General features: G+C 34.8%; 11 protein-coding genes across 12 annotated transcripts; 2 read left to right on the top strand and 9 right to left on the bottom strand.

The window, feature by feature from the left end:
- Positions 1 to 578: 578 nt before the first annotated feature.
- Positions 579 to 1,275, bottom strand: LOC116002236. The gene has a single exon (XM_031242337.1). The coding sequence runs from the start codon at positions 1,188 to 1,190 to the stop codon at positions 720 to 722; it is 471 nt and encodes a 156-aa protein (XP_031098197.1). The 5' UTR covers positions 1,191 to 1,275; the 3' UTR covers positions 579 to 719.
- A 6,902-nt stretch (positions 1,276 to 8,177) lies between these two features.
- On the bottom strand, positions 8,178 to 14,342 carry LOC116018640 (protein CHROMATIN REMODELING 25). The gene is made up of 21 exons (XM_031258637.1): positions 14,071 to 14,342; positions 13,421 to 13,801; positions 12,955 to 13,041; positions 12,616 to 12,856; positions 12,401 to 12,526; positions 12,245 to 12,301; positions 12,065 to 12,151; positions 11,820 to 11,915; positions 11,612 to 11,662; positions 11,184 to 11,258; positions 11,001 to 11,087; positions 10,780 to 10,871; positions 10,520 to 10,652; positions 10,096 to 10,215; positions 9,855 to 9,968; positions 9,701 to 9,784; positions 9,542 to 9,616; positions 9,407 to 9,465; positions 9,043 to 9,217; positions 8,848 to 8,946; positions 8,178 to 8,774 (listed from the first exon to the last, which is right to left on the bottom strand). The coding sequence occupies exons 1-21, from the start codon at positions 14,328 to 14,330 to the stop codon at positions 8,376 to 8,378; spliced, it is 2,898 nt and encodes a 965-aa protein (XP_031114497.1). The 5' UTR covers positions 14,331 to 14,342; the 3' UTR covers positions 8,178 to 8,375.
- A 748-nt stretch (positions 14,343 to 15,090) lies between these two features.
- LOC116001995 (calmodulin-like protein 1) lies at positions 15,091 to 15,970 on the bottom strand. Its single transcript, XM_031242001.1, has one exon. The coding sequence runs from the start codon at positions 15,937 to 15,939 to the stop codon at positions 15,388 to 15,390; it is 552 nt and encodes a 183-aa protein (XP_031097861.1). The 5' UTR covers positions 15,940 to 15,970; the 3' UTR covers positions 15,091 to 15,387.
- Positions 15,971 to 16,063: 93 nt separating this feature from the next.
- On the bottom strand, positions 16,064 to 18,282 carry LOC116001989 (protein disulfide-isomerase SCO2). The gene is made up of 3 exons (XM_031241988.1): positions 17,693 to 18,282; positions 17,215 to 17,341; positions 16,064 to 16,483 (listed from the first exon to the last, which is right to left on the bottom strand). Exons 1-3 carry the CDS (start codon positions 18,104 to 18,106, stop codon positions 16,419 to 16,421), a joined length of 606 nt encoding a protein of 201 aa, XP_031097848.1. The 5' UTR covers positions 18,107 to 18,282; the 3' UTR covers positions 16,064 to 16,418.
- A 3,068-nt stretch (positions 18,283 to 21,350) lies between these two features.
- Positions 21,351 to 24,196, top strand: LOC116021266 (EKC/KEOPS complex subunit TPRKB-like). Its single transcript, XM_031261895.1, has 6 exons — positions 21,351 to 21,517; positions 22,836 to 22,902; positions 23,010 to 23,132; positions 23,216 to 23,299; positions 23,595 to 23,681; positions 23,823 to 24,196. Exons 1-6 carry the CDS (start codon positions 21,450 to 21,452, stop codon positions 23,907 to 23,909), a joined length of 516 nt encoding a protein of 171 aa, XP_031117755.1. The 5' UTR covers positions 21,351 to 21,449; the 3' UTR covers positions 23,910 to 24,196.
- A 120-nt stretch (positions 24,197 to 24,316) lies between these two features.
- LOC116021254 (protein CYPRO4) lies at positions 24,317 to 29,674 on the bottom strand. Of its 2 annotated transcripts, XM_031261884.1 has the most exons (3): positions 27,890 to 29,674; positions 26,994 to 27,137; positions 24,317 to 24,668 (listed from the first exon to the last, which is right to left on the bottom strand). In XM_031261884.1, exons 1-3 carry the CDS (start codon positions 29,498 to 29,500, stop codon positions 24,531 to 24,533), a joined length of 1,893 nt encoding a protein of 630 aa, XP_031117744.1. In that variant the 5' UTR covers positions 29,501 to 29,674; the 3' UTR covers positions 24,317 to 24,530. The 2 variants fall into 2 exon arrangements, with proteins under 2 accessions (XP_031117744.1, XP_031117735.1); XM_031261875.1 differs by lacking the exon at positions 24,317 to 24,668 and having other exon boundaries at positions 26,642 to 27,137; positions 27,890 to 29,670.
- On the top strand, positions 24,846 to 26,521 carry LOC116021277 (EKC/KEOPS complex subunit TPRKB-like). Its single transcript, XM_031261905.1, has 5 exons — positions 24,846 to 25,227; positions 25,335 to 25,457; positions 25,541 to 25,624; positions 25,920 to 26,006; positions 26,148 to 26,521. Exons 1-5 carry the CDS (start codon positions 25,177 to 25,179, stop codon positions 26,232 to 26,234), a joined length of 432 nt encoding a protein of 143 aa, XP_031117765.1. The 5' UTR covers positions 24,846 to 25,176; the 3' UTR covers positions 26,235 to 26,521.
- A 3,969-nt stretch (positions 29,675 to 33,643) lies between the features above and the next one.
- LOC115997053 (ethylene-responsive transcription factor ERF109-like) lies at positions 33,644 to 34,925 on the bottom strand. The gene has a single exon (XM_031236518.1). The coding sequence runs from the start codon at positions 34,841 to 34,843 to the stop codon at positions 34,031 to 34,033; it is 813 nt and encodes a 270-aa protein (XP_031092378.1). The 5' UTR covers positions 34,844 to 34,925; the 3' UTR covers positions 33,644 to 34,030.
- A 2,802-nt stretch (positions 34,926 to 37,727) lies between these two features.
- On the bottom strand, positions 37,728 to 38,916 carry LOC115996886 (ethylene-responsive transcription factor ERF109-like). The gene has a single exon (XM_031236328.1). The coding sequence runs from the start codon at positions 38,844 to 38,846 to the stop codon at positions 38,034 to 38,036; it is 813 nt and encodes a 270-aa protein (XP_031092188.1). The 5' UTR covers positions 38,847 to 38,916; the 3' UTR covers positions 37,728 to 38,033.
- Positions 38,917 to 41,975: 3,059 nt separating this feature from the next.
- LOC116033004 (LAG1 longevity assurance homolog 2) lies at positions 41,976 to 46,116 on the bottom strand. Its single transcript, XM_031275759.1, has 6 exons — positions 45,729 to 46,116; positions 44,739 to 44,947; positions 44,293 to 44,448; positions 42,790 to 42,975; positions 42,527 to 42,705; positions 41,976 to 42,311 (listed from the first exon to the last, which is right to left on the bottom strand). The coding sequence occupies exons 1-6, from the start codon at positions 45,843 to 45,845 to the stop codon at positions 42,292 to 42,294; spliced, it is 867 nt and encodes a 288-aa protein (XP_031131619.1). The 5' UTR covers positions 45,846 to 46,116; the 3' UTR covers positions 41,976 to 42,291.
- A 5,106-nt stretch (positions 46,117 to 51,222) lies between these two features.
- Positions 51,223 to 54,767, bottom strand: LOC116020755 (abscisic acid 8'-hydroxylase 4). Its single transcript, XM_031261277.1, has 9 exons — positions 54,267 to 54,767; positions 53,861 to 54,182; positions 53,464 to 53,613; positions 53,127 to 53,375; positions 52,915 to 53,004; positions 52,750 to 52,828; positions 52,513 to 52,619; positions 52,259 to 52,377; positions 51,223 to 51,586 (listed from the first exon to the last, which is right to left on the bottom strand). The coding sequence occupies exons 1-9, from the start codon at positions 54,461 to 54,463 to the stop codon at positions 51,472 to 51,474; spliced, it is 1,428 nt and encodes a 475-aa protein (XP_031117137.1). The 5' UTR covers positions 54,464 to 54,767; the 3' UTR covers positions 51,223 to 51,471.
- Positions 54,768 to 65,156: the final 10,389 nt, after the last annotated feature.

Raw genomic sequence — 65,156 nt, 5'->3', positions numbered from 1 at the left:
TTTTCATTCTCTTTCCCACCTACCTCTTGATGTAAACTCTACATGTACATACATAGAAGGTTTTCATCACCTCTTGATCTAATCGTCATTTACCTGTACACTGCCACTAAAGCAAAGCTTTAGGGTGATAATTGAACTAACCCGACGACGAGGCATTTTTCATTCTCATTCCTTCCTCTAAATATAGTGAACCAAATTAAACATCCCTAGAAAGTCAACAATTCTTAGCTTCTTCTTTCCTTCTTTAATCCTTAGCTTGTTATTTCTTATGAATATAATTTTACTGTTGTTCACTGTTTATTTTAATTATTATCTTTATATCTTAGCTTGAAACTTGTGCATTGTAGAAATTTCCAACAAATGAAATGAATGAAAGAAATGGCAGCAGTAAACTAAATGAATGATAAAATACACTGGACAATGATCCTATATTAATTATTACAAAGATACTTGAAAGTGCAAATTAAACATTTGTACAAACTATATATGAAGAAGAAAATGGGCAGGCATGTATGTGTACATCATAATTAATCAAGTAGTTCTTCTTGCTCTTGACACATGAAGTACAAAATCCGATAGATAGATCGAAAATGCATTAATATCCAGGTTAGATAGATTAACAACGAACACCCCAAAATTCTTAAACAACGTAACTTAATTAGCTTGGTTGCTGCTCAGATCAGCTCTAATGAATCAAGAAAACACACTCCGATCCTCCTCTACTTACTTTTGTGCTGAGTTGCATTGAACAAATCAGGGACCTTGGTTTCATCGATTCGTTCGAGGTTGTTGTTCTTATTGTGTGCAGGTTTCCTAGGAAAAATAATGTGGGATCTCTTCAACCCCAAACGCTCCCTCCACCCCTTATTGGGCTGCATTATTCTGGGGAACAGATCTCCGTAGTCATTGTCGTCGTCATTGCCCTGCAGGAGCTCATCTCGAAGCGTAGTGGTTGTCTTGCTGTCCTTCAATGGCAGCAGTTTTCCCTTGCAGAAAACCTGGTCTGCAGAAATCATGGTGTAGCCGGAGACCGAGAACTCGAAGTTGTCGGAGGACACGGGCGCCTCCTTGTAGCTGAAATCCTGCCTGAGAGTGATGGGGTGTTGAGAAGAATCAGCGAAATCATTGGAGAAGGAGATCCTTGCTGCTGCAACTTGCTGCTCATTGCTCAACATGTTTAAACATGCCATTATTGATCCGATAGATCGATATATAGATGCCCACTCTCTCTCTCTCTCTCTCTCTCTCACTCACTCACTACCCTTTTTCTCTTCTCTCCGCTCCCTAGCTGGAATCTTCATGCACAACCCTTGTGTTTATATACTGCTGAGCTGATGAGTTGTTGTGTGTATGTGTATATTACTGTCTTTAGATTTACTTGGTAGAAGTCTCCAAGTAATAAAAATATTAGATTATTTTTAGTAGGTTTTTCTAACATGTTGGGACTGTTTGGTAAAATAATTAGTTTATCAGTCAATTTTGGCTTATTTGATCATTATTAGATGTTTAATTTGATTAAAAAATTAATATAAATATTTGGTTAATCAGTTTTTTATAACTCCAAAATGTTAAAATTTAAAAAGTTACGCTTCAATTAACTTTTTGATAAAAGAAAGTATACCAAATAGCTATCAACTAATGTTATCGATCAACTAGTTATACCTTCTAACCCAATCAACTAACAACCATTTATCAAATAAGAACCTCGTAAAACCATTTCTAGTCAACACTTTAACCATAGTTTTCAATCATTAGCTACCCATGATTTTTTTGAAGGAAAAATCAAACTTTTAATTTTTCCATGCTTATTTTTTATTAGAGTTATTAAAATGGGTGTTGTGCACTTATGAGTGTTCTCAGTGTTTTGTGGTACACTTTTAATTTGAATGAACTGTGGTATATCACAAAGTGCTGGTATGTGGTGCACTTTTGAGTGAACAATAGTGTACCATAAAGTGCTGGTATGTGGTGCACTGATGAAAAAACAAGATGGTATTTTAGTAATTTTCTGGTCCATGTATATTTCAGTGGTGCACTTAGCGATGGTGTGGTGCTACCTATGAGTGCCCTCTTGTGCACTAGTACTGAATGCACTAAGCATGTAAATACACAAAGCCGCATGATCGCATGGAAAGAGTTAAGTGCATGTGAACCAGGCCCTTTTGACCATATTCATCCCAAACTCAAAAGACCCTCCAAAATTTTCTCAATTGTAAGACATTCAAAATTCATATTCATCTAAGGCTCCCTAAAATAAATCCAAATAAATTTCAAATCAAGAAAATAAAAATAAAAAAAAATTAATAAGAAAAAAAGAGGGTCAAACTTCTTGAATGAAAAAATAAATTAACATCCCGGCATTGCACCCTCAATAGTTTGTTCAAAAATATACCGGTTTTCAAGGCGGGGCTATCAACCTGCGCTATATATATAAATGAGTTCTGGTGCTGTTGACCTTTTCAGGTACAGTTGTGTGGTTGCTTAGGTGCGTAATTTTCCGTATGTGGTTTGTATGCTTAAGGTGTGTCAGTGTTGAAACTTAAAATGCGTGAACCTAAAACTCAAGATGCGTGATTTTCCTTTTTAAGCTGCGTTGTTTTCCTTCTTAAGATGGGTGATTTGTATGCTTAAGGTGCGTGAGTTGTTGAAACTTAAGGTACGCCATTTTAAAACCTTAAGTGCATGATTTGTGTTCTTAAGGTACGTGGTTTGTGTACTTGCGTCGGCCTAAATCTTTAGGTGTGCGTGGTTTGTATTCTTAAGGTGCTTTGTTTTGCGTAACCGCACAACCGCACGGGAACCCACTTCAACCCTTCCCCATATATATATATATATATATATATATATATATATATATATATATAGCTTAACGTGAATTAGCTAGGAAGATGCCACATGATATAAAATTGTGAAAGAAGATAGACAATGGTAGTCAGATCTGTTCTACACATTGCATATAAAAATATTAGAAATATTGTCTTCTTGGTTCTCTTTTTGCTTGAAAAGATGTTTTGAAATCTGGTTTTTCTCAATCTAACATTGCAGACATGTGAATCCTAGCTTTAAATTAAATATATAAACAATAAGCTAAGCATGCATTATATTCTTCAATTCTCTGATCTGCTGTAAGATACTCTCTCATCAAATCACTCCACTAGCCAATCAGGCTGCTGGAGCAATTCAATGTCTATCATCTAAAACACCTTGAAAATGGCCTAGTCTTGGATAAAGCAACAACCTAAGTTCCTCAAAACAATTAAGTGTATACCAGCCTTCTTTGTTGACTATTTACCTCAATGGATAACAACTGATGATCTGATGACAATAAAATATATATATGTTGTGTGAACACAGCTTTTCCTAGGTAATAAGTAACTTTTTATGCCTAACCATGCATGCCACTTAATGATGATCATATATGGTAATATATCCTTGTCAGCAACAAACACAAGTTTAATCCAATCCAAGGTTGTGCATGCTTCCAAACACCACAGTACAATTATGAAGCAACACATGATTCATTTATTTTTACTGTGTTTTCAAAGCAACACATGATTCATGTATTTTTACTGTGTTTTCTTTTAATTAACACATGTATATATCATGAATGGTATATATTGAGAAACATTATGATGTTATGCATGAGAGCTTTCAAAGAGATGGGAGATGGGTAGGAAGGAGAAGTAAATTAAAGAAAAGTATTATTTTTAATATATAGATTGATGGTTCCAGTCGAAAAGAATAAGTTTAGAGAAGAGTGAATAAATTGATTAAGATTTTAAAAAATTTTGGTAAAACATATTTTGTAGATTAACTTCACAAGTTAATTTTTCTAATGTAACACTTCTTGTAAATGGTATATATGTTGAAATATTAACTAATTAGTCAAAAGAAAACTTTAAGATAAAGTTAATGCATAGTGAAAATATTTGTTAGCAGGCTTAGCATGTACTTTGATATGGTGAAAATGTCAATATAATAGATATATGATGTAAAAATTAAAGATGTGTAAAGTAAATGAGACGAGAAGTTTTATAGTGGTTCAAGGATGATGTAATTTTTCTACTCTACTATTCTCCTATTCATCGGGAGAGATTTCACTAGTAACTTTGTTCACCCCACAAATTACAAGTAAAAACAAGCTTGTAGTTTGATAACAAAGCCAGTACAAAATTTGCAATAATTTCACAATGCTCTAAGAGCTTGTAACTTAGCATTTTTATATATCTAGTGTAGAGTACTAGAGTACAACAACAAATTATTAACCTAAGGTTGATTTCCCCGAGCCAGCATAAAATTTGCAACGATTTCACAACACTCTAAGAGCTTGTAACTTAGCATTTTTATATATCTAGTGTAGAGTACTAGAGTACAACAACAAATTATTAACCTAAGGTTGATTTCCCCGAGCCAGCAACAACAAATTATTAACCTAAGGTTGATTTCCCCGAGCCAGCATAAAATTTGCAACGATTTCACAACACTCTAAGAGCTTGTGCATAAAATTTGCAACGATTTCACAACACTCTAAGAGCTTGTTACTTAGCATTTTTATATATCTAGTGTAGAGTACAACAACAAATTATTAACCCATCCAAGGTTGATTTTCCCCCAACTACTAAAACTCTTTATAATCTTGAACGACTTGAAGCATTTGAGTGTCTTGATGACTAAGTTTTTGCTCTGCGAAGATTTTTAATGATTTTTGTGTTCTTGATAATAAGTCTTATGTATCACATGCTTTCCTCTTCATCAGCAGCCCTCATATTTATAGTGAGATTTTGAATTTGTCTATAGGAGTGAAACATATTCAAACAACCAACTTGCAAATTAAATAACATAACCTGCCAGTATTCGACTAGTGTAGACTTTTGTCCAACCGTTGTATGCAACTTGTCCTTGAAATCTAATATTTAGGTTGTACTGCTTAATGCAAATTGTGCTGCTACTCAACTCTTGTTGCATGATGTCGTAAGTTAATACGTGATCTCTTAACATTTATGTACGACTCAACTACTACTATGACGATCGTTCTTTACATTGCTAAAATATTTAATTTTTTAAACAAAGTCGCTATAGAATGTGACAACGAAATCAATTTTGTTGCCAATATGTTGACACATTGGCGACAGAAAATGCGACGCCCTACATTTCCGTCGTGATATGACGATGGAATTGTTGAATTGGCAACAAAAATTAATTTTGTTGCAATGTTTGGCATAAAGAGAGATTTGACGTTTGAGGTTGGTGACGGAACTTGCGATGATTGTTTATTTTGTTACGAAAATATTTAATTTTTGAAGTAAAATTTATTTTGGCTACAGTCTAAAGAATTAGACAGCAGAATTTTACATTTTTGCGATGGAAAAATTTCGTCACGAATCGAGATTATTCTTGTAGTGATCAATAGACACGAAGAGTTACGACATTTTTCACAAGTCACGTTATCTAGATGTGTGACACAGAGCAATTTCATTGCAAGATCAACATGAAGTAGTCAATGAGTTTGAACATAGATTAGTGATTGCAAAATACATGCAAGGGACAAATTTTCTAATGTGTTTTATCTCAACTAAAAATTTGTTTTTTCTGTATTTTTATATTATTATAGGTTGCAGGCAATAATGGGGATGTTTTGTTGATTTAAGTATTGAACCCATGGAGCGGTAATGAGGAATATACTTGGGATATTTAATTTGGACCTTTGAGCACCGCAAGGAGTTGCTGTATGTTTCCTTTAACAAATCTGTTTCTTTGGCCATTACAGCCAGTGAGCCAGGCAGGCAGCATAACTCCACCCCAGCCTAGATCTAACAGCTCCTGGTTTTACTGCATTATAATTAATTTTAAGCTGCAGCACATATATATATATACATATATATAATAGAAAACCCATCCATATATCCTCCTATATTTACTTAATTAGTGCTTGGAGGACTGAAGAAGCTGAATCTGAGTGAAAAGCAGTCAAACAAACACTTGCACAGAACATGGGAACCACATTTTAATTAGTATAATATGTGAATGATTATGGGAATCTAATCAAGATTTAAGTAGTATAAAACATGTTTTCCCCTTAAGCATAGCACATGCTCTAGAACTCCCATATCTGTTCCTAAAAAGAAGAAGAAAAATTAAAGGAACCATACAAAGCTTCACTTCTAGTTTTACAATGTAAAGTGCCATTTCCAAGCAAATGCAATGACACTATAAATAAATATGAAAATTAAGATTCCAGTTCCATGGATATGGATGAGTGAAATGAAATGAAATGATTCTGAGAGTAGATGGGGCCGGATGGGTTATATCCTTAAATGGAACTTTTTGAAGCTAGCTAGCTGGTGGCCAAATGGGTATTCAACAGGTGGCTGATTCCTTGGACTAAAAGTGTGAAAGTCATTTGGTGAGTAGTGAGAAGTGAGAAGACCATAGACAAATCTCCTAGAGGAGAAGAGGACAAATTATTGGGGCAAGAGAAGAGGACAAATTACTATACATAGGATTGGTCTAAAAGCAGCAGGTACTATGTCTTGATGGTCTCCCATATGGTGAACAAATGTTGTCGTTTTCATTCCTAATTTATTAAAGTGTTGTGTACTATGTGTTTTCTTATAGATTTAATGCCCTCTGCTTGCACATTTTGCAATGTCAGATCAAGAGAAAACCCTTTTTTTTTTGTCGAATAGAGAAAACCCTTTTTTGCCCAAAAGGTTAAATTTCCAATCTCAAATGCTCGACAGATTAGAAAATGACAGAGAATGTAAATCACGATAACTCAGTAGCAAAGGATCAGGAGGCTCGGAGTACACACAAGAGATTTGTTTACTTTAGTATAATCCCTACACTGTCACTGTGGAATTTCAAACATTGATCTCTTACCGCAAATATTATATACCCTTTCTAGCTATTATATGGTTTAATTTCTTTAAAGTAGGGTGCTTTGCATGTTGCCCCTATTCATTCAAGCCGGCCTGTAAGCATTAATTTACTTTGATTAATTATTAATTGAGTCTCTTCCCCAACATACCTCATTGGGAAGGAAACAGAAATGGTTTATGGATTGGCTTATTGGACATACAACCCATTTTATAATAAAATCAACCCTCAATTACATGAGTGTGAACATGGGTTCCAAGTTCAACCATTAGCATATTCCCTCAAATGAGTAGTTGAGCAGCTTAGATTCAGTTTGATCATCTTTGTCTTTTGGTCTTCCGCTCATTTTCATTTTTACATGAATATATTGGATATTTTTTTAATTTATCTTTGTTTTTCACCGTGGATTGCACCATTTCCTTCCTTCACATGACTCTTGTCTTCATCTCATTCGATCCAGTCTCAAATCGCCATTCGTCAATGGTGATACTGAATACGTGATGACCTCCGATGCAGGGAAATTATTTTGCAATGTAGTTGAAAAGTTCAGGATGTCGTCACCTAATCGGCTTCAGTCAGACGGTTATTGTTTTTTTTTTAAAGAAAAACTTCATTAGATTAGTAGTAAAAGTACATCAAGGCATGGACAATAGAAGAAAAAGGGACCACAAAACAGTCCACACAGTCAGACTTAGACAAAGCCTCCCGAGCAAGCAAATGGGCGACTTTGTTCGCAGACCGTTAGCAAATGAAAAGCTAAGTTTAAAACAATCTTTAGCTATTTCCCTAACATCATTAAGAATTAGATCAAAATAGGATAAAGAGGCGTCATTGTTGATGTTATTGATAGTTTTAATGCAATCTATCTCAATCTGAACTTCATCAACATTGATGTCCTTGAGCCATTTTAGAGCTTCCTTCATCCGGCTTGACCAAACCAGACCTGGGAATCTCCTTTGCTGCAATGAATGAGCCAAACTCATCTCTCAAAGTTTCAATACTCCTGTCCATGCCATTATCTGCGCGTAATGAAGCTAAAACAACTCTAATATATACCATCTTGCGTTTTGTGATAATCGAAGGAGAACACAGAAATGAAGGAAGAAGAAGAAGAGTTTTTTACATGTATGAAAATTATACAAAGAAGATAGAGACAGGGCAGGAATGAACATATTAACTGCCTCTACACTGAGCTTGAAGACTGCGCTGAGTTAAGTCATAATTAATAAAACAGATCACTCAAAATGCACATTTGGATAATGACCGCAAATTTTCCCCTAAATCAAAGATGCCCCCTCCTCTGAGTTCAAAGGCCCCAGGTCAATGGATGCAAACAACATATTCTAGTGAGTATAATAATATATGTGCAAACCTTTCTATGCCAATCAAGATTACTTGACACATCATGTCTAAAATCAAACAAATTGTGAGGTTTATATATATGATCACCTAATCACTTTTTTTTCATGTAATTAGAAGAATAAGTAAACAGGCGAAGCCTATACAAAATCATCATCGCCCATAGCATCTGGAGAAGTTCTTTTTTGTGGTAACTGATTTCGGGAAGAGATTACTCTGTTGGATTTCATTTGTGTATGGTCCAAAGGTCTTGTTAGCTTGATAGAGTTGGTCCGTTGCTTTTGCACGGGCTTAAAAAAAGCTGGCAATGTGCTCATCTTAGAGGAAACCCCACTGAAAGGAGATTGTGGTGGTGCTTCTTGAGGTTCCTTCATGCTGGATACTGCTAGGCGTGGAGATAAAGCCGGTGGTCTCTGGAGTAGGTTGCTTTTCAAAGTGGAAATGTTTGTTTGCCCGCCTTGGGGTTTTGGTTTTTGCTTCACCGATGATTCAATAGGCACCAGCTTCCCCTCAACTTGGCATGTGAAAACAAAAGAAACCTGCATGCTACAAAAGAATGATGAGAGGCTGTACAGTTTCACAAGTTTAAGGAAATTCCAACGTGTAACGGACCTCATCACCAGCTGCAGCCTGAAAAATAGTATCAGGAACTGACGTTGGGAAAAAATGATGCCCCCAGTTAGCTAAATCCTCCTCCTTGGGAGTTCCAATCTGTGGAAATTATTTCAAAGCTTCAAAGTTTTGCCTTTGGTTTATGAGTGACAAAATGAAAATGTGAGGGGGTTTGGCTTAAGAAAACTTGCAGACCTGCTTCTCTGAGCTTTTTAACTTGTTCAAGCAACCAGCAAGACCTGCAAATCCCCCGATGTCCTCTTGGTTGGATTTATCTTGTTCATCTGTAGAGTTTGCTTCACAAGTGTCATCTAGCATCACCTCATATTCTTGACAACGGTTGCAGCTAATCTTTTCATGAATTTCAGACCTGCATAGTAATTTATAATATCAACAGAAATTTAGGTTTCATAACAAGCTAAGTCCTGGGCAGCTCACTCATATTCAACACTTGCAAAAGAAGTTTAAAATTTTGTGGCACTAACTAAAAATGATGTGATAGAGCTGTTAATGTTCTGTGCTATCATTCAAAACCAACAAATCAAGCATAGGAACAAACCTCACGCTGTCATGAAAAGTGAATAGGTCCCTTAGATCTTCAGTTGAAAGGGAATTTCCCTGAAAACATGTGATGGTATTATGAATTAAGACTACCACAAATAGCATGACAAGGAAATAGAAGCAACAAAAGTACCTGGATCTCAGAATCTGCTTGTTCTTGTTGAATAACTTTCTGAAGTCCCTCTTTTGACATTTGACGCTGGTAAATCTGCAGCAGAAGCAAGTACTACTTCACAAAAATATATCCTAACTAATTTAAAATAGTATCAGGCTGTAATATCAGTGAACCAACCTTCTCTTCAATAGTTCCTGTACTCAAAAACCGATAGACATAAACCCTCTTCTTCTGGCCATCTCTCCATACTCTAGCCGCAGCCTGAAAATTAAAATTTTAATGCCAGTATTGTTTGCCATCATACAGTAATTTCCAAGCCAAAAAACTATACCTGTTTGTCATTTGCAGGGTTCCAGTCCGGATCAAATAACACCAGCCTATTTCCACCAATCAAATTGAGGCCACAACCTCCTGCCTTGCTACTCAGGAGAAAGGCAAACTCATCCTGATATATTAAATTGAATTCTCTTACTACAAAGCATTCAAAACATGAGCAAATTGTTTGGCAAGATAGGTCAATGTTTCTCAAGTGCATAGTATGGACCAGATTTTTAAGGGCATAATTCACAAACCTTTGATGGATCATTAAAACAATTAACCAACTTTTGTCTTTTGCTAATCGAGGTAGATCCATCAAGTCTCAAGAAGGGATATCTCCTTTCACGACAGAGTTGAGCAAAAAGGTCCAGCGTCTGCTTATCCAAAGATAAAATATTTGAAATGAGAGAGAAAGATAAACGTAAAAACTGACAAGATAACTAAAAAACTACTATTGATATTCAAACTAAAAACCAAGTGTCATAACATAATTAGATTCTAAAGTTCATGAGCACAAATTATATTTACACTACAGAAGGCATAATACTCAAAAAACTGACACCTGAGGTCCTGAATTACTGAATGGGGGAAAAAAAAAAACAAAAAACCTACAAGTTCCAGCAATGCTTAGCCAATGAGGAAAAACAAGAAAAATTATCTATAGTTACTATTCCACACCTGAGTGTAGTTTGAGACTAGAACAACTCTATCATCTGTTGATTGACGGAGTTGAGCCAATAACCGAGCTAATACATGCATTTTTCCAGATAGTTCAACCCAAAGCCCAGCTCCACCAGTCCATGAACCAGACCTAAGAGTAATCAGGAAAGATACTTCCATTAATGTCAAATAAAATAGCCAATACTGTCGAACTACTCTGAGAGGAAACAACGTAACCACTAACCAGTACAAGTGTCGAACCCATTTTCAAAACTTACCTTCCGGAAAACATTTCCTGAGGGAATAAGTGGATACAATCTTCAAACCCCTTAGTCCCTGGACTTCCACTCTTTATTGTCTCATATATTAGCTTCAAAATATAACACACAAAAAATGATTCTTCATACTCATGAATGGCACAAATGCGATAATGAGAGCCAGAGACAATATTTCAATTGCCAAATAGGGAAAACATAGAGCCTAGTGTATGATGTAGTACCTTTGGATGATTGCATAGCTTCTTTAAGGCAGTAATGTAAGCTAAGATTTTCGATTGTTTTGTTTCCTCTGTAATTGCCCGTTTAACCTGTATTTAAAAATTGCAAGCAAATACATCTAAACATTATCACAAAGGTTAGAGACTGTACATCCCTCACATAAATAAACAAGAGTGTGAATTTACATTTTTTGAATGTATAAAATGGTTGTAAAGTTCCACTTGCAAAGGTGTCAACTTGCAGCATACAACTTCAATTATCTGCAAGGACAAATAAAGATTAATGGTCACATGTTAAGCAGGAAAATTTGGAAAAGTTTTAGCCTAATAGAAAATTAGTGAAGTGAGCTTTCACAACCACATTTACAAAATTATCAAAAGCACAGGCATTTATAAGAGAGATATCAAAGAAACAATTTAGAAACAGAAAATTATCAAAAGCACTAAACTTACTTGTTTGAGAAATATTAGAGTAACAGAAGTAACATTTACACCAAATAACAATGGCAAAGAGTGTATTATGTTCAGCAACTAAGATTAAATTTAGGCACTTGCAGCATAAAAGAACCTGCGGCATATCTTAAAAAGCAAATATTATTGTTTCATTATGTTACCTTTGGTGGTAAGTGATTTGACAACAATGCATTAGTCCTCCGCAATATAAACTGTTGCACAAATATATCAGTTATCAGTAGTATTATTAGAAAGAAATTACAAGAGCAGCACATGCTCCTTATATAAGCACTCAAGAGATGATCACCAAAGCAGCACACAGAAGTAACAGCACATTCCAGAAATGCACCAATATCAGAAGATACTTGCCTGGTTAACTTTTGCACTCAGCTCTGTAGAACGTTCAGTACCTAGTCTCCTCTCTTCTTCAGTAGAAGAGGGTTCTCTACCACAAACAATGGGCATCTAAAAGTTGTCTTTTGGTGGTCAGATATGCATTTTATATTAATGTTAAAAATGCGTACACTGCTTATCCCCAAAAAATTGGGGAACGCAATAATCCATAAAAAGCAATTTATGAAAACTTTTAATAGATACTGAACTATTGAGCTAACCTCATAGTAACGGCGAAAGTATGCAGCATCTCCCAAGATTCCAGGGTTAGTAAAATTTACCATGGAATAAAATTCCTCTAGATCATTCTGGAAGATAAATGTGAACAAAATACTGCATCAAAGAAAAGCATGACAGAATTTGACAAGCAAAAGGAATTATAAATTTGATGCAATTCTCACTTGCATTGGAGTCCCTGACAGCAAAATGCGGCGCTTGCATGACAAAGAAGCCAAGGCCTAATGCAAAAATCTGTAGTCAGTGATCTCATATGGATCCTGCAAAAAGTTGATCAAAAACAATAAAAGATACAGCATTATGTAAAAACTTTATCTTACTCGATTAGTCAATGTCTGATCATTTTTCAACCTGTGGGCCTCATCACATATGAGGAGGTCACAGGAAATATCATTACTAAACTTTGAAGAATGCATTCGAAATGTTTCATAGGAAACAATCAATACCTGGAAGATTACATAAATGATAAATCAGTACTCCAGTTACCATAATGATCTCAAATTCACTATATATATGAAATAATCACAATGTTTACTTGTAAGTCACTATGTGGACTAGTAAAATTGTTAATGCCAGAGATGGCATCCTCTCGAGTACTTTCACAGAGAGCAACAAGTTTAACTCTTTCTCCAACCCATTTCTTTATTTCAGCTTCCCAGTTAGAGACAAGACTGGTAGGAGTCACAATTATTGATTTCCTAACCATTGCTTTTCCATCAAAACCTTGACGAAGAAGTGTGTAAAGCAGTGTGATTGACTGCAACGTCTTCCCAAGACTGGACAGAAAGAACATTAGCAAGTGAAACATGACATTTAAAATCATTCAACAGATGTGAAAACAGCATCACTGCAGAAGATATTCAGCGATATTTACCCCATATCATCAGCTAAAATGCATCCGTTAATATTGGAAGTGCTCAAAAGTCCTGAAACACAATCAAACATGAACTGGACACCTTCTCTGCAAATAAAGCAAAGAACAAATTTCTCAATCTTTACAATAAATTATATCAACTGAAACTCCAATACTAGAACAAATTTCAGTTCATGAAGAAAATATTTAAAATACAAATTACAAACAAAAATGAAAGAAAAATGGTAAACATTTTTTAATAATTGATAAATTGGTTAAAACTAGCATCTAGAAGCTTAATGGAATGTAGAAGCTAGAAACGAATGTGTTCAAACTAAACATGCCATCAGCAACAAAATCAAATACAAGAAATCTTAAGTGATGCTTCCAGGTGATCTTGGAATAATATGCATCAGCAAACTGTTTACCTCCATGCATTTCAATAACACCTCCAGAAATATAAATTATCATATTAAAAGTGCAGTACCTTTGATGTGGTCGGAGGTACTTAACAAGTAAAGGTTCCACTGCTATGGGTTTTGAATTACAGCCTTCCTCCCCAAATCCTTCAGGCTGCCACAACAGCAATGGTTCAACATCTGGTGGCAGACATATCTCTTCTTCAGGCACATCTTTATGAGTAGTCTCAAGGGCATTTACCCTGTTCGTGATTGCAACCAAAGCTGGCCTATTGGACCCCCATGGCACAAACCTTTTGCGTGCCCAGAGCCGGCGTGCGAGATGTTCATTGTTACTACTATAACCATTTGAGCTCGGAGGTTTAAAAGGCTTTCTGACGTTGACAGCTGCATCAGTTACTGAATAGACTCGTGGAAGTATTGACTGTCTTCTCACTTCAAGGTTTCCCCTAATTACATGACAATCGTGAACTTTCAGCTTTAACAATTAATATTCAGAAAGAAAGAAAAAATAACAATAACAATTCTAAATTAAATTATTGCATTAGTATTAAGAAATCAAATTTCTAAGTTTGAAAACTAGAAGCCCTAGCATCAAAGGCCTTCCCCTTCATCCGAATCAGATGAAAACACAAAACATAAGAAAAAGAGGAAGCTCAAGGGTGATCAAAATTTTAATGTTTTAACTATATTTATGGAGACAAGAAATTTAAAGAACCTGACTAAAGCGGCGACATTTTCGGACTTCCGATCTTCCGGACTGCATCGGAGATTGGATGTTTGAGCTCCATGGTCATCGTCTTCGTCGCCGCTGTTACAATTGTAATTGATGTCGTCGTCGTCATTGTCTGGCTCAGAGATGACCTCATCGCTCGAATCGCTTGGTTCTGAAGCGGAAAGAGCCTCATCTTCATCGTCCATTTGACGACCTCCCGTGCTTCGTTCAAGCACTGTTTCAGTGTTTTGAGTTCTGTGCATTTTAAATCTGCAGGTCCTTTTGGCGGTAAAATGGAGGCACGGGTAAATTATGTTGGGCTGGGCTTTACGCGGTGTGAACCTATCTAAATATCTGCCCCAATTGGGATGGTCTGCACCTTCTCAATTGTCAAATTATATCGTGTACTAGGGTTCACTGTACAATGGTACATGACAAATTATTTTGAGGATCCAAGTTCAAAATACACAATTTACATACTGAATGTTCACAATTTATATATTGAATATTCATAACTGAATGTTCATAATTTACTAAATGTTCACAATTCAAATTGTGAGCATTCAATATGTAAATGATGAATACTCAATATGTAAATAGACACGAGTCCACCTTGCAAGGTAGAGCCAGATCCATAATATAACTATTGCACTATACATATTATAGACTCTAATCCAAAATGACATCATTTTATTTTAATTAATATGGTCCTTTTTTTTTCCTTACATTTGATCAACATTCATAACACTAGTACATAACCGTTTAACTATAAATATATAAACATTTTATTCCTTATTTAGTATTACATTTGTTAATATAAATATTACATTTTTATATTAATCTCACTTGACCCGTCTCACAAATAATGTGAACATGTTCCGATGTGAAGGGAAGTTATTATTTGAGCAATGTTCAAAATCTAAATACACAATTGTATCTGAACTTTGATGTTTTTAAAATGGACGCACACACCTACAAAGCAAGTGACAATGAGTCGATGACGGACAAATTACTCGATTAATATTAATAAAATGGTGACATTTTAAGGATTGTATTAGTTTCATCATCTCAAACTCCTTCCAATACAATACAATGCAATATTATTCCAACATATAAACACACATTATTGATCAAGAAAATCAAACTGAATCCAACATTACATACCAACAAATAATCATCTAAAATCAACATAATTAATCTGTCTTGTGCGTGCGGTAAAGAATTATGGAACAAAATCCAAATTTAACAGAGAAGAAAACGCAATGCCATAGACTCACCATCACCAACGCAGCTTGAGCATTCCTTGTCGTCCTCTAGGCTCTAACAAAGAGGCGTGCCCCGAGTCATCATGTTGATGAACTCATCAATGTCAATCACGCCGTCTCCATTAACATCACGAGCTTTCACCATTTTCTGGCAATCCTGCAGGCTGCACCCGTCTCCCAGCTTCTGCAGCAGTTCAAAAACTTCTTCTGCACAAATCTTTCCATCACCATCCCTGTCAAATACCTGAAACGCGGAATGCAAATCCGTGGTTCTGCTCCCACCTTCCTTCCTCTGCACTTCCACAAACTCATTGAAATCTATAGAGCCATCGCCGTCTGAATCTGCAACCTCGAATATCTTCTCAACTTCCCGAGTGAGGAATTTGCTCTTTCCCAGAGATCGCAAAAAGGCTTTATACTCATCAGGGGAGATCTTTCCATCTCCATTAGAGTCAAACCGATCAAATACTCTTTTCTGCTCATCCATACATGGCTGGTAGACAGGAAAGGAGAAAGAAGTTTGCCTACTTGAGGAAAGCATCCTTGATGCCTTCCTCAATAACTTGCTTTTTGAGAGGCTGTACTGGATTTCTAGAAAACTTGACATTGTTTCGGCTTTTTTTTTCTATGCAGATATGAGAAATTTCAAACTGTCATCTAACATGAACTTTCAACCTTAAATACCAGAATGGCTGAGAATTGAGGTACACAAGACTTTCTGACAATCAAAGTAAAGAGGATACAAGAGAGCCGTGTTATTCCTTAGCAATAGGTAGGAAACCAAGATTCTTTAGCCAAGAAATAAGAAAAGAAGAAAGAGAAAGGGTAACTCTAAATAGAAAATATTTAGGAAGCAAAGAACATATTCTTGATTTTATAGACAAGTAGTGAGGCACCACAACTTGTTTTCTATAGATCTACATTTACATTTACCTCTATAAAGTCAAACAAGTACTGTGATTTGTAACCAGCCTATGCCTTAAAGAATATAACAATTGGTGTAATACTGTAATCATCAACGCAGTGGGGTTAGGAAAAAAAGGATGCGAATATATGAGTATACACCATTGTCAAGAATCAAGATGACTATCCATTATCCAAATCCTCCATAACATCAATATCCTTCCGTGCTGTTATCTTCTGCACATAACCTGTAATGAGAGATACAATATCTAGATTGAGGTTTCGCAATCTTAAAAGCAGCTCACTGCATAAGAAAAGCATAATCTGATGGGCTCATGTATCAGATATGGCATCTCATAGCTGACAGGTAATAAGCATCAACTTAAGAACTTGGATACACAAGGCAAGATCAGAAAAATAGGACAAAACGTACAACCTTTCTAGAACATGAGGTTAACATAGGAGCAATGATTAGAGATAGTCAAGCAAATTAGCACATAGAATGATTGTTAGGCTGCATAATAATGTCTGCCCTCAATAATCAATAGTTCCATCCATCACACCAAAGCTTTCCTCATTATAGAGTACTATAAAATTATCAATAGCAGTAAAAATTAGATCTACTGCAATTAGAATAAATTTGTGAGCATCACTAAAAAACAAACAAGAAAATTGATGTGCACCATGCCACCATGTACTAAGTTAGGAATATTGTGTTTGCACCATGCCACCAAACAATCAGGACTCCTAAAACCTCTGAACTGTGAAATCTTGTTAATTCCCTTTAAACAAAAAATCTTTCAGTAGATTAAGATTGCTAAAAATCTATCATTCTTAAAATAAGTTTATACCAATAAATCTACTGAATTAAACCAAAATCAAACTTATGGATGCTTTATGCTATGCAGACACACTGCAGGAGAAGAATACATTCAAACAAGAAAAAATAACAGTCAATCATATCTGATAGAAGTAGTACCAATTCCAAGGCAGGGTATGCATTTGCAGACAGTCTCCTTCCCCCTTTTGTTATAGTAACTGACAAACCCTGTGCCTTGGCAGCTCCTACACTTTCCTGTCCATTCATAAACAACTTCTTTGCAATCCTAGTTAAGAAGAGCAAGAAAAACACAAAGTCAGTTTGCAGATTTAAGCATATGCAAGTGATTTCTGAGATTAGAAATCCTATAGACTAGTAGACCCAATTTTTAGTTTCAGATGAAGTTATAAAGGCCCAAACAAAATATCAAGCACCCAAACAATCTCTGTTTCATGGCTAATGAACTATGTGCACGAGTGAATGTACGATACTTCCATTGTAGCAATATCTAGATCGGAATTCGGAATGGACTAAGCAACACTCAATATCTAACACAAAACCCTCATTGAGAGAAAGGAAAAACAAGTAAATATATAAACACTATACTACATAATGGATAAAATTTTGAAATTAATACCTCAACTTGGGGGTCGCAGCGAAGACGACGATCAATTTCCTCCGGAGACACGGGGGAGGTATCTGGATAAGTCATTGGAAGAGGAAGAGCATCGTCGTTGTCGGTCAAGTAACTCTCCCGGTTACGTGACCACCTCTCCTTCGCATTTGCCTTGGTAGTCTTTCCATTATAAGCAACTCTCTTCTCGACAGGAGATGCAGCGGCTCCGTCAGAATTCAGCCCAATTCGCCCGGAGCCTGGGGAAGCAGCAGCATCTGCTGCAGCGAAGAAGTTAAACCACGGCCTCGAGGCAGGCGGGTCGGCGGCGGAGTGGCAACGAATAACTGTGGTGAAATGGCGAGGTGTGACAGTGGATAAGGTGACAATGGGAGGCTTGGAAGGGGCGAAAATGGAGCTAGGGTTTACAGGCAACATTTGAAGGAGAAACTGTAGAATTAAGTTTATTATTATTAATATGGTAAATAAATAGGAGACTCTGGTTTCTGTGTATGGCTCGTCCGAAAGAAACGTGTATATACTGTGTAAGCAGAAATGGTGGTTGGCCCCGGGCTGCAACAATAAAGAGGATGAAGAAGAAGATAGGTTGCGGATTTACAACGTGCACCATGTGTCCATGTGTTGTACAGGATATACTTTTACTTTCACATTTCTTTCCGGCCATAGTTTTGACATTTTTTTTTTTTTTTTTTGTGAAAAGTAAGGTTTGACTTCGATTACCAAAAAAAAAAAAAAAGGTAATGTTTTATTGAAAAGTTGTGAGTTGTGACAACTACATGGTTTTGTTTGTCCGGGCTGATATAATAGTGAATAAGTAAATTATGGTGATTGTCTCTCTTCTTTAATAAGTAAGAAAATTAGTGACTAATACTCACATAGAATTCATCATATTATGTGAAACTTTTATATTGTGACTGTTATGACTTGATCATGTATTATTATATTGCCAACAATCACTCACCCATAAATTAAAATTAGTTATCCTTATGGGCTACACCTAATAGTCTAACACTAGGAAATAGGAATACATGTATGTATTAAGTGTCAAATGAAAATAACAAAACAAGAGGAAAAGACCGGTGAACAATAATATTCACAAATTAATATCAAGTTGTTGAAAAAAAAAATTTATTTGTTTTTATTAATTGCATTGATTTATGTCCTCACTACATTTTCAATTTTTTTATGGAGTTAATTTCGACAATAGTCCTCCGACTATTGTGATTTTCTAAATTTGGTCTTTGTCTTTTAATTTGGACAAATTAAACCTTTGACTTTCAAAATTGTTCAAAAAATGGTCCTTCCGTTAACATGGCGTTAAATGGGTGTTAAGTGAAGGGATAAAAGGGTCATTTTCTTTGCTGCGTTTCTTCTTCCTCACGTTGGTCCTTCCGTGATCTGCTGGCTGAGCTGTGCAGTACTCCGTTACCGTCGTTGCCCGCCGTCGAGCCGTCTCCAGTGACCAAAGCGTGTGAGTCAGGATCCACGTCGATTTTGTCTTTCCTGACAGCTTAGAAAAAAAAAACCAAACATAAGCTTTGCGCCATGGATTGTTTACCATTGTGACAACAGAACCAAATCTCTGATAGACAGTCTTTTGGGTCTTCTCAGAGTGCGTGTCAAGCGAGGCATTAACTCACCGCCCATGATGTTCTGCGGCGATCCTTATGTTCTTGTCAAGATGGGTAAACAAGTCCAAATATCCTCTTCCTCCTCCTTCAATGTTTTCGCCAAAAATATTTAAAAAAAAAATAAAAAATCAACACATTCTGACAGGCCAGAAACACTTGAATTTTGCCTTTTGAATTCATGGGTCTTCTGAGTTGGTCTGTTTTCTGGCAATATGATAATGAGATAATCCCAGCCAGCAGCCAACCTAACAATTTTCATTTACCAGATAATTAAAGACTTTGCTTTTCCACTTCCATGAGCATATTAAGAACTTGTTTTGAGAAGGATATATCAGATCGATCATCCTTTTTATTATTATTATTATTATTATTATTATTATTTTAAAAATTAATGTCATTTTATGTTTTAACCATGTTTCAAAACTGGATGATGTTTATTGTATTTACCTTTTTAATGTCATTAAAAGACGAGGACCAAAAATTCGTCCAAATTATGTTTTAACCATGTTAAGTATATATACATACTCAAGAGTAATGCTCCTATGACATTAATCAACTATTTATAACTGCTCAGTTACAACTATCATCTAACCAATCATTAATGCTTAGCTACAACTTTCGTCCAACCAATCATTAATTCCTTCTCTTCAATTGTTCAACTAATCCATTCATACCCCATCAAATGTTCAACCTTTATCAATCACTTAACAGTTATGTCATCGATCTAGGTCCATCTTGTAAAGTGGACCCGAATCAAAATACACAATTTATATACTGAATATTCACAATTTACATGCAATTTACATACTAAATTGTGAACATTCAGTATATAAATTGTGAACATTTAGTATATAAAATTGTGAACATTCAATATGTAAATTCTGAACATTAGTATGTGAATTGTGAACCTTCAATATATAAATTGTGTTTTTAAATTCATGTCAACCTTGCAAGGAGAATCCGAATGACGGAATCCACATAATAATTTGCCTCAATCACTTGCTCACAAGTCAGAACCTTTTACATCAAACAGAAGCATTTGTCACTCACTGCATTTAGCCCCATAACATAAATCCAATAACTTGGAACATTATCATCTCTCTACTAATTCAATCATTATATTGTCTATCATAGTTCTCCATGAACATTGTAAACCTTAAATCGGATTATGTATATATACTTAACATATTATATATTTTCAATTAACAAATTAGGTACATTAAATTATTGAATATACATAATTTGTTAACTGAAATTACATAATTATGTACATTATATTGTGGATCAGAGTACACCATGTGTCTTATGTTGTGACTCATGAGTTTTTGTGTCTTGTATTATGAAATTATGTACTTGAAACAAATTAGTAATTGTGTCTTATGTTATAAAATTTAATGTCTTTGTGTTGTAAAAATTTTATGACTATAAACACAAATTATGTACCTAAATCAAATTTGAAAAATAAGTAAATATTCCGTATATAATATGTGTATGTGTCTTGTGTTTTGATTTTTGTGTCTTTTGTTATAAAAGTTTGTATCTTACGAGCATGAATTCTATATCTTATTATTTTTAGGAAAAAGTGTTAAATAGGCCATTGAACTTCTTGTTTTTGTGCAATTGGGTCACTAAACTTAAAAAGTGTGCAATTGAACCATCAAACAAGCAAAATTTGTGCGATTGAAACATTTTTAAAAATTTGTTTGGTAAAATCCTATTATGTTACTAACATGTATGTATTAAGGATTGCATTTTCCTCTACCATACTAGTTAAAAGTCAATATTGAAATGTTTTTAATTCAAATTAAATTAAAAAAATGTTATAATTGTACATATTTTACTTATTTGATAGTTGGATTGCACACTTTTTAAGTTTAATGATCCAATTGCAAAAAAAATAAAAATTCAATGACTTATTTAATACTTTTTTATTATTTTTATCCAGAGTCCATAATGCTAGGTGGACTCTGGTCTATGATATAAATTGCAATTACTTTACCTGCTACGATTAGTTAATCGGGTAACGGCCATAAAACCCTAGCTCCAAAACCTCTTCCATTTCCCTCCCACCTCTACACTACAGCCCCTTAACAGTTCGTTTTCGTTCAAGAAAGAAAATTCTGCCGGCAATGGAGACTTTTGAAGTCAGCGGAAGCACCATTTCTCTTGCCCTCTTCACCGATGTTTCCAATTCTAAGTATCTCTCTTTCTTTCTCACAAACACATCCTGGAGAGCTGATAAAAATTAACTGCTATTTATGCTAATTCTCTGTCTTTTCGTTTCCAATTCCAAGTTATTTCCAGATATTCTGAACTTTGGTAACTTTTGGTGGAATTAACCGTGTAGTTGGTTTACAACTTTGATGAAAGATTGCATTTTTTCCCTTGTATTGTGACAGGCTGTTTCTGGATAATTGGATTGGAGTGTGTGCGCGCATGTTTTGTTTCTTTTTTTGGAACCAAAACCAATCGTATTGTAGCAATGCAAATCAAAACCAAACAGAACCCTTTTGGTTTGAATCAATCAGTTTTCAGTTCCTTGAACATTACAAATTTGTTACTAGTTTTTGAATTGGGTTTGCAGTTTTTCTAATGTACAAACTAAAAAAAAAAAAATGGTTTTTAGATATATGGGTCCAAAAACAAATTGACATTCAGATTCTACCCTAAAGGTCAGATTGGGTTGTTGGTTCTCGGATTTGTTTGTACACCCTAGCTGTCATACCAACATGGTTGTGCAATCATTTCACAGAAAAAGCTACACTACATTAAACACTTCTCACCATTTACCCTTTTGGTTATTGCTTTCCTCTAGTTAAGATGACTCTGTTTCCAATTTCCAAAGAAGAATATTTGCTTTCTATAAATAAATGCTTCCTTGAGCTCCTATGGTTGTGTTTCTTATTTTGCTTAGGATTTATTCTTGGCTGTTGTTGATACAATTGAGCTTTGGAGCTCTAGATGACATCTATTACATGAATTCTCAAACAAATAAAAAATGCCACTGAACTGAACAAGTAATTCCTAAATTCTACTAGCCACTATTAACTCATAGAAGTCAATGAGATTAAAAAAAAAAAAAAAAAAAATGAAAAAGCACATTTGAAAATTTGAACTTTAGGCTTAGAAACTGCAACTTGCCTGTAAATTTCTATCCCAAGTGTGTCAATAAGAAATCAGTAATCAACTTTTTGCTCTTTGGAAAGTTGTATGAACTTGTTCTTGTTGTAGTGGGATGTGATTGTAGCCAGCAAGTAACAGCTTTATGTACTTGTAAAAGGTTAAGCGGAAACATAGGATACTAGGGATGCCTAAAACCATTACATAGTAACATTGGCTGGTGAAGAATCCAACATAGTTTTAACTGAGGCACATATACTCATATTTTTTTATTTAGCGCAAAAACTGATGGAGTGCAGAATGTTCAGATGGCTTGGCATCAACTTCTATGTAGTACCAAATTACAAATTTCACAAAAATTTCAAGTTATAATATACTGTATTCTTCTTTACCAGAGAACTACTGGATTCTATGCAAGCTGGAAAATTAGAGCCAGAAGTGGCACTACTAAATGCATCACTTGTGAGCACCTCTTCATTCTGATTTGTTATTTAATTTAACATACTGTATTTTTGTCTCTGCTGTTTGAGTTTTACCCTCTGAGATCTGATCACTTTGAACATGAACAGATTCCAGATGTTTTTCCTGTTTTAGCAGCTGCACATAAGACACTTCTAGCTAAATCAAGGGAGTCTCTCACCACACGAACTCTCCATTCTGAACTTGTTTATAATTACTCGGGCTCTAAGCATGTAAGAAAGTTTTAAACACGAAGTTTTTATGGAATAGTTTCCTTGCCCTGGTTCATTGACTTGTATACTTCTGGTTCTATAAGATATCAGAATCCTTAAAAAGATGTGGCATCTCAGACGACACAACTTACGTCCTTGTGGCTCGCTTTGGTGCTTCAACTGATGAGGTAAGACACTATCTGGTGCAACTTTCATGCCAAGGTTACTAAAGACTGAGCTTTGCTCCAAAAGGTTATGACCTAAATTCCCAACTTTAGACCTTTATCATATGAAATTCCTCTCTAAAGAGTAAAAGTCACCTGTTTCTTTTGGCTAAGACACTATACTAAGGTAATACTCCGTATTTCATTGTTAATCACAGCACACAGTTGAACTATACCATACAAATTAGGAATGGAAGAATTATGTCAAAAAATGAACTTTAATCCTAAGGCTTTTGCTTCATCTGCTTTCCCTGTCCAGATTGCGGCCATAGAGAAACTGATCAAAGGTACACAGATTGACCTCAAGGAATTAAAACAAAAAGCCAGCCATGCCCAGATTCAAAAGGTTTTGTGTTGCTTTTTTCCCCTTCTAACCATCTAAATGTTTTAAGCATGAATTACATCAACTTCCTTCCTCGAATGAGCATTATTTGCTGTATCTTTCAAGTTATAAACCACAATTATGTTGACATTTCATATTCACCAGCACTACAAGATATCAAACTTGGAGCTTGAGATATCGTCATTATCAGATGCAATAACCTGCAGAATTGCTGTTCGAGATGCCTTGTGAGCAATGGCATGATCTTCAATATGCACAATGTTTCAAGTACTTGCTGTCTTTGGTTAAGGGTGTAGCAGAAGATTTACTACATTTCAGAGCTTGCATAATTAATGTAGTTTTCCGTATTGTCATTATTGGCTTTGACTAATGAAAGCCTTTGTATTATGCTTGTCTTGTTGGATTAAATTTGAACAATTGAACCACACTGAGGAACCATACACATTTGTTATGTATCTTATAGTTCAAGACAGTCTTGTCATTGCAGAATTCTTGGAATAGTATTTATGTTCCTACTATGTTTTCTTCAAGAGGGTGAAAGAGCTCAAAACCTTGGAAACCCATGATGTTCTTCCCAGGTTTCATCAATGGAGAACCATTTCTATCTGTTAAACATTATCATTAAAAGTTGACAAACATTAAATAAAGCCCATAAATATCTAACAACAATTAACAAACATGAAACAACCAATCACATTTCTGTCATGTGTACAATAATGGTGGGGTTGGGGTCCCTCCACAGAGGTGGTGAAGGGGACCATTACAGATTACAGGGAGCTAAAAATCCTACAAGTATAAACAAATTAAAATAGCACACCAAACTCAATACACAAGACAACAAACAATCTATTTTCACTTCTTGCCAGGCATGCTGAAGGAAGTAACCTTCATAGGGGTTGCCACAACCAATGGAGCATCTGGGGAGTTGCTGATTGCGAATTTATCGTGCATGAACCGACTCTCGACGATGGATTCTTCCTTCAATACTATCTTGTAACAATAGCAACTCTTGAGCCCTTGCTGGTTCTTATAGCANAAAAAAAAAAAAAAAAAGAGTGAAAAAGCACATTTGAAAATTTGAACTTTAGGCTTAGAAACTGCAACTTGCCTGTAAATTTCTATCCCAAGTGTGTCAATAAGAAATCAGTAATCAACTTTTTGCTCTTTGGAAAGTTGTATGAACTTGTTCTTGTTGTAGTGGGATGTGATTGTAGCCAGCAAGTAACAGCTTTATGTACTTGTAAAAGGTTAAGCGGAAACATAGGATACTAGGGATGCCTAAAACCATTACATAGTAACATTGGCTGGTGAAGAATCCAACATAGTTTTAACTGAGGCACATATACTCATATTTTTTTATTTAGCGCAAAAACTGATGGAGTGCAGAATGTTCAGATGGCTTGGCATCAACTTCTATGTAGTACCAAATTACAAATTTCACAAAAATTTCAAGTTATAATATACTGTATTCTTCTTTACCAGAGAACTACTGGATTCTATGCAAGCTGGAAAATTAGAGCCAGAAGTGGCACTACTAAATGCATCACTTGTGAGCACCTCTTCATTCTGATTTGTTATTTAATTTAACATACTGTATTTTTGTCTCTGCTGTTTGAGTTTTACCCTCTGAGATCTGATCACTTTGAACATGAACAGATTCCAGATGTTTTTCCTGTTTTAGCAGCTGCACATAAGACACTTCTAGCTAAATCAAGGGAGTCTCTCACCACACGAACTCTCCATTCTGAACTTGTTTATAATTACTCGGGCTCTAAGCATGTAAGAAAGTTTTAAACACGAAGTTTTTATGGAATAGTTTCCTTGCCCTGGTTCATTGACTTGTATACTTCTGGTTCTATAAGATATCAGAATCCTTAAAAAGATGTGGCATCTCAGACGACACAACTTACGTCCTTGTGGCTCGCTTTGGTGCTTCAACTGATGAGGTAAGACACTATCTGGTGCAACTTTCATGCCAAGGTTACTAAAGACTGAGCTTTGCTCCAAAAGGTTATGACCTAAATTCCCAACTTTAGACCTTTATCATATGAAATTCCTCTCTAAAGAGTAAAAGTCACCTGTTTCTTTTGGCTAAGACACTATACTAAGGTAATACTCCGTATTTCATTGTTAATCACAGCACACAGTTGAACTATACCATACAAATTAGGAATGGAAGAATTATGTCAAAAAATGAACTTTAATCCTAAGGCTTTTGCTTCATCTGCTTTCCCTGTCCAGATTGCGGCCATAGAGAAACTGATCAAAGGTACACAGATTGACCTCAAGGAATTAAAACAAAAAGCCAGCCATGCCCAGATTCAAAAGGTTTTGTGTTGCTTTTTTCCCCTTCTAACCATCTAAATGTTTTAAGCATGAATTACATCAACTTCCTTCCTCGAATGAGCATTATTTGCTGTATCTTTCAAGTTATAAACCACAATTATGTTGACATTTCATATTCACCAGCACTACAAGATATCAAACTTGGAGCTTGAGATATCGTCATTATCAGATGCAATAACCTGCAGAATTGCTGTTCGAGATGCCTTGTGAGCAATGGCATGATCTTCAATATGCACAATGTTTCAAGTACTTGCTGTCTTTGGTTAAGGGTGTAGCAGAAGATTTACTACATTTCAGAGCTTGCATAATTAATGTAGTTTTCCGTATTGTCATTATTGGCTTTGACTAATGAAAGCCTTTGTATTATGCTTGTCTTGTTGGATTAAATTTGAACAATTGAACCACACTGAGGAACCATACACATTTGTTATGTATCTTATAGTTCAAGACAGTCTTGTCATTGCAGAATTCTTGGAATAGTATTTATGTTCCTACTATGTTTTCTTCAAGAGGGTGAAAGAGCTCAAAACCTTGGAAACCCATGATGTTCTTCCCAGGTTTCATCAATGGAGAACCATTTCTATCTGTTAAACATTATCATTAAAAGTTGACAAACATTAAATAAAGCCCATAAATATCTAACAACAATTAACAAACATGAAACAACCAATCACATTTCTGTCATGTGTACAATAATGGTGGGGTTGGGGTCCCTCCACAGAGGTGGTGAAGGGGACCATTACAGATTACAGGGAGCTAAAAATCCTACAAGTATAAACAAATTAAAATAGCACACCAAACTCAATACACAAGACAACAAACAATCTATTTTCACTTCTTGCCAGGCATGCTGAAGGAAGTAACCTTCATAGGGGTTGCCACAACCAATGGAGCATCTGGGGAGTTGCTGATTGCGAATTTATCGTGCATGAACCGACTCTCGACGATGGATTCTTCCTTCAATACTATCTTGTAACAATAGCAACTCTTGAGCCCTTGCTGGTTCTTATAGCAGTCATGGGTGCTATCTTTCACCTGCTGGAAATTCCATACCACGCTAAATTTACCGACTGTTGCAACCAAGTGGCGCTCTTGTTTTCCACTTTCAGTTACCTGAAAAGTAATATGCGAAATTTATCAGGTCTGTCAAGCTCTATTCCATGCAAAGTCACTAGAAGGCACCGCAACATACAACGTTAACATTCATGGCTCAATCATCAGATAAAGACACATGAAGGAAATAACTATACAACATTGACATTTGACAAGACCAAATTATGATATTACTTGGCCTCGTGAAATGAGGGTGTTGAAAAAACAGTTCAAATGTACTCTCCTACTCTATAAGATTCACTGCTTATCTAAAAGAGAAACTTCACTTGATACTAAAACAATATTGTAAAAGATCATACCATTTTTGAACCAGTATATAGATAGCTAAATAATCCAATAGAAAACTATTCCCAAAATGGCAAAGATTAATTGCAAATTTTGAAAAGAAACTTATCCAAAAAAAACCCTTACTAAAATCCTATAGATAGATTATACCTTCATGTAGTAATGTTTTCCTGATTCTTTCTGTAAGATTAATTGCTACTAACTGCAAGCACTTCAACCACTAGTCTTTCCAAATAAGAAATAAAATTACTGAATTGAGAGCTCATAATTTTTATTTATAAAATTAACAGCACTTATGAGCTGATAGCCAAATTGCCTTATGACCATCTGTAAACTTTTTTGCAAGTAGGACATTCTGGCAATAGTTGCAGATAACCACTTCATCCAATTACATATCAAGTAGGCTCAGTTTTTAAACTAATTAACTGCAATAATCAAGAGTGTGAAGCCAAAGATGAGTAGCTTACCCAAGAGAAGTGTCCACCATGGAACTTGTTATCTTGTCCAGCCATATGTGCATCCACAGGAGTCAGCTTCAATAATCTTGGAGCTGGGATTTTATTCCCCATCCGACCAGAAAAACCAGTTTTTGTTTTTCCATCCTTATCAGTGAACAAAGTACATATTAGGATCAAATATGTATCTGTTGTTCCCAAAATCCACTTACCATCATAGGTAACATCCACATGAGTAATAGGTGAACCAAGCCCAGGAAAAGCAGTCTTTGCCTGTCTCATTGAAGTCTTAGAATACAAACGAATCTTTCCATCGATTGACCCAACAACAATGGATCCATCCCCTGTAGATGCAAAACATTGAAAATTTGTTCCCCTAGAAAATTGGTGTCCCTGTGTCCAATGCAACACGGGCGAACTCGTATTAGCTAGTGTTTGCACCATTCCTTTCTTATCACGCATATCCCATTGACAAAGCCTACAGTCATCCAGTCCCAAGAAGGTTGATTCAGAAGGATCCAACTGAGATCCCTTTGTATCATTTGTAATATCCCTCATTGTTATCTCAGTCCCATCCTTCTCAAACTTCCACTCACTAACAATTTTCCCAGTCTCAATGTCTAATTGATGGAGGCCTGTAGAATGAGGCTTCCCTTGGTTTAAAGGACTCATTAACATCATATTCGTCTCGCCACGCATCAAAAGCGCCTTCTTGGGTGTCACACTATCCCTCCTACCTCTATCTTCAAACTTCACATATACACCTTTTCCATGGATTCCATGGCTGAAATTCTTCACAACTTGAACCCCTGACTCATCCACAAGAAAGCTATTGTCCAAAGCCCCCAAGGCCAGGCTCTGTATCCCCCCACCAGCTGAGGCTTCCTCAAACTCCTCCAATAAGTCTTGATTATCCCTCACTGGAGTTTTCCCAGGAGTCTCCCAAATCCCTTCATCAGCATCCTCCCACATCATATCATCTGCTTCCTCTGGCTTCAACCACCCAATAAACTCTTTTCCATAAATCTTAATTTTGTTCTCATCCGTTGCCCTCATCCCATACACATTTTCAAACAAACAGTCCTGGAATTTGGTGATGAAATTCCGGTACTCCTCATCTGCTAAAAATTTCAGTGCCCACACTCCATTATCCACGAAATCAACCCTCCTTTGCTCTCCAAACATCTTCAGCTGCATACTAGTGGAAACTCTAGTGGAAATCTTCTTCCCCACCTTCAAAACCCAAAATCCCTCCTCCTCCTCCTCCTCCTCCTCTTCATTGCAGCCAATTTTCGAACTTTTCACAAATTCGTAGCTGGTGAGCTTTTCGCTAACAACCCATTTAGCTTTAGGCGTGTTACCGCCGACGTGTAAGTATAGTTTGACGGCGTTTTTGCTAGTGCTAGATCGTTCGGCTGAAGAGTATTTTAGCTTCAAAGCTTCCAACTTTGCATCAACCTCGTCTAGGGTTTTACGACTGACCTGTGGAGGAGTCCTCGCCGGTGGTGGACCCCCCGCCGCGTCTCCGTACTGCTCGTCGCTTCCGCTCTCCTCCTCCTCCTCCTCATCGTAGTCCGATTCGTCAGAGAGTTCGAGACCTTCGCGACTCTGTGAAGCTCCCATTCTCGTTTCCTTCCTAGCAGGAGAAAATAAACTCCAGTAGATGAGAGCAAAATCAAGAGTGTGTAGGTTACAACAGAGAAAGGAAATTTGGGGGCGATTGATCGTTGGAATTTGGAAATGGTGATTCTGGAACACGGTTAGTTAATAGTTATATACTTATATCCGGCAGGTGACACGTAATTTACCGGTTGCCCAGTTGGCGTAGATCTAACGCCGACACGTCAAGCTTCGGGGTTAAGTAAAGCTGGAACGCCTTTTCTTTTTCTTCCCACCCTTACTTTAGTTTTTTTTTTTTGAGTTTTTTCCACTTTTGGTCCTATGACTTTAGTGTTTCCGTCAATTTAGGTACACGACTTTCATTTTGCCACTTTTAGTCCTTGACTTTAATTTTTTTGCCACTTTTAGTCATTGATTTGATTTTTTCCACTTTTAGTCCTTTCGGTCATCCGAGCGACAACTTTTAATCGAAATCAACAAATTGGTGTGCCATTAAGGGTAAAAGTGTATTTTGATAAAGTTCTAAATATATTTATAAATAAAATCAAATAAAAAATAGGAAAAAGAAACGTTATTTGCTTGTTCTGCTTCGCTTTTTAAGCAACAACTTTTAATCGGAATCAATAAAATATTGTGCCATTAAGTGTAAAATTGTCTATTGATAAATCTCTAAATACATTAAACGTTATTTACCATTAATGGCACAATAATTTGTTGATTTCGATTAAAAGTTGTCGCTAGGGTGACCGAAAGGACTAAAAGTGAAAAAAAAAATCAAAGTCAAGGACTAAAAGTGGCAAAAAAATTAAAGTCAAGGACTAAAAGTGGCAAAATGAAAGTTGTGTACCTAAATTGACGGAAACACTAAAGTCATAGGACCAAAAGTGGAAAAAAACTCTTTTTTTTTTTTAAACCCACCCTTACTTTAGTTCTTGCCTTTTTCCGCGTAAAGTTTTATGCTATTGGTTTACGCATGGTTATAGAAAAATGTTCGATAATTACATGTATAATTATATTAAGGGGTATATGGTAAATAGTTGTTAATGAATTAGGTTAGTGAATTTGACTAACTGCATTAATTGATTATAGAAAAATGTTTGATAAATTAGTTGTTAACTGGTTACATGTAAAATGACCTTTAAGTGTATAATTTATTTTTAAAAAAAATTAGCTACTTTGAATAACTTTTTAAATTTTAACATTTTGAAACAATAAATTGTTACAAAAAATTGATTAACCAAAATTCATATTGATTATTTAACAAAATTAAACTGCTGATGGTAGTCAAACAAGTCAAAATTGACTGATAACTAACTATGTTACCAAATATGGCATAATACATTTTATGATTTTAACACTAGACTCCACTATTATATTAGTATATGTAAAATTTATTGATATTTTTTCTATATCTCATTAATTCTATTCCCTCTCAAAATATAATATACTATTACTAATTTTTTTAAGAATCAACAAGTCAAAAAAAGAAATGGAAAAATGGTCAAATAAGCCCCTAAACAATATCTGAAAAGTCAAATATGCACCTAAACATTTAAAAAGTACAATTAGACCCTTTAACACGTTAAATTGGGACAAAGAAGTCCAAAAATCAGGCGATCGACAATGGCAGAACCGTCGCCGGTCGCCGGACTTCCTCTAGCGTCCGCCAGATTTTCTCCTGAACAGTAAATGACCTGCTAATGACCTGCTATTGCAGGTCATTTATCGCTTTTTGGGTTTTTTTGCCTCAATTTAACATGTTAAAGAGTCTAATTACACTTTTTAAATGTTTTAGGGCCTAATTGACTTTTCAAGTATTGTTCAGAGGCTTATTTGACCCTTTTCCAAAAAGAAATAAAGAAAAGACAGATGACCTAATAAACTTATTCACACATATGAAAGGAAAATACTACTCATACTCTAAAATTTTACTCCCAACTTTTATTCCATCTTACAAAATTTTAATGTTGGCATTTTTATTGAAACCCACATAATGAAGATAATAACTAATCATCAATTGCCACATTAACCAGTAAAAGTGAGAGTAGAAATAAATAGTACATGTTGTAGAGCTCCATATGAAATCTCTTTATCACCTTCAAATTATCATATCACTAAATTTGTAATTAATCACTATTTGTTCTCTACCCATTAGTTTTATTAATGTTATTCTAACATAAATTTAAAACAACTATGTGTTAAGGCTAATGAAAAACACAACATATTTGCTTCAAGAGACTTTTTAGAGTAAGGTAAATAAAAAGATGCTAAATAGCCCCTTGAGGTTGTGTCCATGGAGAAGAGGCACAAGGTTAGACTTGAAGACAAATAACCAATGGGGTAGTTCAAATGGCAAGTGAGCTATCTTTGTAGGAAAGAATTTTTGGAAAATTCGGGTTCGATCTCACAAGTGACGATTCCCCTGAGCTAATTTCTCCTGTCTCCAGGAGCGAATGCGGGTGGACCTGAACCATTAAACTGACGGAAAAAGACTCGATATTAAAAAAAAAAAAAAGTTGAAGACAAATAGGTTGGAGAACACTCATCAATAGGAATGTTACATCAATATATAGTTTTATAAGATAAGGTGTTAAATTGTATGTTGAATATATATATATTAGAAGAAAAAAGAACAGTAACATTGGAAGTAATAGTCTCTGGCCGGAGCAAACTTTTGATTCACTTTTATTCCATTTTTTATATTTAGACAACAAATTATTTCTTAAATAATGCATTGTCGATTTGTCGGGTGTATTGCTTGGCTTGACCGACATTGGGAGCTTTCTAGTTTATAATCCATTGGTACCTCGGTGGAACATGGGAGTCTAACTTGGAAAATTTTGACCCACTAAAGTCAAAGGGTTGAAAGCTGCTGGGAGAATTATGCATCATCCTAATCCTGAAGTGGGGAAGATGATAAGATGATATAACTTTCCATGTCTTTTTTTTTTAATTATAAATTAATAAGTGAATTGTAAACTTGGATAATGACAATTTATATCATGAACTAGGGTCCACATAGTATTATAGATCATAGATTAAAATAACGAAGTACATAATTCATACTCACACAACTCACAAGGAACATAATTTCATAACACAAAACACAAAAAATCACAATAAAAGACACATAACATAGCATTATACCCAGCTAGATTGAAAACATAAGATACAGAAATTCATACTCGTAAGGTACAAAATTTCATAACTAACACAAATATACATACACATGTTATCTATTTACTTACTTTTTAAATATGATTTATGTACATAATTTGTGTCCAAAAATAAATCTATTTTCTAAGATCTCTCACATTAGGATACGCTATTGCACTTAGAATCCTATCAAAAAACAAATTAATACAAGGTGATTTACTTCGGCCCAAATTGAGTTCGTGGGTTGTGAGCCACGCTTTATTTACATAACCTGCTAGTCCCTCGAGACACCTAAATAACACCATAATCGAGATTCAAGGGTTCAACCAATAACCAATAACAAAGACTGACTGACCAGTCCGTGATCGACCGACTGTGCCTTAATAACCCATCCATCAATATTCATTAATATATTATTAATTCTATTTCAGAATTGAGTTTAAACCTCAAGTTTCAAAACCTCTTACAACTTGTGGTCTAAAGAATGGTGGAGGAGTTGAAGTACATCAGATGTGTCTTAATTGATTTACATGTCTCTAAATAGTTGTATATTAGTACCTAAAACAAGGCCAACTTTATACCTTTTGTTTTTTTGGTGATTGGTTGAATTTGAACTCTACATGCATCTTACCTTTATTAGCAAAACAATTTTTTATAACTTATTTTGAGTTATTTGGCCTATTTCAAAAATGAATTTTAGATTGAGAAAAATATTGAAAATTGAAAGTTACAGCTAATTTCTTTTGACGGAGGAAAAATTTATTTCACTTTTTTTTTAAAAAAAAACTTTCACACAAACTTCACTTCACTTTTACTTGGCAATTTTTTATTTAGTCGACTAAATATTTCTTAAAGAATGATACAAAAGTCATTCACTATCAATAATATTAAAAAAAAAAAAGTTACTCCGTATTACTTATCATGAATTAATTAAGTCCATCTCACATTTAAAAAATAAATCTATTTATTAAAAATAAATACAAATTATACTAGAAAAATTTTGGTGAAATTTTGATGTAGGTAACATTATCCTTTCTTAAATAATACATTGTCGGATTCATCGTTCGTCACGACGTACGTCAGCAACTTTCTAATCCGCTATAGCCTATAGGGACATGTGAGTCTAAATTGGGAAGTTTTGACCTACAAAGGTCATAGGCATGAAAGGTGGATAATTTATGGTCGGAAACCATTTCCCCCTACCCCACATGTCTGTTGTTTCTCCCCACCCGACAATGGTCATCATCTGTATCTAAGTATCTTCATTCTTATAATTTCCGAATAAAAATTATGAAACTATTACAGAAAAAAAGAAAAAGAAAAAAATAGAACATATTATCCAAACAATTGAATTTCCTATTGATTGCCTCTGAAAGTTTATTGTAGTTGAAGAATGTAATCGGAAGAGACGTCGTTGAAATCCATCAGCATCCTCATCCATTCTTGAAACTCCTCGTCCCCGTTCCTCATTTCCATTTTCGCCGGCGCCGACCAATTTGTCTCGTGATCACTGTTTTCTTGTACTACTTGTTGCCGCGGCTGCTGGGAGACAGAGGAGGATGTTGAAGGGCTTCTATCGTGTTTTTGTCTTGTTTTTGAGGTCATAGTCGCTGGCATGGTAGTAATGTTGGTGTAATCGGCAAATGAGAAATTGAGCTTGGCTCTCGGACCTCTAAACTCAATGGCGGCTCTGTCGTAAGCCCGGGCCGCCTCCTCGGCCGTCTTGAAGGTTCCCAGCCAAACTCGGACCGCCTTCCTCGGATCTCGAATCTCGGCCGCCCATTTACCCCACGGCCTCTGCCTCACTCCCCTGTAATTATTCTTCTTCCTCTTCATCACCACCGCGTTGCTTTTCTTCTTCTTCGCCATTTGACGGGCGTCAGGGGCCGCAAAGAAGTTGCACCCCAAACACCCCTCGTATTTGCAGAGCTGACACGTGTCCTGTAACGGCGGCAGCTCCGCGAATCCTTCGAATGCCGTCTGCGGGATCGTCAAAGTCGTTGTGGTAGATGCTGCGGCCGAGAATGAAGAGAAATGAGGCTGGGAATCAAAATTCGCATCCAACGTGGCATCTCCGCCGTTCATGACGTTCTGCAGAGCAGAAACCATGATGGAGAATTCTTGGTGGGCGGCGCTGAGCGGTGATGGAGAAAATGGTTCCGGTGGGAGAATCTGGGTTGACCACTGCATGCTGAAATAGAGAGAGGTTTGCTTAAAATAGAAAATTTGGAGTGTGATGTTGAGAGGAGTGGATATGATTTGTGTGAATTGCTTTGAAATGGCAAAGAGATGTGAAAGAGGGTCTGTTATTTATACGTGGTGGGAATTGGGAAATGCTGAGGGGACAGAAAGTGCCAGCTCATGGTCATGTACGCTTGTTTTACACGGAATTTTTTCGCTTCCGAAACTGAAACCTTAGTTTCGTCGCACGTGGGTATTTCACTTTTATTAACGTTGCTGCTGACTGCTGTGGGGCTGGTTGACGACGTGGCTAAACTGTGGGTTGATTTCTTCTGTTTTTTTAGTGATACAATTGTTGATGGCGCAAGGATAAAACATAAAATCCATAACTATAAGGGGCCGTTTGGTTTACGGAATCTTAGATTACCCAGGTAATAGGATTACCTCGAGGAAGGTAATGTGAGATTTTGGGAATGTAAGATTACCTGATGCGTTTGGTTAAAGTTGGAGGAATGTAATATTAACTTGTTTGGTTGAAGGTTATATTTTAGGTTATATTACTTCAATTACTTAAATGCCCTCATAGTAATTGAAAGGTGTAAATTGCGAGCCTCTTTAATTTATTTTTTTTCAATAATTCAAAATTTAACAAGATGCTTCTAATAATAAATTAATAATAATAATAATAACAACAATAACAACAATAATAATAATAATAATAATAATAATAATAATAATAATAATAGAATGCGTACAGTTGAGGTTTAGGCAATACACAGACCAACAATTTTAATTTGGAGTGAGGGTAATTTTGGAATATTGAAAAGTAATCTTACATTACCTAAGCAAAACTTGGTAATCACATTACATCAAATATACCCTGATTTCCTACGTGGCAGTAATCTTTTATTACCTTCCATCTCAGATTACCTGAACCAAACATGGTAATCTAACATTACCTTTCTCAGATTACCAAGGTAATCTCAGATCTCTTGAACCAAACGCCGCCTAACAGAAAATTTTATAAACTTGGTTACGCAACAAAAAATTGATTTTCCAAAATTTGTGGTACACAATAATGCAATGCAATATAAGTTATGCTACTAAGGTAAATATGTGTAAGAGCATCCTTATCAATGGATCGTAGTTCTTTAGCGGTTTTTGAGGAGTTTTTGTAAGTGTGATTAGGAAATAAAAAATAGGAGGAGAGGAAAAAAACCAAAATAAATCTAATTAATAATAATAATAATAAATAAATAAATAAAGGTTTTGTCAGGCGCCGCCTAACACACGTCAGGCCAAGATCTATTATTTTTCATCTGCAAGGTTACTGTACCAAAAACCTTATTTTTGCACGACATCTTTTTTCTTCTCTCTCCTTGCCTCTCTCTCCTCCATGTGTATATGTAGTGTAACAAAAACCATCAAATAACCATCAATGCAGATGCTCTAAAAGTAAATATGATTAAGAAATTTTATAATGATTCAATGATGGTGTAATTCATTTACTCAACTCTTCTCCTATACTCTAGGAGGTATTCACTAGTAATTCTATCTACCAATAAATTTCAAGTGAAACCAAACAAGTACGTTGATCATATAGAACACTTAGTTTGCTTAGGATTTCACAAAACTTCTTAAAGCTTGCTATTAAACCTCTTTCTATAGCAAACAAGAGATCTACACAAACTTCCACCCAAGATTGAATATCCTCCAACTAATTAAGACTTGTGAAATTCTTCATCTTCTTTGAAGCTATTAACGTCTCTTTAGTGTCTGGATATTAGCATATGAAATGCTTGAAATTTTCTCTTGTATATGTATCTCGTGCATTCCTTTTGAACGTTCTTCATGTTTATAGATTGATTTCGGATTTTTTCATTGGAGGAAAATTAAAGAAACTTGAATTGAATCACCAACTTGCCAATAAAATGTTCTGTCAAGATTTGACAAATTTAGACTTTTGTTCAACTGTTGTGTGCAACTTGTCCTAAAAATATGACTTTTACAACTCTCAATGTAGTTTTACTTGTTTTGGTAAGTATAATCTTAACTTGATACTTATGTCAACGTCTACTCTTAGCGGTAAGGATACCTCGTATCCTATTAGAATAGAGAATGTTTGTTCTTAAGCTAAACCTTCTATTGCTTATTAGGTTCTATGCTAATAAACATTGCTACTTTTCAAAAGCCTTGATATTTGAAAGTTTTACTACAAGATATATATGGAGTACCTGTTTTGCTCGCAACTATTACTTCTTGTTGGTAATGTCTTATTGCTACTAATGACACTTATTGCTTGGGAACTTCTATTGCTCCAAAAAACCCAAATTACTACTAGTGAAGTCTTGCTACCTTTTGAAAATCTTATTGGGTTGAAGTTTTACTACGCTAACCCAAATTTTATTGTGTCTATACTTCCACTTCATGAAAACTCTTAATGTTCTCAAGGTTGTAATATCCTCAAACTTGTGTTGGTACTCATTTCTTACTACTATTGACGTCAGAGATGTCGTCACTCTCAAGATTTTGTATGTTGTGTTGAGTAACTTTTGCTACTATACATCATTTATTGCTTGATGATGTTAGAGTTTATGTCATCTCTAAACTTGTACTATAATAAACTCCTATTGTTTTTACACTTACCTACGTTTGATTTGTGAAATACATTAAAAATGACATGTTATTCCATTAAATATATCTATTCCGCTATTTAGTTCAAGTTTTATAGTAAGAAATAAAATTCCACATAATGAGTTATTCGATGAGGCAACTATCAACCGAAGACAAGGATCCAAACCCCAACATGCCAAGGCAAAGACCCCCCACTTCCCCAGTCCCAAACCTCACTCATCACACAAATAAACAAATATAAATTCCAGCAACCAATTAATTAAAAAAAATATATAATATCCTCATTTTAGTAAAATAGTTTAACTTTGATTTTCAAAAGATTCCGCAGCCACAATCTAAAAATGTGTTCGGAGTAAAGAAAAACAAAGAAACAAACTAACTTTGGGTACATTACTTATAGTTTATCAGTTCAAATCAAGAAAATCAATGAACATTAATAAAAAAAAAAAGCAAACTTAAAAATTCATGATCACCAAGTTAATTTTTAGGTCAACTCAGTTGGATTGTCCCGATAAAATCACCATTAACTTCCTCAACCAGAAGTAACTAAGTAGCGTCTCAAAGTTTACGGTAGTTGAAGAATGTAATCCGAAGAGACGTCATTAAAATCCATCAACATCTTCATCCATTCTTGAAACTCCTCGTCTCCGTTACCTACTTCCATTTTCGCGGGAGCCGACCAATTTGTCCCATTTTCACTGTTTTCTTGTACTACTGCTACTTCTTGCCGCGGCTGTTGGGAGATAGTGGATGATGAAGAAGGATTTGTAACGTGTTGCTGACGTGTACTTGAAGTCGTCACTGCCATAGTAGTAGTAGAAGTATTATTGGTGTAATCAGCAAATGAGAAATTGAGCTTGGCTCTCGGACCTCTGAACTCAATGGCGGCTCTATCGTAAGCCCTGGCCGCCTCCTCCGCCGTCTTGAAAGTTCCGAGCCAAACTCGCGCCGCCTTTCTCGGGTCCCGAATCTCCGCCGCCCATTTCCCCCACGGCCTCTGCCTCACTCCCCTGTAATTCTTCTTCTTCCTCTTTGTCGTTACGGCCGAGTTCTTCTCCTTCTTCTTCTTCTTCTCCTCCATTTGACGGGCGATATTGTCCGGCGCCGCAAAGAAGTTGCACCCCAAACACCCCTCGTATTTGCACAACTGACACCTCTGCTCTAGCGCCGGCAGCTCTGCAAATCCTGCGCAAGCAGTCGATATGCGGGAATCAAAATTCACATCGGATGCGGCATCTCCGCCGTTCATGACATTCTGCAGAGCAGAGACCATGATGGAGAACTCTTGGTGGGCGCCGGTGAGCGGCGGAGGCGGTGATGGGCGGTTGGCGGCGGTGGAAAATGGTTCCGGTGGGAGAATCTGGGTTGACCACTGCATGTGGAAATAGAAAGATTCGCCTGAAATAGAAATTTTGAAGTGATGTTGGGACTTGGGAGAGAGATATGAGTTTTGAAATGGCAACGAGAGGTCAAACAGGGTCTCTTATTTATACGTGGACGGGAAATGCTGCGTTGGGGAAACTGCCAGCTCATGGTCATGTACGCTTATTTTACACGGATTTTTTTTCGCTTCACAAACTGAAACCTTAGTTTCGCCGCACGTGGGAATTCCATTTTTCTTGTTGTTGCTGCTGCGGGGCCGGTGGCTAGTCCGTGGGCTTGCTTTTTTATTGCATGTGACGCAAATCAATTTTTCCCTTAATTTTTTAATTATGATTGTTGGTTTTATAAACTACGGAGATCAGCACGTCAACACTACCTTAGAATTGCTAAGTGTTTGGTACAAAAGTTGAGTAGCGTTTAGGCTCTTTACTATTATGAATTGTTTAGCCTTTCTCAAGACTTTACACCTATATTTATAAAGTTATTGAGAATATCTCCCCTTTGGTAACCCTAGCTAGCTACCATAAATGTTTTAGGATTTATTTTCATATTACATTTTAGGATCTTCTTTCCATATTCCACGCATGAAATCCACGCCCAACCACCATCGTCTTTAGGAAACTTCCCAAACCTCAATAAACAGTCCGCGACCGTCCGACTACAGTTCCACAAAGGACTCCGACCCATCGCCAGTCAGCCCTCAACAGGCCGCCTCTCGACCCTATCATACCATTCAAGCTCACCCCCTTCCTAATGAATCCCCAATCTTCATCGTTGGTCGTCCCCTTCCTCCTTTCGAGTATTAGGTCCCAAGTCTTAGTCCTTCCTCCATCAATGATTAATTGACAAGTTTTTTTTTTTTAAATAAAACAAATAAAATTGATCGCTAAAACTAATGTCAATTTACTAGAGTATTAAAAATAGAGTAAAATTAGTCTTAGAACATCCACACTAGTTGATTTTTTGCACAATGTTTAAGAAGCCAAGTAGAAGAGAGAATAAGAAAAAAGAAAAGAGAAACAAAAAGTTGTTATCTGACAAAAAACAAAACAAAAAGACTAACTTATGCGCCCGGCTGGGTGCAACACTTCTCACACACGAATTTTTCATATTGTTTTATTTCCTTCTCCCGTCACGTGGACTCCACAAAAGTTTTAATTTTGCAGGAGAAAAATACCCCAACAAATATAGTTTAAAGCTCACATTTTGATCAAGAATCTCACATTTATTGCCTAACACTTTAACCCATTCAATTTTGAGTAAAAATTCAAGTATCAATTTTTCAATCACTACATTACTATAAGATAGACATAGACATCTATCTACTTATTGTGACAATTCATTTCATAAGTAATAAATTAACTATAATTATTCACTTTTTATTACATATTAATTTTGATTACATTTGTATTTATAAGATTTTAAATTTTAATTATATGTTATTTTAATAGAAAATTAATTAATTAATTTCTCATTATTTTCCTTTTAATCGATGGAAAAGAATACCAATTTTTCCATCGATATTGGAATGGACATTTTAAAATCGTGCTGGTTAGATCATGAAGTTTTATTTATGTTTTCACACCGCAGCCATTTTCCTGTCGAAATGTCCAATGATGGAAAAGAAGTAGCCTCTAGTCTTATCTGTTGGAGCTATGCAACAATAACCCTCGTGTACGACAAACATCTCGAAGACATTCGACCCAACGAAGTATAATTGTAGAGTTGACTTGGTCATACTATTGTCCAATTACTACGTCAAACTAACAGCTCACTTTCTTCTGTCAAACTCAGTTATCACTTATCATTGTCTCATTATCCTTTGCATCCCTTCCTCATTTTTGTCCTTCCTTTTTCTTTTTAATATTGATTGGTTACTTTTAATTAATTTCTTTATTTATTAAAAAAAGGTATCATTTGTCTCAATTTCGTTCTTTCTCAAATCATTTATATGTAATGGTATAGATTCAAACAAGCCAATGATAACAAATTATATATCATGAATTAGAGTCAACCCAAATCTAAAGACATAAGAAATAATACAACATATGTGTACTTTTTAATAAAACTTACTTTTGAAATCGGTCACAATATACAAATAAGTTTAAATTATGTGAAATTCGAAGTCAATCATAAAATACACACATATAGATTAACCATTTATAATCAAGATAATTAATAATTTTGATAAAATATTAGTATGCGATCAACTGTTGTTCACTAACCTATTTTTGGACTTCATGCCACTGTTGCAAAAATCGCCACCTAGGTGCTAGGCGCTCCTAGACCGAGGCGAATTGTTCCCTAGGCGTCCGCCTAGGTGGCCGGCCGCCTAGCGCCTAACTCGGCTGACTGGGCCGAGTTGGCGGCCGACTAGGCCGAATTTGGCCGAGTTAACTCGTCCAACTCAACAGAGTTAGCCGAGTTAACTCGAGCGAGTCGGTCTTGTTAATTTTATTATTATATTTATATATATTTAAATTTATTTATTTATATAAGTAAGAGAAGTAAGATATATATATATATATATATATATATATATATATATATATATATATATATATAATATAATATAATATATGACATACACCCACACAAATGAATTAATTTTTTGTTTTTATAGTTCGCTGCCTAGAACCGCCTAGGCGCCACTTAGGCGCTAGTCTACCGCCCGACTAGCGCCTAGCGCCTACTACAACCATGCTTCATGCACAAAAATAACATGTTAAAGGGTTGCACCTTTAAAAGTTTAAGTCCCTAATTGACTTTTTAAGTAAAGTTTGAAGACCTATTTGACCATTTTTTTTTTTTTTTTAAATTTATACAAAGTAAAAATTAAGAATATTTTAGCCATATTAAATAAGTTGAAAAATAATGAAAAACAAATATATTTAATAAAAATTTCCCTATATTTCAATTAACATCAAATTAAAGGATAATATCCTATATCAATTGACGGTGACGGCTAGATGCATCATTTGAACTGAAATAAATTTGATATAAGATTTAAAAAAGCACGAGCTTGAATTTGTACCCTTAGATGTACGGCTCCACCAATCTTGTTGCATAGGTCATGGCTGACGCTAGCAGCTTTACAAGAGCCACAAATTAGTAAGCACTCCAATCACGAGCAAATGTTTTGTTTTATTTATTTATTAATTAATTATATTATGCTCCATTCTTTGTTTAAAAAAAAAAAATATTATGCTCCATTCTATCTACTCTACAACTGTATTCTTTTAGCCGTTTCTATACCTGTTACAGACACTAAGGACACACGGAACAACTTGTCAACGTTTAGCATTAAAATGTCATCTATGTCTAACTGAAAAGAAAACTAGAAAAGATCAGATGGAGAGCCAAACTTACAACAACACAATCTAAAACCAATCTTCCAAGGCTGCTACAATGCAGGGTAAGGAGTCAGAATATCTTTCCAACTAGTCTTCATCCTCTGAATCTGCATATATTAGTTAGAAAATATATCGGTTATAGTTCAGACAGCAGCAATAGTAAAAAGGACATAAAAGGAGAATCAATATTGTGGTTCTTCAAACTGTTGCAACCGCTAGAGAAGGTTTAAGGTACCAAGATGACAAAGGAGAGATTGATGGATTTTCACAAAAGAGCTGATAATGAATAATTTTGTTTGGTCTTTTACGAATTTAAGCTTACCAGATCGTATATCTTCCCCAACTTGTCCTCTATTTTTCAATTGTCTTCTGATCATTGAGCATATGAGAATCCACCAATAGATGTGGAACACAAGGAGGCTCAACAACATAGTATTGAAGACGTAGTATAATAACATATGACTTGGCTCTGGGAGCCTCAACACCTCGATCAGATAATAACTGTAAATGGAAACCATAAGGTGAAGTGCAAACTTGATGGGTAGGCGGGGAATGTTAAGAACTACTAATTATATCACAAGTTACCTTGAAGATCTTATGACCCAAAATGGAAAAATAATTAGCCGGAGAACAAGCCATGAAATTGCAAATAGTCCAAAGAATAAGCTGGCACCAAATTCTTTCTCAGAGTATTTGAACACTTTAGCAGCTTCCATAAAGACATCACTAGCATCATGTAGTGCAAGAATAACCGATCCAATTCGAAAGAACCTGTGAAAATGGAAGCTTCATTGTCATCCTACCATGCATCAACTCTTAGATATTTTTCTTCATGACTAGAAAGATTTAACTAATTGAATTGATTGATAGTGCACTTTGCCTTTAAGAATATATTGGCCATGTACAGGACCTCTGGGTTTCACTTAAGTCCAACATATCAGCCATATGCAGTGGTTAATAGAAAATCTGGTTCTAGTTCAATCAGAGTCAATAAAGTAAATGATTCGGTTACCACTTGGCCTTATAGGAGGTCACGTGGTAACCATATTAGCCATAGCCCATAGGCAGCATGACCTAGAGATCACGTTCCCTTCGTTCTATCAAAGTCTCTTGACATTTGATGTACTAGTCAAGCAATAGGAGGTCTCAGTTTGCTGTTTTTTAAGCAGGTGATGCTTTCGCTTCTTGGTAATAGTTTGCTCAGAGATGGTTAATCAATCTGAGTTCTTCTATACGTTACTTCAGAAGAGATTTGTGATAAGCCATAAAAGATTTCACAACCATTTAGACAAACAGTACATTATAGAAGTGAATCGAGTAAGGAGTCAACTTAAACAAAACCATAGAAAGAGCTAGGGAGATGTTCATCATTCTTCATTTAACATAAAGCAGGCAGCACTAACATAAATCAGCAGAAAACATGAACTCAAGCAAAATGTGATAAATAACACCTGAAACAGATGCCTGGAATAATTGTTCAATGAAATAATCCCCCTAGTAACAGAAAAATTGATGCATTTTGGGGGCAGCATTATTTTCGTAGAACCAAGAAGAAGCAGGATGAGGCAACAATAGGGAGGTTGGGGTAGAAAGGAAGCCACTAGGAAAGATTTGGAAAGCTGTGGGTATTTGGAAAGATTATCAATTAGAAGGGATTCAGTTTTTGGAAAACTTATTACCTTATTTTATAGATACTTTCATTATTTAGTAAGTTGGAATATTTTAGCATATTACTTAGCTAGTTAGCTTATTTAGTTTATTTCCTATTCTGAGTTGTATTTTACCCTATAAAAGGGGTACCAATTCTAATGAAAGGCAAGCAGAATTTTATCCTGGCAAAGGGAATTAGGGAGTTCTGGGGCCTCAAGAAAACCCAGACCAGTTCTGTGTTATTTTCTGTCTTTTTTTTTTTTTTTTTTTTTTTTTCCTGCCTGTGACGATCAGCACATTACATTGGGTCCGTTGCCAACGATGGTAGGCTTTATTCGAACCTTAAATACCAACACAGACCACACACTGTTTTACCATAAGCAATTCCTACTAAACACAAAAGAGGCTAAAAGACTTGTTGGGATAGTAGAAAATTACCTTGTAATGTATGAGTATGAAATCAGTATGACAGTGATTATGTGATGAGACATCATAACAGCAAAATCTTTTCGTCGAGTTTCCCAGACGAGAAGGGCAGCAATGCTATAGATATAGAATCCACATTGACACATGTATACAAGTGCTATGGCAAGCCTGAGATGTAAAAAGCAGCAACTCAGAAACCAACAAAGTCATCAATATGTGAGCATGTCGACAAAAGGGTCTCTTGCAGGCATATATAGGACATAAAAATGTTAAAACATTCTATCAAGAAAATTATGCATGCATTGAAAAATCTCTCTCCACAGGGCAACTCCAGTCCTAATTGGGCAATAAGAGATTATATTACATTAGATATTTATCATCTACTCATCCAGAAGAAAGATACGTTAGATTTGCCGAGTGAAATCAAAATACAAGTGAATGCAAAAGGTAATACTCACGGTAGCTCATGATTTGGCCAGCCTCTGAAATACTGCCTAGTATCTAGGAACCATGGCTCATCATATATGGCTCTTAGGACACAAAACTCAACAGTAGCATAGTATGTAAATTTCCACATGGATTCAGATAATTTCACAACTTTTGCTCGTGTAGCCTCATTCATCCTTAGATTGGTAGCTCCATTTCTCAGGAGCCAAGTAGCAAGTCTCTGGTAAAGATGTCAACAACTGTAAGAGCAGAGAATACATATACATCTGAAAAGTGAAACTGATTGAGATAAAGTGAATTGTGATTTAAAGCAGATATCAACATACTTTGAATATTTTTAGTTGTACATTAGATCTTCACTTCTGCCAAACAGACCATACATATGTGCACAATATATAGAAACTTCAACAGGATGGCTAGAATTGTACTTGTTGATTCATTGATAAATGACAATTAATGATTCATTGAACAGTTAAGAAAATCCTATCAAGCACTCCATACTTAATAACAGGTTTTCATTGCAATGTGAACTGGTTGATTAGATTTTCATTTGTTTGCAACCTCAGCTCTCAGAGTACATGAGTATGATGTCTTAAAAGTTACAACTAGGTTATTTAAATGAACAATGCCTTCGTTCGGGTAAATATAACTCCAATATACAAGCATCCGGAAGGTTAAGGATGAAATTTGCTATGTTGAGTATGATTATACAAATAATGAGTATAGTTTTTATTTGTACAGGGATGGTGATCTTGCAACATATATGCACAATGATGATGAACATTAAGAACAAAGGATACAACTTAGAAGTGCTAAGCAATAAATTAATAAATGAATGAAACTACCACTCATCAAGAGAGCAACAGTTAATTATATATTTTTTTCTTCCTTAAGCACTGCTAGTTAGGCAACAAATATAATACAGAGAATTTTCCTTCCTTCCAAACACAGCGTAAATTGATTTAAGTATTTAAACGACATACGCAGAGAAAGAAGCTTACACGGAAGATGAATCTGTCGAGGAGGAACCTGGCGGCAAAGCAAACGAACGCGAAAAGAATCGCAATGATGAGATGTAACAAAATTGGAGCGTCATTGTAAGCCAAAATCGATCCCATCACAGGATTCGGAACTCAATTATCCGTTAACACAGCAATCAACTCATCAATCCGCATATACGCATCGATCCCCCCGAAAGAAAAATCGATCGCGGTATAATACGATTTGCCCTGATTCTCCGCGAAACTAGTTCGGAATGGCGGTGACGGGTTGAAAGAGTGAGAGAGAGAAGAAGAAGGGTGGAAAAAAGTGGAGGTGGAGATGCTGTGTGTGAAATGTGAATGGCGCGGGGTTGGGTGCTCAACGCCAATAGTTTTGGGAAATTAGGCATTAACCTGCTCAATAAAAATACACGTGGCTGACGCAGCGACCTCAATAGGAAATTATACACCCCCAACGTGACGCCGCAAACTATATTATCATTCCCGCCAGCTTGGATTTTAAAGTTTTATTCCCCTAACATATAACACCTTGGTTGGGAGAAATCAATTACGAAAAAAATTTGTAATTCAATTGAAAAATAATAGAGTAAGAATTTAAATTACATTATTTCGTAGGGAGAAATAAAATTATTGAAAATGAAAATGAAAGAATGATATAAAGATTAAAATGTCTTTATGTAATAATAATAATAATAAGTAGTAGCGTCATTGTATTTTTTTCATTTCCCACACCCATTGAATCGCAATTTTGTGAAATTGTAATTCTCTCATACCAAACACAGTAATTTTAGATGTCAAAGAATTATGTTGTAAATGAATTGCAAATACAAGACTCCTTCGTTTATCAACTATATTTCAACCATGTCTCTGTTTAGTTAACATTTTTAAATAAAAATTAAATAAATTCTAAAATATTAAACAAATTTAATAATGAATAAAACATGTTGCCCGAAACTATGAATATGTAAACCCATTTAATCTCGCCTTGACAAACTATTATATCTATAATCTAACTCATTCTTATTATATGATGGGATGGATTGATTCGTTTGGATTTAATCCATTTTGATAACTAACTCTAATCTACCTTTAAGATACAAATTTATTATTATGAATAATAAATTAAAAGTTTGTTTGAATAGTGATCATATATAATTATATGATGTGATTTTATAAAAATAAAATTAAATAAGTTTTTTGCTGCCTTGTTTTATTTTAGAACTCCATCAACCTGTCATCATGATATGTGACTTGTTAAAGTGTCCATATATACAAAACTCGAATACTCTATAATTAAACTTTACATAGGACATGTTAAGTGTACATAAATATTATAAGGTATAAGATTTTTTTAGTACTATAGACTCTGTTACAATGCAGTATCTATTGACTCTGACAGAGTAATCAGGCAAGCATCATTCGACCCGATTATCAACACTGACCCGAAGGCAACAAACGGTCACCCGTTACACAAATACGACATATTGAAGAAGAGTGGTCAGCACATTGAAGAGGAGTTACTCTTTTATCATCATTTGCAGCACTTAGTACACCATTATGCATCCGTTACTTACTCGCAAAAAGTCGTTGGTACTAAGGATATAAAAAAGGAGTCTCGTGCCAAAGACCTTGTGGTCTAGTGGCACCTGGTGTCCTGGTTTACACTCCTACATGGATGAAGACAACTGTTGACTCTTTGTGCTTCAGTAGATTAAGAAAGTAGTTATGAACATATACTACATACTACATTGTAGGGTGGGGATCATTCACCCTCACAAAATATTACTGTCGGTTCGAACCCATCCCCTTCCATATGTAAGTGCCACTCCACTAGGCCACAAGCTAAACCATTCTTACTGTCAGGCTCGAACCCATATGGAACATTCTTACCGTCAGGCTCGAACGCATCCCCTTCCATATGTAAATGCCACCCCACTAGGCCACAACATCTTGGCGATCATTCCCCTAGTTTAAGTAAGGATAAAATCAGAACAAGAATTGATTAAAAATTCGAATTAGATTGAGAGAGAAGAGTTGTGGATGACCCAAATGGAGAATGAGCAATCAAGCAGTGTGAGAGAAAAATGTTGCTCTAGTGTAAAAACTCCTTAAAAGTAACATAGAAACCATAAAATCAACCCGAATAATACTGTTCTTAAAATTTGGGCCGATTCTACACCAATAAACCGGAACAAATCTTCAAAATTCCGAATAATCTCAATATCTCATTGGCAGGACCAAGGAGTCGCAAAATGCTCAATTTGGAAGCGGTTTATCGCCGTCAGGTCTGTAATGATGTCCAGCATATGGTTCTTTCTTTATGGCTTAGTTTTTCTGTATGCATTTGCGCCTGTATACGTCTGTGTTTTTTTGCGTATATACTTCCGTTTCAATGTTTAATCGCATATTTGGCTCGTATACTATGATTGTATTTGGTGTTTGTCGTTTTGATCCAAAACTTTCTGGATTTTGAGCGGTAGTCCTTCTGAAGTCCATAACAACTGTGTTTCTTAGATATTCAGGCTGATGTATGACTTATTCATGACTGTTTCACTACGAATTTGGGCCAAAACTGAAGATTGGGCCGTATTTACCTGTTGGTTTTGTCTATTCGTCCAATTTCTTTACAAATTAGAAATGAAAATTTTCCCAGTCTCTAATTCATCAATATGTTGGAGTGAGCAGTTTACTAACAAGGGAATTAGCTGTTCTATTGAAGATGCATTTGTATAAACATGATATAAAATATATATTTATCAAAGAGGATAGGCTGATAACCTTGTTTTGCTTCAACCATCTTTTGAATCTGTTTTTATTTATTTATATATATATATATATATATATATATATATATATTTTTTGGGGAGTGGGATGTCAATTCTAAGCAAATTTAAAATTTTCAGATACTCTAGAAGTGCAACATTTGTGTCAAGATCCTAGTGATGCCTATCTGAATGATAAAATACACATGACTAGTTCATAGCCTCAGCTATTTAAATGGGGGAAGGACCACTTTCCTATAGTGATTGAAAACTATTAGCACTTTAAATCCATCTGGCTGAGATGCTAGTATATTCTATCAAGACAATGAGTGAATTAACAATGCAAGAGCAGTAACTATCATATAGTTATGTAGTAAAAGAGTCCTTGGCTGAACCATTTTTCCAAACATGGATTGTTTTTGTGATATTCTTGAGTCCTTCTTGAATGTTCGAAGTCTTACTCACCACGTAGGACATAAGGCCCTTGAAAAGGTTTGACAGGGAAACTTGAATTATTCTAGCTACGTGTGCTCTTATAAGAGGATAGAGATACTTTCACTGATTCAGCAAAAAAGGGCTTGGAGTATCTATTTAAGTAAAAGTGTCCTTCCAGAAGATAGGTTTTACTGGTTAACATTTGCATCTTCTCTTGGAATTTTTGAACAGTTCATGCCACTTTAGTTTGGTAAATGTGTTGTCATTTTCACATGCTCCATAGAGTGAGCCTTACCACATTTACTTGACAGTCCAGTTACTTTCAGTGGGTGCTGGAAGACCATGATTTTGTTTTGATGTCTCTATTACACTACGTGATGCCCTTTTCAGTCATTTCTTAAGCACATGCATTTAACGAAATTCCTAAACAATAAAACTCAATGATAAAATTTATTGATCTGCACATGGGATTGGTTAATCAGTACAATAAGCTTTGATTTGCTAAGTAATTTAAATCTCTTTTTATTAACTAAGGAATATTAATGGATTTCTCACTTTATTGTGCTTCTATATGTATTAGCTTCCTCTAAGCATGATCCTTTACCTTGGCTACAGTATAGTTATTTTTGAATGGAAAGGACTGGTAGGCAAGTATCAGATGATGGTGAGTCAGTGATTTGTGCATTCTGAAGTTGAGTACACAGTGAAATATTGGATATTAACAATAGATTTGTTCAACACTGATATGGTAGCATGTGGAAGGCCAGCAAGCATTTGTTTTAATGTAGAGATATTTTGATAGTGATCTTGGTATGGATGATTTTCTTTGAATCAGAGTTCTAAATTGCTGTATACCAATGAGCTCATATCTGTAGCAGGATTTGAGAATATTTAATAGGGATGGATAAATGCTTCATTTTTATAACTTATAGTCTTATACTAAGAAAATGATTTCTTTCTTAGCATTGGCCTTATTTTGTTATTTTGAATTTAGGTTTTTTTTTTTTTTTTTTTTTTTTTTTTTTTTTTTTAAATTTAAATAAAGGGAACAAATCAAATCCAAATTCTGTAGAGGGCAGTATACATCCATGCCTTCATATGAGAAAATTTATTGTGTTGCCAAACTAACTGCAGTATTCCGTCTTTTCAATACCTAAGCCTGTTACCATTTGATAATGATCTGTGTGGAACAAATGCAGAATTAATACTCTCTCATTATTATTATTAACTGTTATAGTTCTTTTTGGTTGATGAGAGAGAAATGTCCTGAGATCATTTATATATAGTCTTAAAACTATACTACTGCAGTACTACTAAACTATAAGATCCTTGTCTAAAAAAAGTTTTTTAATAATAATAATAATAATAATAATAATAATATTATTATTATTATTATTATTATATTATTTGTTCTGTCATTCCATCACCATGATGGTTCTTATTTCTTTCACCTTATATATATAGAGGAAAGATACATATAACAGAGAGAACAGGAAAAGGATGGATCTATATTCAGGTATCAGTCTATTGGAATAATCTAGACTAGAAGTTGGTGGGAGAGGATTCACTTGAAATATTGCCCCAAATGTCCATATCTTCCCTGTTTGTGCCTTGCTTACAAGGTATTATTTATTTAGTGAACTATGACATGGGGGACCCTTTGTCAATTCATTAACTATTTTGGGTTTTCCTTTTGATGAGGGCATCCCTTTCTGGTAGCCTAGTAGACAACAGACACGTGGATGCTTGAAAACCATTAGTGCTTACCTTCACGTGAAGTCCTAAAGCAATGTGCTTCCAAAAATGAACATTGAGATATTGCATTAGGTCTTGTTGATTTTGGTTGATAAGCATCGCACAAGTCTTGCTTTCTGAATTCATCCAGTTGAATAATATTCTATTATTGGGTCATTTGGTCGGTGTCTATGTCCCTTGTTCAAAATTAATGAAGCTGAAATCAGTTGGGAAACTATGCTATTTGAATAGAGTTGGGAAACATTTTCCTCTGGTACTCCTTTATTATTATTGTTGTTGTTGTTGTTATTAGGGAAAATTGCACTTTTCGTCCCTAAGTTATAGGGTAATTATAGAATTCCTCACTAAGTTATCATTAACGTTGCATTTTTTGTCCCTTTACTAATAAAACAATAGGGACGAAATTTGCAATTTTAGTATAATTTAGGGACGAAAAGTGTGCAGGAAAGGACGAAAAGTGTAACGCCAATGATAACGGACAAAAAGTGAGCATGACCAACACTCAAGGACGAATTCTACAATTATCCTATAACTTAGAGACGAAAAGTACAATTTTCCCTTGCTATTATTATAATTAAAATTTACTTGGGATTAAGAGTAAGTATAGCTACTGAATACATATTGTTAAATGGTACAATTTGTCTAATGAGATGTCCATAAATAAAATATCACCAAAGTAGACCCCAGGGAAAAGCTACAGGGTTGAGGTTAACTTTAACTAAATTTGTAGGTATCTTCAGATTTATTTATTTATTTATTTTTATTTTATTTCCATCAGAGGGCGCGTCCTGCTAAATAGACTGTTGTAGACTGTTGATCTCTTTCCAAAACCTGGCTGGGAGTCCCTGATAAGGTACTGGGAATGGGCTATACTGTATCATACCTTGGGAACTAATTGCTTCCCACCTGCAAAACAAAAACCGCAAAGAACAAATACATGGCTTATTATAGACAAACATAAATGCATATATTTGCAATCTACAAAACATATATACATAATATACATGCACTCATGTGTTGTAATATACTGAATCTTACCAACATAGTTTGGTCATGATGAATATAGAAGTTGAATGTTATATGTGTGTGTGTATACATATTTATATGCATGTTAGCATGTATGTAAATGTGTACGTGTGTGTCTATATATATATATATATTAGGCTAAATTATGTAAATGTTGGTTGCTAATTTGTAGTTACTTGATGATGGCTAAAATGTGAATTTGGACAGGTTCATGACAACCTCTAACAGTAATATTTTAAATGACTTCTGGGTTTAGAATGCAAAGAAGGATGAAGGGCATTTAATGATTAATTACTAAATTCCCGTCATAGGAACGTGGTATAGTCCTCCATTAAGAAACTACAGAATATTATTTTTCTCCTGCTAGCTAAATTTTACTTCGATTTCTTACTATATGTATTGTATAAGGAAGTTCCATTCTTTGATGTCTTTCATAAATACTGCCTCCTTAGTCCTTAGTAACTTGTATAGAAAGTTAAGGTGTTGCTGATAGAAAGGGAACTTGAGCTAATCAAATGAAATGAACATAGTCCTGCTTGTATGGCATTTTACCCGTAATTGGTAACTAGATGATGAACTAAAATCAGCATCTCTAGTTTGGCAAGCTCATTTCCAGGGCAAGAATGTGCACCATTGCCAAATGGCATATAGGTATTGGGTTTTGGTGCAACCTGCATCCATCCACCACCACAAAATGTTTTAGAGAAACAACAAACCATTAAACTCTCTTTTCTCCTTTCACTTCACCACTCTGGAAAAGTAGAGATTTGAACGCAGAAATTGCTTGCATCTTTGTCTTTACATACCTCGAACCTAGATGGATCAAAATTCTGAGGGTCTGTGAAAAACTCAGGATTATGATGAATGTTTCTAAATAATGGCATCACCTTCCATCCTTTTGGAATAAAATATCCTGTAATATGTGATTCAAGAATTAGTGATCTCAATGTCTACAAGAATGTCTTCTCAAAGCATTAAAACTTTAATAGTATGAGCTGATTTGACGTCTATGTTGTTGTATATAACACTATATCAATTTTTACCATCATAAAACACGTCAACTACAGCTTCTCTGAAGGTGAAAGATATAATGCTTGACATCCTCAAACTCTCTAATATGGCCTGCAACAGCAAATTGTTAGGTTGACGGGAGGACTTTCCTGTACTGCTCTACATCTTATAAAATTGATAACAGGGAATGTAAATACCCTATATGTTAGTGGCATATTTCTTGTTTGAGCCCAATTTAAAGATTTCTTCTCTTCACTGTTTGATCTGTATATTACTGTTTGTTCTGCCTGCAATTAAAAAGTATTTTGTTAGAGTATTGTAATTAACAGTATTGACTAAGGGTGGATTAAAAATCCAAAACATCAAGAAATAATTCATGGAATCTGAATCAGAAATTTAATAATTTTACCTTTACAGTTTCTAATAGTTTCTGGTCATCATGGAGATACTTGAGAACCCAAGTTAAAGCACTAGCTGTTGTATCCTGAGCAGCAAAAAGCACTCCAATGATGTTATCTGCTATTTGGTCCTCCCTTAGAGCCTGACCTTTTTCGTCTTTGAAGTTCAGCAGATGCCCTAAAAGATCCCTCTCCAAGACTTTCTTCTCTTTCCTTTCGCATATTATCTCACTGAGAATCTGATTAAGCCTTTTCCTTGCCTTTTAGAATTTGTCCATAAAAAGAGAAACTCAGTTGCAAGTTGCAGAGGGGCTTTACTAGAGATTGATGTTTGGGAGGTTTACTTACCACTGTGGCCTTGTTATACACAGTTCCTGGTAAATTTGTGGGGAAAGAATTGTAGCCTTTATCTACTATGCAGTAATTCTCCTTCAGAGCATCCCTATACTTTTTGTCCAGATGACCGAAAATGGCAAGTATACCCACTTCAAATGAGAACTGTAGCATATCATGCATGAGGAAAACATATTATTTTAGAAGGGACCCATCATTGATGATTATTGAGTTACTCTGTATTGAACCTACTACTAAAAACAAATCTGTAGATGTAATATTAAAGAATAAGACAGCAGAGTCAGACTTAAATAATTTTTATATATGCCAATAAACACTTTAAAACAGCACAAGTCTTTTCATATAGAAAGGCAGTAGTGTGTCACTGTAAAATAGAAAAAAGGAAGTTGACCTTCTTCATCTCCTGGAATGTGTTAATAATCTGCTTGTTGGCCCATGATTCCAGGGAAGTAATGGCAATGGCTTCAATATCAGGAACTAGTTTGCGAAGGACCTCCGGTGACAATGAGCTCTGGACAAGCTTCCTCACTTGAGAATGATAATTCCCTTGTTGAAAGAACAGTGCAGAAGGACCAATCAGCTTCTCTTTGCTCTTTGGGTATGTGGGTTTGAACAAGCTGGAGTGAGTTACCAGCACGAACCGAGCAGCTTCAGGGCTAGCCAGCATAACACAAGGGCATCCAAGTATGTGTGTTTTAAATATATCTCCATATCTGTTATGAACATTCATGGCGTAAGTTCTCGGTTCTTATCATGCAAAATAATTATTAGAAAAGTTGGGTTGAGAAGAACATGACCTCTTTTGCTTATTAGAAAAGAAGATGTTAGGGTCCTGAGAATAGAGTTGGAGAGTCTCTCCTATATAAGGCCATCCCATTGAACCCGGCGGCAGCCTTAAGTTCTCTTTCCTTTTCGCTGCTTGTTTCCTTGATATGCAATACGAGAGAAGAGCAGAGAGAAAGAGGATATAGATGATAGATGAGACGATCTCCATAAAATGTAGTAGCACCACGCTCCCTCTGTCCTTTGTTACGGAGGCAATAAGCTAGATGGCTTTTAGAGTTGTGTTGATGAGCTGGAGGACTATATATATTCAATGTGAGGGGAGAGTGGAGTTATGATGTGTATGTGTGTATGTGTGTGTATATATATATTCAAGATCAAATGAGAACCATGCCTTAGGTGATACATGTGAACATGCATGAATGCACACAATTTACTACATGAATGCAAACAATCTACTCCCGGGTAAATTATGTGCATTGTGCACCTGGAGTATTAGATTGTATGCATTCATGTAATAGTTCGGAGGTTCTCACTTAAGTGATAGTTCTCATTTGAACACAAATATATATATATATATATATATATATATATAGAGAGAGAGAGAGAGATCTCATTTGAACACAAATATATATATATATATATATATATATATATATATATATATATATATATAGAGAGAGAGAGAGAGAGAGAGAGAGAGAAGCTGCAGCAGAGAAATGATAAGCAGGAGATGCAGGATTTGGCAAATGTTTTTGGTTGGACCTTCTCTTTCCGTGGTATTATTACGACTTCAGACTTGATAAGGGGGTATGGGGGAGAGATTCATGTATATCCAAGGTTGATACGGACTAAGACTACATTTACCATGGCGGCTCCTCGTAGAAATGTAAAATAGGACTGGTTAAACTAGAAATTGTAGTCATTCTATTTATCTATTGTTTTATGACCATCATTATGCTTGTATAATAATAACAATAAGAGAAACTGATGCTTTTGATATCTCAAGGATACAATAGATTCAGTTCTAATTATAGGTGCTTTTCAGTTTTGGCCTTTTTCTCCATCGAAATGGAATGGTTAGTGACTGCTACTTCCGATAGACATGATAGGGAAACAATTTTTCTAAAATCAACTTTAACTAAAAGTGCCATTTTTCGGACTTGCTTAGTAAGTGATGTTTTGGTGAAAAATCAGTAAATTTGATCACTTTCAATGTTTTACCTTGTTTAAAATGCCAAAAACATGTTTGATAATAAGTTGATTAGACTAGTGTTTTGAACCTGCAAGGTTAGAATACTACACTCTACTTTGGGGCGAGGCTTAGGGATTATCATTTTGTAAAAAAATATTTATTTTTAAAAAAATGCACCTATGGCAGGATCTCACGAGAACCATCCATCATGTGAGAAAATGGTCAAATAGATTTTTGAACATTACTCAAAAAGTCAATTAATCTCTTAAACTTTTAAAAATTACAATTAAATCTTTAAACATATTATTTTAGAGCAATTAGGTTCAAAATCGGATAGTGACTTGTTACTAAAAAAAAATCTTGATTTGAGTCATTGAATATAACGATCGCCGTTTCTTTACTTAAAGAAATGGTGCCGTTTTTGGACCATGATTCACTGTTTAACAATTGAATTGTTATGTGCATGGCGTCACTGTAGTAAGCACATTACCAAAAAGAGTAATACTACACATACTCCCACATTTTACTTCATTTTATACTCCTTGCTTATATGTCACCCTTTGATTCATTAAAAAAAGTGAACCATAACTTTTATTACTATCTTTTCATCTCCCTCCAATGAAATCAAGACATGTGACACGGGGGTTTTACTCACTTGAAGTAAATATATCATTTTCCTTACCAAATATAGTAGTGGCTGGCCCATCATGCTTTCGTATTGATTTTGTAGTAGTAGAAATAGATAAAGTACAGCCTACCTAAACAATTTCAGTTTTCTGGCGGTGCCGACTTAACTCTTTTTTTTTTTCTTTTTTTAATAATAATAATAATAATAATAAATCAATCTAAAATATAGTCCACACATTATACGAACAGTTTAATTATTTTTTTAAAAAAGTGTTCTCATTATTTTAAAGAAATTATATTTTGTGTCAATTTAAAATTCTAAAGATTTAACACAATTTACCAAAATTGTAGTATGATGAAATGAGTGATTTGAACTTCAAATGTATTCGTCGAATGTGCTGATGATAATTAGAAATGACAATGAGGTAGCCGGTAGGGGATATATTTCCAGACCCTGCACCCTCATTCCCAACCCATTTTTCACACTTGCATGGGGTAATTCGTTAGAGTAATTCTACATGTTTTACTCTCAATTTGTACTCCCATTTTATATTTCTTATGATTTAGCATGCTTTGATTGCTCAATTTAATAGGGGTCATGATGTTTATCCATTCATTTTTTCATCCTCCATTCAAATTTGAATACAAGTGGGAGTAAGATTTGAGAGAGAAGTTTTGAGAGTACATCAAGTATTTTTCAATCCGTTAAGGTAGTGCTGACATTATATCTATCCCATCATGATAGTTACATGCTACTTCATATATTATTTTTTAAATATTTAATTATTTTATACCAATATATTACATTAATATATTCAAAATAAACATTAACATACATGCTCACATTTAGGGCTTGCTTGGTTATTGGCGGATCCGTCAAAATTTTAACGAATACACCATTTTGACATTTTTGACCTTGATCAAAATGTCAAATAAATTGTTTGGTAACTCAAGGATTTGGAGCAGCGATTTGTTCCAAACAGCTAAGAATCAAAACGCTACATTTTGCAGGATTTCAGTTTAATTTGGTGCTTTGGGGAAAGATTGATCTTACCCCAAAACACCCTAATAATAATAATAATAATAATAATAATAATAATAAATTCACCCAAAAAAAAAAAACTAAAACTGAGAAGCCATTAAGGCTTCTCAATGCCTGCCCATCAACAGAAAGTGATGCGCTCAACAAAGGAAACTGATGCACCCAACAAAAATAAAATAAAAATTGAACTGTTGTGCACCTTAAGAGTTAAATTCATGCACTTTACGTTGGCAAGTGAAGCACCTTTAGCTTTAAACTTATACACCTAGAGTCTGAAAGTTGTTATTCATAAATCATAAGGAGAAAAAGTTGTGCACCTTAAGAGTTAAATTCATGCACCTCAAGCTGGAAAGCGATGCACCCAACGGAAAAAAAAAAAATTGAACTTACACAAAATTACCATAATGCTACTGCGTTTTTTTTTTTTTTGGGGTTTAGGATTTTTGCTAGATTACTGGCTGAGATTTCACCTCAATTTTTATTTCAGAGTTCTTTCACATCTGATCTCTTGTGTGTGTGTGTGTGTGTGTGTGTGTGTGTATAGGATCATATGAGAACAAGTCCTAAGGAGAACACTAAGAACATATTTAGCCTTATATCTGGAAAAATCAGACGAATCATATCAGATTTTTTTAAAAAAATTGCGGCGACATTTTCGTAAATATCACCAATTTTACTATGCAAACTTGAACGTTAAAATCTACACTCATAATTTTTTCAGATTTGCATGTTTAGTATTAACATATTGCACATTTATTATTAAAAGATTGCACTTTTTTGAAACTTAAAAAGATTGCACTTAGGGTTTGAATTTTAGAGTTTATGACTAAGCTTTTTGTTTTATTTGGTTTAAGAGTTCACTTTTTACTCCTTAGGGTCTAGTATTTATGGTTTAGATATAAAATTTAGCTTTTCATTGATTTTTTAAAAAATTTATCCAGGTTTGCATATTTTTTTTGAGACTACTGACTCTATTACAATGCAATATATGTTTATAACTATTTTCTCAACTTACTGAAGCACAAAGAGTCAATACCGCCTCCACTGATCCCATCCGTCCAATTATATTTTTACATATGTAAGGTTGGGATTGGTTCTTAGTTTGGGGTTCGTCTCCTATGAAAATCATGCCCAAGTGAGAATTGTGATCTAATTTGGACCATTAAAATCAAGAGATACACGACTGTTAGGGGTGAGCAAGGATACACCAAATATGCTCCAATCTATCAAATCAACTCCATCCCATCCACATCTACTTAAAGTTATGGGATGCAGATTAATTTAATAAAAATTTGCCACTAGTAGATTGTATGTGGATGCGACTTTTCAAAATCTACTATATTCAATCCGCTACACACACACACATATAAGCCTAGTAGCTTACTGTTGAGTTTCCTGTGACGGGTGTAGTCCAAATCTAATTTTATAATTCAATTTTAATTTTTTTTTTGATCAATTTTAATTTTTAATTTGTCTACATTTAGCATAGGGTTTTAGGTCATATTATTTTTTATTTTCCCCTTTCTTCATTCTTCAAATCTGATTTTTTCTTCTTTATGGTGTCTAGGGGGTAAACGAGCGGCAAATTATTGCATGGACCATGGTCCACACAGCTAATAAAAAGTACATTATTTTTATACTGAAAGTACATTATTTTTGTACTGTAGGTACATTATTTAACAGTATATATCAAATAATGTACCTTCAGTACAAAAATAATGTACTTATTATTTTTGGTCCATGCAATAATGAATGCAAACGAGCCGAACCGGACTCGAACTCGTTAAGGAAGGCTCGACTTGAGCTCGAGCTCGGCAATTTTCGAGCTGCTCGAGTTCGGCTCGTGCAACTCGATTGTTTGAGCTCGAGTTCATGCTCAAGTTCGAGTGTGATTTTGAGCTCAAATTTAGCCTGTTTGATTTTAAATCCATGTTTCAACTAAAAATAAACTAATATATATATATATATATATATATATATATATATATATATATATATATATATATCGCTCGCGAGCAGCTCAACGAACTAAGAGTCTAAGACATTAGAGCTCGAGCTCGGCTCGATTATTAAACGAGCCGCTCGAGCTTGGCTTTAGCTCGAATTTGACCGAGCGGCTCGCGTGGCGCTCGGCTTATTTACACCCCTAATGGTGTTATAACCACAAGGTCAACATTGCATTGATGATGGATGAATAATTGAAAATGAATAAAACAAAACAGAATAACCTAGCAAGTTGTGGTTAATAAGAACTCTTATTTCCCGGCAAGCGCCATAACTATCATCCTCAAGAACCAAACTTATTAATTTTATTATTTTAACATAAAATTTGTCATCCTATCCACATCCAATTCACCCAAATCCATCGTTATTGGATTGGATTTATACCCCTAGTGGATGCGGATGCGGATGCGACTGGTATTTTTTAAATCCACTTTTAACGGATTAGATGCAGATTGACCCAAAATCCGCTCTCATACACTCCGTGCTCACCCTTAACGGCTGTGATCTACACATCCATCTACTAAAATTAAGAATATTATTAGCATAAAATAATAGGAAATATATGGCAAAGAGCAATTTAGTCCACCTAGGAACATCCAACCTCGATAAAAAAAAATGCAAACATTCCTTCCACACTATGCTTTCCAAAGCTATTTCTTCTCTAACAATATTGATGGAAACAAACAACTATTTTTAATCACTAATATTAACACCCTGAACTCCACGACAAAAACCATAACGACAATATAATGCTTCACAACTAATACCAAAATGCACCACAACTATAATAACGATACACTAATTACACAATAACACTGATGCATAAATACTACATCTACATGCCGCATCCACCTTCGTAATGCACACAAAATTTATCACCATTATACTAACATAGAATGCACAACACTGTCCCACATAATGCACACATTTACTTCTAGCAATGCACAACTTTAACTTTGAAAGTGCATTAAAAGTAGACATGACCACGATTTGATTTGAATCGGACTGAAATCAGAGTCGATTCTGGATAATGTGGAACAAGACGGTTCCGATTTGAAACTGGAAAAAAAAAATTACTGTTATTTAATTAATATTTAAAAAAATTATTTGGTTAAAGTTTAACTATAATAATTATGTTTATTTTTTTTAGTTTAACTTTGAAGTTTAAATATTTCATATAAATATTTTTTTAATTTTATTAATAAAAAATTAATTCTTGAATTTGAATTATGAAAAAAAAAAATCAATCAAAATCCCGTTTGAACGCCGGTTCCAAAACCGTAGGTAGAACCTTTAATTTATACAAGGTCCAATTCCAGATTGATTGATTTTGGAACCATAATCGAACTGTGGGCGTGACTAATTAAATGTGTACAACATTTTATACGTGCACACCTTAAACCCCTATGCTCTAAACCCTTAAACTCCTAAACTCGATCCAAAAAAATTGACGACCACCATAGTAACACCTAATGTACAACATTGCCCCACATAATACATACATTTTCTAATAGTAGTGCAAAACTTTCTATGGACTACATAAAGGTGTACAACATAGTCCTATAATGTATAACCTCACGCCTGTAGCAGACATGCTTGCTGGGCATGACTGGTGCGCAACATGCAAGTAGACATGCTTTCTTTTTTTTTTTTTTTTTGAAATAAGTAGACATGCTTTCTCTTCTCTGTTTTTTTTTTTCCTTGTAAATTGCACAAAAACCATCTTTTACCGAGCATGCCCTCACCTTCTATCTCATATACTATCTTTTTTTTTCTCCTCATAAAAACTACCCAAAAATCTAAATAAAATAACTAATGTGTTTAACCTAATGCTAGTAACAGAATAAGACTTAAACACAAATTTAACAGTAATTAATTATTTATGTTTAAGTCTTAATTGTGTTACTAGAATTATGTTAAAATTATTATTATAATTATAATATTTACAAATGATGTCCGTTTTTTTAACATTTATTCTTATTTTTCACATATAAGAAATAATTTTATTTTAAAAAATAAATGAAATATTTATTTTATCTTTATTTTTAACCGTCTAAACCTTAATTTAATTAAAGAAGGACAAATAGTAACTTTTGTAATAATTGAAGGGATTAATGTAGATACATTAATAAAATAAAGGGAAAATGACACTTTTCCCCCTATGTTATGTGCATATAGCATTTTTTCTCCCTGTGTTATTAAAGTGGCACTTTTCCCCCCTGAAATATTAAATTGACATTTTTGTCCTTAAAATAACTATTTCATTTATTTTTCATTCTCCAACAAATTATTACTTATATGTATGGATGATCACAATTCGGTTCGAATCTAACCAAACACTGTAACAATCATACCGAAATAGTATGGACGGTTCTGGTTACGATTCATAATCGAAAAATAAAATTAAATAATTGTTGACCGTGAATCGGAACTGAACAATAGTCATATATAGTGAAAATGATCAAACACTTATTTTGATAAATCGGTACGGTTCGGTTCCAATTTTGATTTTGAACCGCCAATCAAAACTTATTTATTTATTTATTTTTATAATTTTATTTCTTATTTAAAAATAGTCAAAATTCAACAATTATTTTATTTTATTTTTTCGGTTATGAATCGTAACCGTAATCGTCCATACTATTTAGGTTCAATTGCTACAGTGTTCGATCAGGTTCGTATTGAACCGTGATCTTCCATACATATTAGTAATAATTGGTTGGAGAATAAAAATAAATGAAATAGTTATTTTTAAGGGCAAAAATGTCAATTTAACATTACAGGGGAGAAAACTACCACTTTAAAAATAATTGAGGGAAAAAAACTGCCACTTTAATAACTCAGGAGGAAAAAGTGCTATATGCACATAACATAGGGGGAAAAAGTGTCATTTTTCCTAAAATAAAATTAAAAAACCCTATAAGCATATGTATTCAAGTATAAATGTGTCATTTTTCCTTTAATTTTTTTGAGAATTTAACTATCATTTTCCATAATAAATTGTGGGGTATATTCAGTCATTTCAAAAAGTGATGGGCATTAAATGCGAATTAGGAAAGCCGGCGGGTTAGATTAGAAGTCCACGTGCTATGGATGGGCGCAAAAACCGGCGGTCGAAATCAAAGATCGTTGAGAGCCTTTACGGTCGGTCGGTGTCGTCTCATAGCTTCTGGATCGAAGGGCCAGCATGTCAAGTCCAATTGTCAGGGTCCCACAGTCAATGGTGGATCAGAAACTTCTTGAGCAATTGGGGCCACGCTTTCCTCTCCAGTGTGACGTCCGCTTTCAATCATCTGAGGTGGGAAACGTGTCATCATCTCTATGGTCAGTTAGTATCGGGCTCGCCAGAAGGAGCTGGTAGTGCAGCACAATTGGTAGGTACTATAGATTTTTCACGTTTTGTCTTCAAATTAGAAAAGTGGGAAAAAACAAATCTCGAACTATTTAAAAAAAAAATTCAATTATACAATGAAGTCAGAAGTTATTAAAAAACAAGTGTAATTAGAATTTTTTTACTTGTAAATTACGGAATATCTATTATTGCATGTTATGTTAATGTGCAGGATCTATCCTATAAAAATAAAGACCCTGGTTAATAGTTTAATATGGGTCTTCTTTTTTATTTTTATTATATAATTGTAAATATAAAATAAAAATGTAATATTTCTTTAAAACCTTTTGTCAAAATATATATAATGCATAAAATATCCAACAAAGAAAAATACAAGTCAAAATTTAACATAAAAGCAACATTTTTCATTCGCATTTATATACAAAATTGATGAAGATATTATAAACAGAGCAAGCCGACCCGAGAAGACAAAGCAGGAATCGTAAACAGGTTCGGAACCCGAGGTTGAGTCCCGTGCTTGACCTGGGCTATTTGGAGAAGCCACCCGACCAAGGCTCTCGCCCAAGGCGGCCTCGGCGAAAGGGTCTCGACCGGTCAAATCGTGAGCCTGGTCGGCGCGAGCACAGTCAAATCGAAACTATAATCGTTCCCCCGTGTTAGGAGGGCGGTTAGGTAGCTTAGAAAGTATAAATAACTTTGTTATTGTCTCGTTAAGACATTCTCACATTCATATCCATTTTGTCATACTATACCCTTGTAATAGAGTTAATTACCGATTTGGTCCCTCGACTATTGGGATTTCACCACTTTGGTCCTCGACAATTTTTCTTGCCCAATTAAGTCATCGACTTTGAAAAAATTAACCAATTTGGTCCTCCGTTTATTTTACCATTTGATATCCGTTAAATCGAGACCAAATTGGTCCAATAGCATTACATAAAACTAGATAAAGAAATAGTGGGTTCTTTCGTTTCTCCAAAATTAAAGTATCCAATCCATGAAGGTCAAATTGAATGTGACTAATGTGAGTACATAAGTGTAAGTTAGATCAATATCGTTATCCCTAATCGAGAATTTCAAATTGGACAATTAAAGATGGACGTGATCATTTATTAGTTCCAAGATAAGGTAGATAATCCCACGAACTTGTTTGGACAACGTTTAGTAAATGCAATTTGAATAGAATGCCAACAATGAAATTTAACTCTGATCTTATGGAGATATTCTCTTCTTTTCTCTTTTTGACTAATAAGAAAAAATTACAATTACAATTTAGAATGTATTTATTCAGTAAATTTTAGGTGGTAAACCATGTTAAATTACTCATAATTGACAGACTAAAATAAAAAAAGTCAATATATCGTTATTTCACGAGAAGTTGAACTTATAACTTTATAGTTAGCAAGTCAATAGTCCTATTAATTTGGTTGGGGTTGTCATGGAGGTATTTAAATGTATATATACAAGGTAGTTTAAAAGTTTGCAGTTTCATTACGTACGAGTTTGGTTAGATGCCTACTTAATTAATCACCTCGGACAACATGGAACCTTAAACTGGCTTGATACGCATGTTTCGTGCAGGCCACAAATTGGATGGGATGTAGCTCCATGTTTGTTAAATGTCATTTTACTTGAGTGTCGTATGACTTTTTCTAATTTAATTAGGTACCTATGCTAGCTAATTGCGAGATCTTATTCCTTTTTAAGCTTATAATAAATTTATATGCATGCAAGTTTAAGATACTTCATTTGTGGCCATTAAATGTGGTGAGCCTAAATTTTCCACCAACTAGCTAGTAGGTTTTCTTTTTTCAGAAATATATATAACTTTGCATTTCCAATATCTGTTGGTTATATTGAATTTTGACTAGCCTCACATTCTCACACCACATAGTAAATGATCTTTTGCAGCACTAACTTTTATTCTAAAGTTTGAGTACAGTCCCGCAAGGATTTAAGCTCGCCCCCACACACATATAGCGAGGTCAGTTCAGATAAAGATAATATACACCTTTATGTAAAGAGCTTAGGGACTGATCACAGTCTATGAGCTCGTCAATGATCGAAGGTTTTTTATAAAAAAAAAAAAAACATTGAATCAATTTTATAATTGTTGTAAAGTTTTACATTTGCAATAATTATAAAATGAACTCTGCTAGATTTTCTTTTATTTTTCAACAACTCTCAACCGTTAATCAGTGGTTTGGAATAACGTGACATTTGAATTTGACATTTTGGCGACAAAACTTCCTTCCCCAAAATGTCCCTTTCTTTAAAAAAAAAAAAAAAAAAAAACATTAGATGGGCAAATTTCTAAGGAAGAGAGGAGTTGAGATCCTCTATAGTTCCTTCTTTTTTTGATGTGGGATCAAAATGATCCCACATCACATAAAGGAGGGGAGCCCCTCTTTTATTTATTTATTTAGTCTTATTTTTATTAAATTTTATTTTATTTTTACATAATAATAATAATAATAATAATAATAATAATAATAATATTATTATTATTATTATTATTGTTATTATAAATGCTCAAGCGTGTAATTAGTTAAGAATAAACAATTAATTTACGGAACACATTTTAAATAATTAGCTAATACTATTAACTAGTTAAAACAACGAATACAATCATTTATCAACTATTGTTGGAATTTTTAGCTAAAATGACAATTTTGAGTGGTTAT

Source organism: Ipomoea triloba, chromosome 1 (assembly GCF_003576645.1).
Source record: "Ipomoea triloba cultivar NCNSP0323 chromosome 1, ASM357664v1".
Classification (NCBI taxonomy): domain Eukaryota; kingdom Viridiplantae; phylum Streptophyta; class Magnoliopsida; order Solanales; family Convolvulaceae; genus Ipomoea; species Ipomoea triloba.
Note: the sequence above shows the minus strand (reverse complement) of the source record. Positions and strands in the feature narration are given on the sequence as shown.

Excerpts from the sequence above, each read along its gene's own strand:
- LOC115996886 (XM_031236328.1), bottom strand. The coding sequence starts at position 38,846 with ATGCAGTGGTCAACCCAGATTCTCCCACCGGAACCATTTTCCACCGCC.
- LOC116001989 (XM_031241988.1), bottom strand. The coding sequence starts at position 18,106 with ATGTTGCCTGTAAACCCTAGCTCCATTTTCGCCCCTTCCAAGCCTCCC. Across the intron at positions 17,342-17,692 it reads GCTGCGACCCCCAAGTTGAG|GATTGCAAAGAAGTTGTTTA; the intron begins GTATTAATTTCA and ends CTTCTTAACTAG. Across the intron at positions 16,484-17,214 it reads CATACCCTGCCTTGGAATTG|GTTATGTGCAGAAGATAACA; the intron begins GTACTACTTCTA and ends CTCTCATTACAG.
- LOC116001995 (XM_031242001.1), bottom strand. The coding sequence starts at position 15,939 with ATGTCAAGTTTTCTAGAAATCCAGTACAGCCTCTCAAAAAGCAAGTTA.
- LOC116002236 (XM_031242337.1), bottom strand. The coding sequence starts at position 1,190 with ATGGCATGTTTAAACATGTTGAGCAATGAGCAGCAAGTTGCAGCAGCA.
- LOC116021254 (XM_031261884.1), bottom strand. The coding sequence starts at position 29,500 with ATGGGAGCTTCACAGAGTCGCGAAGGTCTCGAACTCTCTGACGAATCG. Across the intron at positions 27,138-27,889 it reads ATGGTGGACACTTCTCTTGG|GTAACTGAAAGTGGAAAACA; the intron begins GTAAGCTACTCA and ends ATTACTTTTCAG. Across the intron at positions 24,669-26,993 it reads AGAGTTGCTATTGTTACAAG|ATAGTATTGAAGGAAGAATC; the intron begins ATAGTATTGAAG and ends TATTGTTACAAG.
- LOC116018640 (XM_031258637.1), bottom strand. The coding sequence starts at position 14,330 with ATGCACAGAACTCAAAACACTGAAACAGTGCTTGAACGAAGCACGGGA. Across the intron at positions 11,259-11,611 it reads CAAATCACTTACCACCAAAG|ATAATTGAAGTTGTATGCTG; the intron begins GTAACATAATGA and ends TTGTCCTTGCAG. Across the intron at positions 10,653-10,779 it reads CAGGAAATGTTTTCCGGAAG|GTCTGGTTCATGGACTGGTG; the intron begins GTAAGTTTTGAA and ends GATTACTCTTAG.
- LOC116021277 (XM_031261905.1), top strand. The coding sequence starts at position 25,177 with ATGCAAGCTGGAAAATTAGAGCCAGAAGTGGCACTACTAAATGCATCA. Across the intron at positions 25,458-25,540 it reads ATTACTCGGGCTCTAAGCAT|ATATCAGAATCCTTAAAAAG; the intron begins GTAAGAAAGTTT and ends TGGTTCTATAAG. Across the intron at positions 26,007-26,147 it reads GCCATGCCCAGATTCAAAAG|CACTACAAGATATCAAACTT; the intron begins GTTTTGTGTTGC and ends CATATTCACCAG.
- LOC115997053 (XM_031236518.1), bottom strand. The coding sequence starts at position 34,843 with ATGCAGTGGTCAACCCAGATTCTCCCACCGGAACCATTTTCTCCATCA.
- LOC116021266 (XM_031261895.1), top strand. The coding sequence starts at position 21,450 with ATGGAGACTTTTGAAGTCAGCGGAAGCACCATTTCTCTTGCCCTCTTC. Across the intron at positions 21,518-22,835 it reads ACCGATGTTTCCAATTCTAA|AGAACTACTGGATTCTATGC; the intron begins GTATCTCTCTTT and ends CTTCTTTACCAG. Across the intron at positions 22,903-23,009 it reads CACTACTAAATGCATCACTT|ATTCCAGATGTTTTTCCTGT; the intron begins GTGAGCACCTCT and ends GAACATGAACAG.
- LOC116033004 (XM_031275759.1), bottom strand. The coding sequence starts at position 45,845 with ATGGGATCGATTTTGGCTTACAATGACGCTCCAATTTTGTTACATCTC. Across the intron at positions 42,706-42,789 it reads TGGGTCATAAGATCTTCAAG|TTATTATCTGATCGAGGTGT; the intron begins GTAACTTGTGAT and ends TTCCATTTACAG. Across the intron at positions 42,312-42,526 it reads TGGGGAAGATATACGATCTG|ATTCAGAGGATGAAGACTAG; the intron begins GTAAGCTTAAAT and ends TAATATATGCAG.
- LOC116020755 (XM_031261277.1), bottom strand. The coding sequence starts at position 54,463 with ATGGAGATCGTCTCATCTATCATCTATATCCTCTTTCTCTCTGCTCTT. Across the intron at positions 54,183-54,266 it reads TTTTCTAATAAGCAAAAGAG|ATATGGAGATATATTTAAAA; the intron begins GTCATGTTCTTC and ends TGTTCATAACAG. Across the intron at positions 52,378-52,512 it reads TTGATCCATCTAGGTTCGAG|GTTGCACCAAAACCCAATAC; the intron begins GTATGTAAAGAC and ends GGATGGATGCAG.